At 32.9% G+C, this 63,300-nt stretch overlaps 4 protein-coding genes across 5 annotated transcripts; 2 read left to right on the plus strand and 2 right to left on the minus strand.

Annotated features, from left to right (window-relative positions):
- The first annotated feature begins 6,227 nt into the window (after positions 1–6,227).
- LOC148190652 (protein phosphatase 2C 29-like) lies at positions 6,228–11,256 on the plus strand. The gene is made up of 4 exons (XM_088102693.1): positions 6,228–8,029; positions 8,236–8,349; positions 9,443–9,707; positions 10,562–11,256. Exons 1-4 carry the CDS (start codon positions 6,458–6,460, stop codon positions 10,684–10,686), a joined length of 2,076 nt encoding a protein of 691 aa, XP_087958819.1. The 5' UTR covers positions 6,228–6,457; the 3' UTR covers positions 10,687–11,256.
- A 742-nt stretch (positions 11,257–11,998) lies between these two features.
- LOC148190653 (pentatricopeptide repeat-containing protein At5g46580, chloroplastic-like) lies at positions 11,999–14,531 on the minus strand. 2 transcript variants are annotated; one of them, XM_088102695.1, is made up of 2 exons: positions 13,019–14,531; positions 11,999–12,856 (listed from the first exon to the last, which is right to left on the minus strand). In XM_088102695.1, exons 1-2 carry the CDS (start codon positions 14,474–14,476, stop codon positions 12,341–12,343), a joined length of 1,974 nt encoding a protein of 657 aa, XP_087958821.1. In that variant the 5' UTR covers positions 14,477–14,531; the 3' UTR covers positions 11,999–12,340. The 2 variants fall into 2 exon arrangements, with proteins under 2 accessions (XP_087958821.1, XP_087958820.1); XM_088102694.1 differs by having other exon boundaries at positions 11,999–14,529.
- A 32,475-nt stretch (positions 14,532–47,006) lies between these two features.
- Positions 47,007–49,541, plus strand: LOC124836356 (pentatricopeptide repeat-containing protein At5g46580, chloroplastic). Its single transcript, XM_047311509.2, is given in 2 exon segments — positions 47,007–48,355; positions 48,358–49,541. Coding segments are annotated over 2 exon segments (2,133 nt in total). The 5' UTR covers positions 47,007–47,064; the 3' UTR covers positions 49,200–49,541.
- Positions 49,542–50,283: 742 nt separating this feature from the next.
- On the minus strand, positions 50,284–55,310 carry LOC124836346 (protein phosphatase 2C 29). Its single transcript, XM_047311497.2, has 4 exons — positions 53,511–55,310; positions 53,191–53,304; positions 51,833–52,097; positions 50,284–50,978 (listed from the first exon to the last, which is right to left on the minus strand). Exons 1-4 carry the CDS (start codon positions 55,080–55,082, stop codon positions 50,854–50,856), a joined length of 2,076 nt encoding a protein of 691 aa, XP_047167453.1. The 5' UTR covers positions 55,083–55,310; the 3' UTR covers positions 50,284–50,853.
- Positions 55,311–63,300: the final 7,990 nt, after the last annotated feature.

Here is a 63,300-nt window from a genome sequence, read left to right on the forward strand (position 1 = left end):
TAGGTTTAAGACCGAGCCCTGTAGAAACCGAACACTATTGAACGAGCGCTGGTCCAAGACCAAGCACTTATCAAGAATGAGCGTTACTGAGACCGAACACTTGGTCCAAGATCAAGCACTACTAAACTTACATAAAATGAATCGAACGATCACGAACGACACTCGACCACACTTACAACATTTACTCAGAATATTGCAGTTTGAAGATCAAACCCTATTTCAACTCAGTTCACAACATTTATCAATCATCCATCCACACATCCAAACATGCAGTAACACGAATATTTCATATTCATCAAACAATCAAACAAAGTATCATACAAACATACAATCATTCAAAACAAGAATCTTAATCAAATTATATAAGCTCCCCTTACCTCTAAATGTAACCGAACGCTCACTGATGCAGAATATAGCTCACCACTACCAAAGACCTTAATGTTCGACAATCACGCTTTAAGAAACTAAACCAAACAGAAGACCAGAAATACTCAGAATAAGATGATCCGCTCAGGCAACCAGAAATCTGGGTTTGCATGCGAAAAGAAACGAATGTGCTAAGGAAAAGTAACTCACCGGCTTAGAACCACAACTCGATCGGTTTAAACGAAAGCCCTTGACGCTGGGAGAGTTTAAACGGTGCCTGAGAGGTGATCGGAAGAAGAAAAGATGATATTTTCTTTGAGAGAATGTGGAGATGGTAGAGAGAAGGAGAAGATTCAGAAGGTTGAAGATGAATGGTGCATGCAGAGAAGTGGCATGAAAATTTGAAAGTTTAAGTTTTACTCATACCGTCAAAACCGTTCGTCCAATCTGCATCACACACCTGTCTTCCATTTTCTGAAAAACACCCCTTTCGCTTACACATGTATTCCACTAAGTTGGGGTTTTTATGGGTTTGACATATGATTTTAATTTGGAGTGATACAATAACAATTACGTATTTATGAAGTGTTTAAAGAATTTTTGTATATGTATATATAAAATATTGTATTTTATTATTTTCAAAATAAACATATTAACGTATTTGATACGTATCTTATCTTATCCGTGTATCATAGTTAGCCAAATTTCTATCAAATTTGAGAATTACATTTCATTTTTATTCATAATAAAAAAATGGATTTTAAAGTATATACTTGTAATATATAGTGAATCTATTAATAACCATAATTAAAAAAATGGTTTTTTAAGTATATACTTGTAATATAGTGAATCTATTAATAATCATAACACAAAACTTAATTACACACATCGATCATGAACCAACAAAGCACACAAGAAAGAAGAATCCAATACAGAACAAGGAGTAGATCATCGAACATAACCACCAACCAAGTACTAAATTGGTAGAATACCATCCACCTCCACATACAATGACCAACCAAAGCCAATGTAAACCACAAACCACCGGCAAAACTTCAACACCTACATAGAATACCACGTATCAAACAAAACAAAGTGAGAAAAAACCTTTAGCTACATGAACAACCACCTAACCTCCACCACCTCACAACCACGTATTGTACCTCTACACCACCTACAGATCCATCACCATGTCTTGTACCGCAACACCAACGACATTGGGAAGTAGCGCTTAACGTCATATTAGAACTTGAAACTTTATTTCTATGACTTTGGGCACTTCCTACACCATCTCAACTAATCTCTAAGACCCTCTTGACACTAAGAAACCTCATAAAACACCACTCTAACTTAAAATTACCTCTTCAAACTGAATCAACTTTCCTAAACTACCCAAATTCATTTCTACTCCTTCTAACACCAATTTCAATCAACCAAAGGTAGAAACAAGTCATAAATGACTTTAGGACAAACCTCAAACCATCCTTTATACCCTAGACCCTCTAATTTGAAATTTCACTAGTCAAAACCCTTAAAACTAACTCTTAACTAAACTAAACTCCACTATCAACCACCAAACACTCTTGCATCATATTCCTACCATTCTTAAAGTTCAAAACAATTTTAAATCACCTAAAGACAACTCTAAACATTCAGTTTTACATAAGACTTGTTTCCTTTAGATTTTCACTTATCAAAACATTTAAACTACCTTTGAAACAACATTGCAAAGACACTATAATGACTATAATTCCATCTTACACTACATATCAATTGATTCTCATTATAAATAAGTTACTAAGGACCATATAAACTGTCATAAACCACAATTTATAACTTTAGACTAAGATTTCAGAACATCACCTCTTAGACCTCTAATTTAGACTACCAATGGACTTATAAGTGTACTTATGCCTTTTCTTTTTTGCATTATAACCAAGATTCACACCATTGTCATCATACCAATTACTTTCACACAATCTCTCCAGTTCACACAAAATCATACGGGAAATCAAGCTTCATTCATTCATTATTTTCAATCAAACACAGTTAACATCAAAATAGGCATTTCATAGATAGTCAACCAACCATATATGCAACAACATACATACTCACAATTCCAATTTCATACATTATAATTCAATTTAAAAACAAACACTAGCTTCCTTTACCTTGCACTGAAGCAACATAGTTTTATAAACGTCGAACCCTTGCTTAGAGCTCAAGGAATTCTAGCAACACATACAAAACACCGAATAAAGATCAAAGAAAGTCTTTAGAACCTCTGATCAACAAGAAACTAGGAAAAGATATTACAACTCACATGCGACAAGAGATCATTAAGCATGATCATAATTAAGAACGAAAAAAAAAAATGAGTCAAAACTTATCTGCTATATTGAAGAAACTGATCGGATAGAAACGTGGATCTCGTTGTCATGGTCGTTTAGGTACCTTTTAATTATCCAAGAGATGACTCAGGAGTTATAACTCATAGAAAAAAGGTAGAGAACTAAAGAGAAAGAGTTTTTAGTGAGAAGATGAGTGTTTTAGATAATGAAACGAGTTTAAAATTTTTTATTTATATTATCAAATTATTTTAATTTTATCATACTCGGTCTCATTATTTTAAAACATCTATTAACTCCAATATTTTATTTTCTAAGTTCTTACATTTTTTATTTTCATTTAAATTATGTTTGAAATAAACTCTATTTAAAAATGTGGTTTTTTTTTTTCAATTTGGGTTAAATATGTTTTTAGTTGTTGTACTTTAATAAAAAAATTAAAATTTGTCTCGGTTAGGAAATTGATACTAGGGATGACAACGGGGCGGGTCGGGCACGAGTATTGCCTACCCGCAACCCGACCCGCCGGATAAAATTGTACAAGCTACCCGCGCGGGTGCCCGATTAAAAAATACCCGCGGATACCCGCAAAAAAAATATTTTAATACATTTTTAAAATAAAATTTAAATAAAATTACAAAAAAAATATATAATATAATATAAATTAAATTAAATATAAATTAAATTTAACCTAATAAAATATAATTTTATTTTATTTTTAATTAAATTTAACTACCCGCCGTGGATTTTACACGCAGATACGCGTATCCGGGGTAAAATTGACATCCCTAGTTGATACATTTTAGTTCCCAAACTTAAAAAAATATAATTTTTTAAATTCAGTTACATTAAGTTTTTTTGACATATCAAATGTATTTTATGTTAGTATATGAGATCTTTACACCATTTTATTTGAGTTATTTACATAGTTTAATATTATCCCGTTTTAATATTAAATAAGAAACTTTGATATATAAAAGGAAGGACATAATTAAATTAAAATGATTATATTAATTTATTTTTAAAATTTGGTGATAAAAATATAATAAGGTCTGTACAAATACAAATCCTAATTTTTGCCTTAAAAGTTAAAAATCTAAAATTATATGTATATTTAACACAGGTTAGCCGTTTCTTGTTGTATTGCATAAGAAAATTTTCTCAAGTTGAAAAATCTGGATCTATCATGAATCTTTTCAACAATAAAGATGTTCAAAATTAACATTTAATACGCTCTAATACGTTTTAATGTTAAATAACATGAAAGTCAGCCTCTTCCTAATTAAAAAGTATTTTTAACTTTACAGACATAGATTGAATCTTAACGTGTTCAAGTAATTCAAATATTTACCAACCATACGACTTGGGTAGTTTAATTCACGATTCCAGTATTTGAATATCCAATAAAAAAAATACTACCTTACGCGCATATAAAACAACACGCTTCACCGTTACCAACCTCAACTTAAAAAAGAAAGTTTTTCTTCACCAATTTCTTCGATTAAGTTTACCAATTCTAGTAGTACCTGTTGAATTAATAATTTGGTGATTCAATTATTCAGTTTGGTCAACCTCTCGTGTGGATTATATAAACCCTTGCAATGCAACATTTCAATTTTGAATCTTCTTGCCATGCTCATCGTTTAATTTATTTTCTATTCTATAATCCCTTTTACAGAAAATAACGACAAATGCTTAAAACAAGAGTAAGCCTTTTGGTGCCTACAACTATTTATAAAAAAATAATCTACAAACAACTTCATAACCGAGTCAACGTACATTTCTTCGTAAATCAATTTGCATGTTGCATCTTAGTGTATTAATTCATCCACGCCAACTTCAAAACGTGATTAATTCCCAAGTTGAAGTCATTAACCACGCAACGTATAATAATAATAATAATAATAATAATAATAATAATAATAATAATAAATCGAAAAAAAAGAAATACTAATAACAAGGTTTGAATAGAACTATGAATAAGGTCTGAAAACAATGATTTAAAAACATTAAAATATGAAATTAGTCAAATTATTTTAAATTCAACACGTTAAATGACGAGAATAAATTGTTTTATATATAACGGAATGCAGTATTGAGAAGGGAGAAATAGTCATAACAGTGTTCGGTCTACCTTTGACATGTTTAAAAATTCAATAGCTAATACAATGACTTCATCACATATGTCTATATATTTTCTTTGTAAATGTTGCATGATCGATACGGCATCAGAAATTTGTCGTTGCAGCATGAAAGTGATGTATAAACACACGTATTTACACTTTTTTAATCAACCCCATAAGGATTGGGACATTTTTGAAGTCAAATTATAGATTGTTTCTTTTTAATTAACTTTATTTTGCTGTTTATTTTTTTCGTATCACACTAAAAAAACCAATAATTATTTTCCTTAACGACTCTGTGATGCAGATATCTCACAAAACTGTTTCTGGAACTCGTGCTTCTCGGTTCCTTCAGTCTTATACAATGCCCACATTGGGGTAAACTCTATGTACAATAATATTTTATGAAATTATTGCGATTATTTTAGAATTGAAATCAACGTCTTGTTTTGATAACCGGTGCTGTTTTTAATAATTAAAATACAGGGATGATGTTTGCCAAACATGAAATTTAATTTAAAAATAAGACTAACAAGACATGGGATTAAAAATATATGTTTTTTATTTGGTCCGATTGTAATATTTCTTACAAAGTAAATTAAAGAAATGTAATTAAGAAAGATGGGCACATGGTTTGAGCCACAAGAATTAGAACAATAGTTCAGTTTTGAGAAGGAGCATGTGTCAGATTATTCAATTAAAATCTCACCGGTTCCATTATTATTACTAAAATGGTTGGTTCTTTTGTTAACCGATTCTCTTATAAGATCAGAAATATTAATTATTTTCATTTAATTTTTATAATGTATTAAAAGACTGATAAAAAGCTTGCATGAGGACATAATATTGGCCTATTAGAAGTGTTTGGTTAACGAAACGGGAAGGAAGTGGTTTGGTTTAAAAAGAGGCCTTGATCTGATTTGAAAGTTGCCTTGAAAGTTGAAGCCAATCCCACTTTTGTGAAAGAAAAAATTCCCACCAAAACCCTAAAACTAATATATTAAGGGCAACACGCAAACCCTTCATCCACCATCGTCTACCGTTTCCTGATAAAATGTTTGACTGGTATTTTTGTAGTGCCTGAATGTTCCGTTTGAAGTGTTTAACGCTGTTTGAGAGACATAAATTAATTGAGTAATCTGAAACGACTTAAAAAGAAGAAAAAGAAATTGGGAGTGTAGAGACGAAAGAGAGATATTTTAGATTAAAAAAATAAAAAATGAGATAACCGTAAGAAGTGTAATTGATGATACACAGCTATGTTTATGAGCTTAACCGTCAACTCACATGAGACCGAAGGCAACAACTTGACACGCAAACAGAAGAAAAAACATTTGAAAAAGGCGCAGAAAGGACAAAAGATCTTCCATTTTTCTACTCATATAAAAGGGCTGCTGTCTCTCCTCCCATTTCGAAATGAAATCTTAACCCAAAAACATAAAATATTATTATAATAATAATATCTTCTTTAAATTTTGGTGTTTCTTCCCTCTGGGCTCTTCCTCACTGAGCTTCCTCGTTTGGTTATTGTTGTTTATTTAATTATTGATTGATTTGTTGGAGTTGGATTGGTGGGTGGGGAAAGAAGAAAGAGTAGAGGTGAATGAGAAGGGAAATGTGATGGGAAGTGGAGTTTCAACCCTCTGTTGGTGCTACGGGAGGAACCAACCGGCCGACCACCATGTCCTATTCAAGGCCACGGACCCATTGGACGAAACCCTAGGGCACTCCTTCTGTTACGTCAGATCCTCCGCTCGCTTCCTCTCACCTACTCACTCCGATCGCTTCCTCAGCCCCTCCACCTCCCTCCGCTTCTCTCCCACTCATGAGCCTCGAACCCGACCCGAATCCCATGAAACCGGCTTCAAAGCCATTTCCGGGGCCTCCGTCAGCGCCAACAGCTCTCTCCCCACTACGGTCATTCACTTTGACGAAGACACCCTCGATTGCGTCGGAGCTACCACCAAGGGCAATATCGTCAATGGCTTCGAAAGCACGGCTTCGTTTACCGCGCTCCCGCTCCAGCCCGTTCCCCGAGGCGGCGAGCCCTTCCAGGTCAGCGGCTTCTTCCTCTCCGGTCCAATCGAAGCCAACGCCGTCTCCGGTCCTCTACCCGCCGCCGAAGGCGGCGGCGGCGGTGACGTTCCCTTCTCTGCGCCGCTCAGCGGGCTCTACGGAAAGAAGAGCAGGAAGAAGAAGGTGATTTCGGGATTCCGGAAGGCGTTCAATCGGAACGCCACGGAGATGAAGAGGCCGTGGGTGGTGCCGGTGCCGGAGAAGAAGGAGGCGGCGGCGGCGGAGGCGAGGGGCGGTGAGGGCAATGTGCAGTGGGCGTTGGGAAAGGCTGGGGAGGATCGCGTCCATGTGGTGGTGTCGGAGGAGCAAGGGTGGTTGTATGTTGGGATTTACGACGGTTTCAATGGCCCAGACGCGCCGGAGTTTCTGATGGGGCACCTCTACCGTGCCGTTCACAGCGAGCTACAAGGCTTGTTCTGGGAGCTGGAAGACGAACAACCGTTGCCGCAAGAGAGTAATCCCGTGGTGGAAGGAACGCAGAGTAAACGGCGTAAACTGTGGGAGCTTCTCGCTGAGGACGGACTCGACCTTTCTGGTTCGGATAGGTTTGCGTTTTCCGTGGACGATGCGTTGAGCGTTAACAACGCCAATGCGGGGTCTGCTGTGAGTAGGAGGTGGTTGTTGCTGTCGAAGTTGAAGCAGGGGTTATCGAAGCAGAAGGAGGGTGAAAGGAGGGGGTGGAATTTGGGTAATGAGGAGAAGGAAAAGGAGAAGCCGTCTGGGAGGAAGCGGAAGGTGGGTCCTGTGGATCATGGACTTGTTTTGAGTGCGTTGTCTCGGGCACTTCAAGTCTCGGAGGTTGCGTATTTGGATATGACGGATAAGCTTCTGGATACGAATCCGGAGCTTGCTTTAATGGGTTCGTGTTTGTTGGTTGTGTTGATGAGGGATGAGGATGTGTATGTGATGAATGTTGGGGATAGTAGGGCTATTGTTGCACACTATGAACCAAAGGATGTCGATTCTACTGTTGAATCGGGAAGCAAGGGAGGTGTTGTGTCCGGTGCTGAGTGCATAGTTGAGGAGTCATTGTGTTTAGGTCAAAGTGAAAATGCTCAACAAATGAGGTTGGCGGCGTTGCAACTCTCTACTGACCACAGCACCAGCATTGAAGAAGTAAGTTCTAGATTTGGTAACATGCAGTATTAAGTAGTTATTGTATGTTCACGAAGTTTTGATTTTTTTGTTCTTGTTGTAGTTGAACATACTAGAAGGTATTCTTTTGTTAATGGTTGCATTTATTGATATTTCCCCCCCTTTTCTTTAGTCATTTTGTGATATGCTTAAGAGTTGGCTGAAAAGTGGTGCTTGTTGTTTTGCAGGAAATCATTAGGATTAAAAACGAGCATCCTGATGATACCCAATGTATAGTCAATGACAGAGTCAAAGGTCGCCTGAAGGTCACCAGAGCATTTGGGGCTGGATTTTTGAAACAGGTGTCTTGAAAATGCTTTGTTTTATTAATACAATGTTTTATGTGTGCTTCTGGACCATTTTCTACTTCCATCGGGAGGAAAATAATAAATGCTGTTTTTTTATAGTTCGTGCATCATGGACGGGGGGATGATTTACTCTGTTATTTTTTTAAAACAGACGAATATTTATTATTCATCTACCTTAGTAGATAATCCTTTGTTTAGTCAACGAGTGTGTTTGCGTGCTTAAGAATATCTTATGGTTCTCCATATTGTCAAAATTAACTCTCCTCACCTGTTATGCTTTCACTTATACGAACGTAAGCTTTGTTAGTAGTGCATATGCACAGATAAACGAGTCTCTAAATAGATGCTTGAAGTCATGAGCATATTTGTATCCATAGATTCTCTGATGTGTGCTTTTAACTCTATTTACTAGCACTCGCATCTCATTGGTCATGATCTTTTTGTATTTTAATTATAGATTTTTGGAATGCCAAAAATTTCCACTATATTAGTTATTTTGTAGAATAGAAGTGTATCTCAATATGAGACGGCAAAATTAAAACTTGTCATGTTAATAATTGAGAATTTTGTTTTCATTGTTTTCTTTAAAAAAATTATGTAAGTTTGTGATACTTTATGATGTAAATTGTAGTGTCCAACAATATATGGTGCGTTGAATTGTTGCCATAGGAGAATTGATCGCTTTCCTTTTCTCTCTAAGCCAAAGAGGTTACATTAATTATACCCAACACACGCATAGACCTAAGTCTCGCAATATACTCCTATTTGATAGAATGATAAGCCGCCAAAGAATAAAGCCAATTGTTGGTAGACCATGCTGACACTGCTAATTCAATATTGTACTAAAGCATCTGATGAACAATGTTGGTACCAACATTAGACCACGTTGGTTTTCCAAGTAACGAAGCCCATTTTTGTTGTAATGAAACCCACATTTGTTGTGCTCGTGATACTGCTGCTCATGTTGATGCACATCTACGTGATAAATTATAAGTCGTCTTGTTTTTCTTATTTAGGGTTGCTACATTCTTCTCAATTTAATATAAATGTATTCTGACATGACTGTCTGAATTGATTTTTTCCATAGCCGAAGTTAAATGATGCGGTACTAGAGATGTTTCGAAATGAATATATTGGCACTGCTCCGTATATTTCATGCTCTCCTTCACTACGTCACCACAGATTATGCCAGAGAGATCAGTTCCTGATCCTTTCATCTGATGGTTTATATCAATATCTAAACAATGAAGAAGTGGTTTCTCATGTTGAGAGCTTCATGGAAAAATTTCCTGAAGGAGATCCAGCCCAACATTTAATAGAAGAGGTGCTTCTCCGTGCAGCTAAGAAAGCTGGTAAATGAATCTTCTGACTCTTTCTTGTTTTGCAGTCTTGCTCAACATGTTAAATGTGCAATTTGCCGAGTGACACAAATGTGGAGTATTAATTAGTAATTATTTTTTTATGTGTAAATTAAAAGCTTTTTTTGCCATGTCTTGTATGGTCATGCTAAATTTTAATGACGATGACGATGACAAATTTTAAGAAGTAAAACACCATGCCTTGCAGAGTGTACAGTTTGAAGGATCTGAACCCCGACAAAAATTTGGTGTTGGAGTTAATTAATTATTATTTATTACCTCTTGTTCTCAATCTTTTCTGTTAAAATGTTATGTTCCTCAGAGAAATGTGTTGTCTTAGTGCGAGATTGTTTATATTTTCCTTTCTTAGAACGCCTACTCTTCTGCTTTAAAAGTTCGTAGTTTTGCACAACACCTACTTCGTAATTGTCCTTCTTTAGAAAGGTGGCAGTTTCTTTGATAGTCTTATATTTGACTTTCATTAAAACCCATCACTTCTGTGGACTCCTAAATTATTTGCGCAATCTGAGTTTGATATAGCCAATTTCAGAAAGCATTATTTTAGTGAATAGCCTTCTAAATTCAGGACGCTTGTCGTGTTTATCTGCTATTTTAGTGAATACCCTTCTTGTAATTTGGGTAAAACTTATTTTGAAATACGTTTAATGCTGGTGGGTCTTTTTCTTTTTTCAACCTGCCCGGGTTGGAGATTATGCAATAAATATGGCTAAAACAAGAAAATAATTGATGCAAGGAATATGTTCATTTCTAGTAGAAACTTTTGACTTGCCAATTCTTATGCCTACACAATCCCCATTTATAGGTTATTTTGGATTGATTTGTGGCAGGAATGGATTTTCATGAATTGCTTGATATACCACAAGGAGATCGGAGGAAGTATCACGATGATGTTACTGTCATGGTAATTTCACTTGAAGGGAGAATCTGGAAATCGTCAGGAAAATATCCGTGAGACAATGAGACCTTCAACTTGTTGGCTTATACATGTGATGACATTTTTACACCTGTGTGTGTCATGAAGCCAGTGCTGAAGTTTCAAAGCAGGTCCATTTGTCATTGGTCTGGGTGTGTTTTTCGCGATCTTGCGACATTAAAAATTATCAACTGAGGAATCTCAGATTTAACTGGCAAAAAGCTACCGCTATAGCTCTGTCCAAAATTAAGGAAAGCTAAATGCAATGGTATGAGCTAAGAACAGGCATTGCAGATGGACCTTGTGAATTCTGTTGATGAGTTAAAAAAAAGAAGCGAAGCCGCTGCTTCTTTTTCCATTGGCAGCTCGATTCTCTCTCCCCCGTTTTTTTGCAGCTGTATAGATGATAAATTATAGAAATTTTGATAGCCAAGACACTTTCCAATAGTTTTCATTCTTCTTTTCTTTCTGATAGCCAAGAAAATGGGTATATATGGGTGGGGATACAATTGTATTGATTGAACTCGACCAGTCAGTCCTTAGTCAGAAATGACGATCTGTAACGGAGAGTGGATTTCCACCGTTGCCAATTAAAATGATTATTCTCAATTAGGGGCTAATGCAATGCATTAAACAATGCAGAATGGAAATGGCCATTCGTAAATTAAAGGCGAAAAATTCGGTTGTTTCAAGGATTACTCGTCCGGTATTTCAGCATCTGTGTACAAAAAGGTTCTTTCGGAAGCAAACATGACGAATTCTAACATCAATAAAGATAAGAAATAACTTGAGTGAAATTTTTGGGTAAGTTGAAGCAAATTAGTGAAGTATATACATACATACATATACAAGAAAAAGAAATATTATATTAAAATATCTAATTGAAAGAGTGAAAGAAGTAAATTCTCAGTTGATGCATTTATTTTTTCTGTTCACCGTGGGGGAGGATGATAGCAGTGTACGAAATTCAGCAACTATTTCTCTCCAGACCAAAAAGTTCAATGAGTGTGAAGCATATATTGGTTAAGAAAGATATAGAGGAGTCAACAAACGTTAGTAATATTTATAAAGTGCCGTGTCCAATTTTTATAAAGTTGTTGTAGGAGTCTTTAGTAAAGAATTAAGCACGAAGTATTCCTCTATTTTTCTTAAGAGACTCCTTGACCTTCGGATCAGGACAATTTTAGTCTAACAGGATTTGACATGAGATAGTCAAGTGAATACATCTCATCCATCCATAACTTTTAAAGATGAATTTATAGCATTTTTTTTTTTAAATAAACTAAATAATTGTAATGAATAAAATCTAATACAACGAAAATGTCACTACAGATTATCTAAACTTCGAATATGCCTTGTTAGAATTTCCAGCATTTTATTGTAATGAGTGGCATTTAGCATGGGAGACAGGACTGTAAACAATTTTCATAATGACAGATTCATGGTAGCATCTATCCAGCCTCTTCCCCAGACTTGAAGGTGGGTTATATAAAATGAAGGGAAACAAAAAAAGAATAGTAAATTTCAGGATGTGTTTACATTGTAAGAAATGAGCGGAAGATTATACATCCCATCTCTGCCTTCAAGACTTCATATCTTGGCCTTTCAAGTGATGATAAGTAGACCTGAAAGTATCATTGTATTATGTTTTAGCCATACCGTGCAACATGAATGTCACTTGAGCTACCATCATCTATGTAGCTGTAGCAGCTGCCGTGGAGTTCGATTGCACCCAAGAGATTAAATCCTCTCTAGTTGCACTGAAACAGCCAACTTTTTCTTCACTCTGCCTAAATGGCACAGCTAGCTTCCTCAAATGAGAGGAAAAAGAAATATGGAGCCCTTGGGCAAACTTATGAGCACCAGTACCAGTTTGGGCAAGGAATAACTTTGGTAGTGTCTCCTCCCGCTTAACAATTTTGGTGAGCGTCCACATCCACTCTTCAAGTGCTGTTAGTGCTGCACCAACTGATAATGATCTAACGTCCAAGCACCATTCCTCATCAGTTTTGTGGTGCAAACTTGGGTATAATCCATACAAAGTTCCCAAGTACAGTAGCTCATGGGCTCTCTCTAGAAGATCTTTGTTTCTACATATGTCAATCAAGCAGTTACAGAAGGGTCTTCTTACTTCAACCACTGCGCTGTTCATTATACCCTTGAACTCTTCCTTGACAGTCTCAAAACTAGTTTTTTCATCTTCAATCAACTGAATAAAGGCAACCAATTTTGGGTTAGCTTGCAGCAAACAAGCAAGGACTTTTTCCTCATCCTTGCTACCCTGAGAAAGGGACACAACAGATAGCAAGCAACCACATAGCCTATCATCTGGCTTAATGCCCCTCTCAACTGAAGAATAAAAAACTCTTACCAAATCATCAAATTCCATAGCCCTTCCCAAGCACTGAATCAAACAAGTAAACCCCATCACATTGAGTTCAACACCCGACTTGCACATCTCTTCAAACAATTTCATTGCCTTGTCGACATCTCCTTGACTCCCGTATATGTTGAGCATTGCCGTGTAACTCCAACTGTCTGGCTTGCAATGTGCAGACTGCTTCATGTCCCTGAACAAAGTTTCAGCTTCCTCCACCAGTCCAACATCTGCACACATGTTCAGCAATGTATTATACAAGATAAAATCCATAGGCCAGTCATTTTCCTTCATTCGTTGCCACAACTCCAAAGCATCTCTAGACCACCTGGCCTTTCCATATATCTTAATAACCGCCGTCAGAGTCTTCTCGTTCGGTACAACCCCTGACTCAATCATTTCTTCAAACAGGCCCCTTGCGAACCCAGGCTTGCCAGCCTTTCCCATTGCCTCCAGCAAGGTATTATACACAACCAAATTAGGCTGCACCCCAACAGACTCCATCTCCTGAAACACATATCTAATGCCATCATAGTCCCCAGCCTCCCCAAACATCTTCCCCAGCACAGAGAATGTGATGGGATCAGGCTTCCACCCACTCGCTCTACCTCTCTCATACAAACTTATCACCTCTTCAACCTTGCCTAACCTAGCATAAACATCTAAAATAGCAGAGTAAGTTACCTCATCAGGCATCAAACCAGTCTTGTACATCATCTCAAACCACTGCACAGCCTTGTGAAAGAGGTTACACTTCTTGGCACACGAGATGATGGTGGAGTAAGTGATGTTATCCAGCGGAACCCCAGTGTCGATCATCTGGTGTGCAAGTTCTTCTATCAGCGCAAACTGTTTCCCAAATCTCAAAGACTTCATTGTGACATTGTAGAAGATGGTTTCCATGGGAAGCAAATTCTGGGTCTTGATCCAATTCAGAAAAAGACGAGTCTTTTGCCATGGCTTCAAGGTGTTGAGTATCAACAACACGTTTTCTCTAGTAAGAGGGCGTGGAATATCCTCCAAAGAAGGCAAGAATTCATCTTCAGACGAACCACACTCATTCAGTTTTTGAACAAAGCGTTTCAAATCTTTCAACTGTGGACTGTACGAGTAAGTAGCGCGCTTCTGTCTCTCAGAGGACAACACATTGCGCTTTGCTTTGGTGGGGTTGACCCAAGTGGATTTTCCCTTAGAAAAGGCATAGGATTGGTCTCCTGCGACAGTGGATAGGGTTTTGTTGGCAAGGGGTGCGAGTTGGTCGGATAAGGAAGTGCTCTTCTTCTTGCTGTCTGAAGCTGGTGTGGGAGGAGCCTCTGGAGTAGAATTTGAAGTGGAGCAGTGTATGAAACATTTTCTAATGCCTTTTTGCCTACAAGGGTTTGTGACGCTCAATCTTGTTCTTTTGGTGTCTGTGAAGTACACATCCACAACGGTAGACAGTGGAGTAGCCATTGGAGTTCGTTGGCTAGAACCAGTCCCAAGATATTATTTCATAACCTTATCTAAATCCAAAATATATGAGGTAATACTACAAATTCTGTTTTTATTTCAGGATATTTCGACTTTCAAATTACGAAAAAACACACACACATATGAACTTTCTTTGGACTGGACTTGGAGATACATAGGTTGGGCCGCGTTTGCCATTTGGGCTGGGCTTCGTATACCGTTTTCCTATCTTACAATGAGCTTACTAAAAGTATTTTCTTAAATGTGTTAAAAAATTTAGGTTCGAGCTTCAACTTTATTGTGAAATTAAAATTTACTATTGTCTTAAGTTTTGACGCATTTTGTATCTAAATTTTAAAAATAAATTAATATAAAATTTTAACTCAATCGTGTAATTTTTTTTATATATTAAACTATGTTTTAGATTGATATTTAAACCGAAACCTAATAAATAATATAAAACTCAAATGTTAATTTAAAATACTTTTTAATATATTAATTTTTTTTACAAAAATGGATTAAAAAGTTATATTTAATGACTAAATTATATCAAAATTTTGAAATAAAATTCATTTTTACATTTAAGGATTAAATTCATATTTAACTTAAAAAAATATTTTTGAAAATTAGTTTACAAATTTAGCACAATCTGGAAAACTGATTAAAACATAAAATGAAAAAAAAAGATAAAAGGATGTTTCGGTAAAAGGGAGGATGTGAGTAATGATTGGCAATAAATAAAAGTAATTTTCTTTCTTCACCTTTGTCCATCTTTTCCCGCGCTTTCACAAGCTACACAAATGTTAGGTAATGGGTCAACAGCGTGAAAATTCTTAACTAATTCATATTCAGATAACCTTCTAATTAAAAGAGTTCATATTTAACAAACTTGTTCAAGGTCGTAGTTTAATAGACTCATTTGATAATTATATATAAATTATTTTTAAAAAAATGAGTGTAGAACTTTATACTTTTTTTTCACTTAAATATATTTTTAATCATTTAAATTTGGGTAACTTTTTCTTTTAATTCTACACATTAAAATTAAAATGTATTATTTTCGACTTTAAATTCAAAATCGCAGTGACATCACCTAAAACTAAAGGTTCAGTGAGGAAATGAGTAAAATCAACTATTTGATTGTACTGTTTCTAAGAAGAAACCTTAAACGAGAAAGAACTTTTTGAGAATCCTTTATTTATGTGTTTACAAAAAAAAATAACATAAGAAATTACTTTTTATACTGGGTCTAACTAGAACTTTTCTATATTGATTATAAATACAAATGGTATAAAAAATGTTATTTTATTTAAATTCCGCCACCGTATCACTTATTATTATAGCGAATAGATTATAGCTAGTATAAAGAAATTGTTATAAAATGTGATTTCCATACTATTGAAACGTTAATACTTATAAAAAATAATATTCTTTGGTAGTTATAATAATTTAGAAATCATACAAATCCATTTAAGCGCATGGTTATGTATAAAAAATATGTGAAAATTTTTCCTAATTGTTCTCGAGTTAGCACAACTTTGTTTTTTTTCATTTTTCATAATTATTTTATCCTGGTTTTGTATGCATTTCAAATTTTTTATGCACAGTAAATACATGTATTTTTATTATTTGAATCAAACGAGGTTGAATTTTAAAAAGTAAATTTAAGTTTAATTTGATCCTACAAGTGAGTTTTACACATACTTATATATATTCATTTTATTTATAGTCGATTTGAAATCCCTAACATCTTTTTCATGTAGCGCATGACAGAATAGGTTCAACAACATATATATATATATATAAGTTTCATATAGCTTTGATATCATCTTAATAAATGGAATTTAAGGTTATCTAAATCCTACAAAATTAGTTTGTAAAACGAGCTTTACAACCATTTTTATGATGTAAATCTATCTAATCAGTGTGAAATTTTTAACAATAAAAACTAATATGCTTGGTTTTAAATCACAAATCCTCCAACTTGATCAAATATTGAGAACGTAATAGTTATTGGCTTACAAAATTTTACTAATATTTCCCAACAAAACAACAGTTGCACACATTTTAAGAAGTTTTAAAAGTGGAAAAGAACATATATTACACAAATAATATGCAATTACTAGTGTATAATAAGCTTTGATAATTTCAAACCAAACAATTTTAAGTTAAAATACAATTCAATATTAACAAATTTTCAATCCAAGAAATATATCAATGGACAAACAAACCTAACATTCTAAAGTTTTAATGTAAACATGCCTTAAGTTAATCACTTCAGCAAAAACTCTTCAATTTAATTTAATTTAATAAAATATTCTACAATTAACACAGTTTATGGTTATAACAAATTTATTATTTCTGTAATGCATCTAAGATAATTTTCTTAACATTTACTCACAGTCTAAGTAAAAGATGAATTTAACTTAAAACTATCAAAATCCAGTCACCTATAATTCTAACCCTAAAAACATAAATAAAAAAGAGAATTAGTAGAGAGAATCGCAATTTTTAACTAATATGAAAAATAAATTCATCAAAGATAGATCTAAATGATAAAAAATAAATTTACTCTATATCAAATTATATACCAAGTGATTTTTAATACGATCTGATTGTGCAAAAATAGAGACAAAAAAAAAAAAAGAGATGCTCAATAAAAAAAAAGAAAAAGAAAGTACAATGAGAAAGATGAGGGAAAAAGAAAGGTCTCATCTACCCAATATCTCACTTATATTAATTTTCTGATTATGCCTAAAATACGGAAAAAGTAAAACAATTAATATTTTCATACTTACGTGATATTCTCCGTTTCAAAATAATGTTTGACTAGTTGCTACCTATCACTCACGTTTTCATTTGAATTTCTTATCTACACGAGGTAAGCCCGAGTAATATTAAAAGGTAAACCTTTCTTTACTTTTGGGTAAAAAAAAAAGGAAAATGTTATTTGGACAACAAAAGTTTGACACAATTTTGACAACAAGTTTGACACAAAATCAGGTTAAGGAGCTGATAATGGGATGCCATGTGTAACACGACATTATGGTATTTAATTCCAAAGGCTGGATTCCATGTTTTCAGTTTTCATTTCTCAGCAACTTGTGAAGAAGAAGAAGATCGACTTTATTACCGTTTTCAACCATCCCACAAACGTTAAATCATGCTTATATACTTTAAAATAATATGATATGAATTAGGTCTATGGTGCTCTTGTTAGAGGAAATTTCGTACCCTATCACTTCCCACATCGCAAACTTATTATGATATCGACAGTGTCTATGGCGGCTGCTCGTGGATGCACTATACCACGTCCATAACTAAAAATCATTAAATTATTAATCAAATAATGAAACAGACATCCTAAATTGCGTCAAAGATGAAATCGAAGGTTAGAAAACCATGAAATAACTGAATCCTGTTGATACGATCGTGAAGCACGAGGTGAGTTTGGATGGTATTCCTGTTCAGATAATAGCCGCTAAGTGAGACGAGTTTGATTTGGCACTGCATGCATTAGCAGCTTAAAAGTGACTTATTCATGTTTCATGTTTGACTCTTGTGTCTTGCCAATAATGCTCACATTATCACAAACTTGCATTGGATCCATCAACAGATCTCGTGCTTTGTGTTTACAAAGCTACTACAACCACATAATTATTAACCTTATCACCCATATTCCAACTTAATTCCAATACATCTTTTAACAATAAAGTAATTATCCTCATTCCGACAATTTGTCTTCCTTCAAGAGTCTACGCGTAAAGGCTTTGGGTTTATACAACACTTTAGTACAATGGGTTTGGAGTGACTGAGGAAAACAATAAAACTAAAATAGAATGATATTATATTGTTTTCACTATCCAAGTTTTCAACAAAAAATAAGATGAATGTGGAGTTTAGTCCAAGTCAAACAAACATACATCTTCTACCACTTTGTAAAAGTCATAACTATATATGATAAAAATATATTTAACAATTTAGGAAACCGCCAATTTTGTTTCTGGATTGGTAAAATATTTCACTTTATTCTTACAAGGAAAATTTAAAAAAAAAACGTTTTGGATATACATTTGCCTTATGCCACACTTGGTGGTACACTCAAACATTTTAGATAAATCTCCAAAATATATATTTTACGATATATTACTTTTATTGAAACTGTCCCATCAATTTGAGCATTGTTGAACTTGAATAAGTTTTTAACGTATTTAGAATTGTCAACAATGAACACTAGTACCATCATGAATTAACAAGGGATGTGAATTGATTTGGATTTTGAGGAAATTTTGGCACCATAGCCATGTTAAGATCTATATTTGGAATGTGTATAGTATTTCTTACTTTTGACAATAGCAAGATCTTTCTTTCAATCCATAGAAGATTGTGTAAAGAATGAACATAATTATGCATTTCATTTACACTAGCAAAAAAGGTGCAGACACGTTCTTTATAAATTTCTTTTTGTCCACCTTCTGTAACTTCAGGTTGTGTGAACAAAATTAGCTTATTACAATGATCAGCTTTTGCCATATTGCAAACAAATCAACATACGTTAGATATGATTTTGTTGGCAATTTTCTATCAGGATAATACCAGATATTAACATTAAATTAATTATTTTCATAAATATAATTTATTTAGTCAACTAATTTTTGAAATTATTGTATAAATTTTGGTATTGTAATCTCCCCAAATTTGTAATAATTTATTCTAGTAATTACTATGTAGTGGACAAGATTCTATAAATTTCACATGTGTGTTGTGTTTTTTATCACCAAATTTGTTCTCTTATACAACATATTATTATAACATTAGAATTTATGAGATTGAAAGTTTGAAACTAATAAACATATTAAATCATTATTGTAATATACATGGGTAGCCGACTGTCCTAGGAGAGGGTCATCTACACCGACCGGTAATTTAATGATTGTGAGCCAGGTAAGATGGATGTCATTAATGACTAATTAATACACTTATTGACCATATCAGTATGAATTAATGACCTTGATTGCCATAAGCCCTATAAATATAAGGTTAATGGCCAGGTAAAGACATCTTAATCTATTATAAAAATATATAGACCTCTTTATGAAAGATATCTGACTTGAGCTTCAGAGTGTCTTCTGCAGGTCAACCACCCATCGGAGTGGATTACGTTTGCGGAGAGCATTGGATGATCAAAAGAGAGCAGAGCAAAGAAGGACGATCGACCCTCATACCAATTTAACCGAAACAATTGACGCCCACCGTGGGGCCAAGCGGCATCCCCATGAAGCCACAAGGAACCAGACGCGCGCTCGGTCCCGACATCGCTACTTCGGATCAATACCAGGAAGGTCCAGACTTACGTTCAACCTTATCGATTCCAATGACTTTTGATTATAATTTATAAATTATAATATATTGAAGCATTTACTTTATTTTGTTTAACTCATATTTTTGTGAGTAAAAATATCCTGGACAGGAAGATTCAGTCCTACGTTCAACCTTATCAGGTTCTAGTCTAGTGATTTTTTATTATAATTTATAAATTATAATATATTGAAGTGTTTACTTAACACATATTTTTCTGAGTAAAAATATCATGTGTAGGAAGGTCCAGTACATTCAATCTTATCAGGTTCCAATGACTTCTGATTATAATTTATAAATTATAATATATTGAAGCATTTACTTTATTTTGTTTAACTCATATTTTTGTGAGTAAAAATATCCTGCACAGGAAGCGCCATACCTACGTTCAACTTTGTTAGGTTCTAATGACTCTTAATTTTAAATTATAAATTATAAAATATTATTTGGAGGAAGGTTCAAACCTAAGTTCAATTTTGGCAGGTTCTAATGTCTTTTATAATTTATAAAATATTGAAGTATTTGCTTTATTTTGTTTAACTCATATTTTCGTGAGTGAAAATATCTTGCGCAGGAAAAAGTTATAAAAAGAGCTCCTATCATTTATCGCTCGGCCTAGAGGAAAAAGTTATGGAAAAAGAACTTCTAGAGTCGACATTCAACGTGGGAAAAGGCTCTCGGGCTATTAAGCTTAAAAGGGGGTCCCCACCGATCATTGCCCAACGTAGGAAAAGGTTCTCGGGCTGTTAAGCTCAAAAGGGAGTCCCTACTGTTCGTTGCTCAATGTGCGAAAAGGCTCTCGGGCTATTAAGCTCAAAAGGGGCTCCCCACCGATCATTGCCCAACATAGGAAAAGGCTCTCGGGCTGTTAAGCTCAAAAGGGAGTCCCTACCGTTCGTTGCTCAACACAGGAAAAGGCTCTCGGGTTATTAAGCTCAAAAGGGGGGTCTCCACCGATCATTGCCCAACGAAGGAAAAGACTCTCGGGCTGTTAAGCTCAAAAGGGAGTCCCTTTCGTTCGTTGCTCAACGCAGGAAAAGGTTCTCGAGTTATTAAGCTTAAAAGGGGGTCCCCACCGATCATTGCTCAACATAGGAAAAGACTCTCAGGCTGTTAAGCTCAAAAGGGAGTCCCTGCCATTCGTCACTCAATGCAGGAAAAGGTTCAAGAGCTCTTAAACTCTAAAAGGAATCCTTGTCGTTCGTTGCTAGCGAATCTAACGGTGAGGAAGATTCGACCTTTTGAATTCAACTGGAACGATCCCATGTGTCTCATCATCAACGGTTACTTGTCTTATCGCCAACTGCTCAAACCGCTCCTACCACGACTCAACTACAAAAAGTTAAACCCCTTCGCACCTGCAAACAACTGCTCGGGGCTTGGGGGGCTTAATGTACTATACATGGGTAGCCGACTGTCCTAGGAGAGGGCCATCTACACCGACCGGTAATTCAATGATTGTGAGCCAGGTAAGATGGATGTCATTAATGACTAATTAATACACTTATTGACCATATCAGTGAAAAATATACGGTATTTATGGGCAGTTAGCAGGTATATTATTAAATATTAATGGTTTGATTGTCGTATCAAATATGAATATACAAAATTATTGTCATATCCAATATGAATTAATGAGCTTGATTGTCATAAGCCCTATAAATATAGGGTTAATGTCCAGGTAAAGACATCTTAATCTATTGTAATAAAATATAGACCTCTTTATGAAAGATATTTGACTTGAGCGTGTCTTCTGCAGGTCAACCACCCATTGGAGTGGATTACGTTTGCGGAGAGCATTGAACGATCAAAAGAGAGCAGAGCAAAGAAGGAGGACCGACCCTCAGACCAATTTAACCGAAACAATTCTCATGACATTTGGTACAAAACAAGGTTAAATACCATTATCTTGAGTATGTCGTGATTATCCTTTTTTGGATTATTTATTTGTGTGTTCCTTTGTGTTTGATGTCGGACCAGACATTGTTAGTATTGGAGGTATTGCCATTAGTGAAGTGGTGTTAACAAAATTCTCGAAGCATCGACACTACAATCCTTCGATGCTTTTGTGGAATAACTCTAAGGAGTTTGAGATTTGTTCTGTGTAGTAATGTAGTGTGGAATGCTACCACTTGCTTATGGCAATTGACACCATTTTTTGGACAATGGATGTGCTAAAAAACAATGTGTTGGGAATCCAAGTGAGTCTAAGTCCCACATTGGGTAAAAATGGAAAAGTGAAGCACCATATAAAAGTGAAAACACATTAACCCATTGTCTTAAGCTTTTGAGTTGAAAGTAGTGTTAATCCCTTATGTCGCTAGACTTATGTCTCATTGGTATTATATGTTCCCAGTGAATTTTCTCTCTCCTTTATATCAAAAGTCTTCCTAGTAAGAGTTAATATTGTAAATATTTTTTTTAAATGTTTGAATGGTCGATATAATTTTACTGAATTAGAGATTACCCACAACTTCTCTTATGGATTGATATTTATAATCACATAATAAACATGATTTGTAATTAATTATATGCAATGTGGTGAATTTTTACCCACAAAATTTTTTCTTACATCTACATGATTAATTAAAATAAAATATTGTATTATATTTCTTAAATTTTCCACGGGAATTAAGAAAATGAACATAGTTGTATAATAGTTTATCATTTAGTTAAATGACTCTAATTTAGTAAGACTTTAACCCATAGACAAGTTTTATCACTAGATTAATTTATTAAGACATGTTTGCATTGTCAAAACATGATTTTGTTATAGTGTCAAATTATGATGATGAACATGTATTTTATAATTTTCAATTTCTCAATCTATGAATATTTTTTATATCAATTGTGGTATTCCCAAATTAAAAGGAGATAGTTATAATTTTTGGAAGGAAAAAGTTCTTCTCCATTTGGGTTGGATGGACATTGATTATGCTATTAGAAAACCAAAGCCACTGGTTATTATTGAGACCAACACTCCAAATGCTATTGATCTTGATGAAAAATGGGAGAAGTCAAATTGTCTCTTTGTAACGTTCCTAAAGAACAACAATTTTGTTGGAATTTGGGGTTGCAATGTGAGAGATTTACTAAAGACTATTGATGAACAATCTATTACATTTGATAAATCTCTTTCCAACACTATTATCATACATTTTCTCATCCTCAAAGCTTACAAGACTAAGGGAGTCCGTAATCACATCATGCGCATAAGGGACATTGTTGAAAGCCTTGGAGGTTACCATGTCTAATTCCTTTTAGTAGATTATATTTTGTGTACTCTACCTTATAATTATGCTCCTTTTAAAATTTCTTATAACACACATAAGGATAAACAATCTATTAATGCATTATTGACCATGTGTGTTTAAGAAGACGAAAAATTGAGGAAGGTGAAACAGTGAACTTGACTACTTCTTTTAAGAATAAGAAGAATCAAGTTAATCAGAAAGGAAAAATGTCAGCTAAAGCAGTTATAAAGAAGAAGTTCAAGTGTTTCTTTTATAAAATAAGGGACTTGTGTAGAAGGATTGTCCAAAATTTAAGAATTCATTAGAGAAGAAAGGTGATAATTTTGCTTTCATTTATTATGAATATAATATGACTAATATTAATCATAATACATGGTGGATTGTCTCTATATCCACAACCCATGTTTGTAATACCATATAAGGTATGCAAAACCTAAGCCTAATGGAAAGTGAATATTGCATTTATTCACAAAGCAAGATGAGTCGCGAAAGTCATCGGGACATGTAATTTTGTTTTAAGCAATAGTTGTATTTTTGTGTTTATAAAAGGTCTTTTATGTTCCTAATTTTAGTAAGAAATTAATTTCTATTTGCCAACTTGCACCCTTAGGTTTTTCATTTATTTTTATGGACTTTGGTTTTACTTTATTGAATAAATTGAAAGTTGTTGGTTTTGATGGACTATGTGATGGTCTTTACTCTATTAAATTACAAAACCACAATACTTATAGTTCAATGCATGTTTCTGTTGTGTTAAACAATGTATTATGAATGAGAATTCCTTTATGTTATGACACTAAAGATTGTACATCTCCATTGAGAGAATCAAGCGACTAATAAATGATGGAGTACTTAGTACTTTAGATTTTGTTGATTTTAAGACTTGTGTGGATTGCATTAAGGGTAAACAAACTAACAAGTAAAAAAATGTGCTAAAAGGAGTTCAAACCTACTAGAAATAATTCATACAAATATTTGTGGGATGCAGATAATTTGAGATACTTCATCACCTTTATAGATGAATCACTCACAATATATGTATTTTTACTTACTTTGTTCGAAGGATGAAGTTTATATGCTTTTAAAGTTTGTAAAGCTGACATAGAGTTGCAATGTGAAAATCAAATTAAGATTGTGAGATCATATAGAAATAGAGAGTACTATGGTAAATACACTGAGTGAACTTCATTGTGAAATTTCTTCAAAAATATGAGATTATTGCTCAATACACTATACCTTAAAATTACAGAAAAATACTTGAAGGAAAGGTTAAATAATGTTATGAAAAAACTTTTTTGCATATTAACATTTAACAACCTTAGTAATATTAAACGATCTACACCTATTGTTTTTGATTTATAAAATAATGTTTAAACCACATTCAGAAATAATTACTCCTTATTTCTTTTATCCACTTTAAGTTGATCATATTACCATGTTACTTCGTCTGCATAATTCGACGAGAGATATGATAGATAATTCACATTATCATTTTTCTCAATGATCTTCTAGAATTTAGGGATGGTAACTCTCAATGTATGTAATTGTTCACATTATATCCGACCACATCAATCAATTTAATATTTTTGAACCATTTATCTTATATTTTTTTCTTTCGTTTACATCTTCCTTAAATCGCACAAATTTTATAGGAGTAGTGTAACATAAAATCTCCCAATTGATGGTTTGTTAGAAATTAGCTATTTAAATATATAGAATAATATTATAATCAAAGAACAAAATTCATCCCTAGTCGCCTAAAAGAAAATCGTTGGTTGGTATGGGCTGAGATGAGGATGGTTCAATCCACAGAATTTCCCCTCATTATAATCGCTTTTCAATCCATTAGGACTTGTTGATAACAGATGCCACGGGATTGAGTTTCTTCGTTGAACTTTTGCTTTTGCTTTTGTTTTCGTTTTTTTTTAAGTTATCTTTCTTTATCAGAAAAATATACTAAATTCAGGTAATATTTTTCAAAGTTAGCAAAATCGATAGATTTTAAGAAAAATATTAGTATAGATAAGTTGATTTTGGAATAGATGTTTTTCAATCTACCCATTTTTATAATTTATAAGTTATAAAATTCAGCATTTATTCATTCTTTTACTAACTACTAAATTAATCGGTGACTTGGAAACAATGTTACTCAAATACTGTAAACAAATTATAAATAAATACTTTTTAGATGAAAATGTGAAAGTGTTATTTAGCATTAAGTACTTTAATTTAGTGTGCATGTAATAAACTTATTACACCTTAATTTATAATACAAACTTCATTGTATATCTTTTAAAATAAAATAAAAAGTTTATTATGTTATATTTCTTCGTAAAATTTATCAAAATATCTTAACAATCATAAAATTTATCAAAGCTTGACTTGATCTCGGTAGTAATGCTTGTACACGCATGGTCGGGGGCAAAAATTAATCACCCTTGACGAATATCATTTCTAGACCTTTTAAGTATTTAACTATTTTTTATTCAATTTAGCTAATTAAGAAAAAAGTGATTAAGATGGTCCTTATTAATTAATTGAAACTAAGTGATCCATTCTTACAATGTACTTATGACTTAGCTTAAAGATAGGGGCAAGATTTCTTCATATACATATATTATACTTATATGAAAAGATTTTAATTAGAATATTTTCAAGCCTAAGTGACGCGATATTCAGTGTAAATAGAGTTGAGTTGAGTGAAAAAACACTTTCCGTACTAAGTAGTTATTTAATAAGTAGTAGTTATATTATTATTTTCATGATTGTAAAGTAAAATATGTTATTAAAAATCCTCCTTAATTAGTTGTCACAACAGTTAATTTGATTTATCTGTTTTTGGAAATTGCAGAATACTAGCTGGTAACACAATGAGTGGAGTATGAAAGTCAACGAAATAAGAATATATTATCTATTAATTATTACTAATATTGAAAATGTGATTCCATCTAGCTGAATGAGAAGATGGTAATAAGGTTGAAAAGAATGATTTGATATGGATTATGAATGTCGAAGCAGGAGACCAAAGGACCAAAAGGAGTAGACAAACCATGATAAGGTTTATTGTCTCCTTATTTTATTCATCACATTCAACTCTTGGTTTTCCTCTCTCAGACACTCAAACCATGGGTATCGGCTTTTGTTTCGCTACAACATAAGGTCAATATACTTTGTCTTTTTTAGTTCATCAATCAATCTCTAGACACACAATATTACAAAAATGTAGAAACTTTAAGAAATCACATAATAAACCAAAATTAATCCTTACAAATTTATTACGTTCATCATTTATTTGTAACAAACTTTTTAATACATTGAAGGTAGAATTTGCACTTCCATCATTTTTCTGCTACCATCTTTATAATCTATACCTATAAATGTGGGAAATTAAATTTAGATTTATAATAACATCTTTTATCCTATTTTTTATGATGGATATCGGTTTTACCACCTAAGCCTATTAAAATTGGTAAAAAAAATAATAATTTTTGGCATTGGTTATAAACCAAAACAAAAAAGTTCATATTTGTTTTGGGTAAAAAAACTCGAAATACTAAACCAAAAATTTAAAAAAAAATTATTTATTTGGTTTTGGTTTTGCTCAAAACTTAAACTATATATTCATTATGATTTAAAATAATTATTTAATTTTTTAAAAATATTTGGTCTTGATTTGAATGAGAACATATGCTAAAGACGCTTAAAATTGAATAATTATTTTAAATCAAAAAGAGTATATAGCATTGATTACGAGGATAATCGAGGTCAAACCTCTTTTATGCTTTAATTCTGCGAATAACCGAGACCATATACACTTTCTAATTTAAAATAATTAATTAATTTTAAGAGTCTTTAGCATTGGTTCTAATTATAACCGAAGCGATATACCATTTTTTTCTTCGATTTTATAATAGTCAAGGCCGAAAGTTGTTTATTTTTTTAAACATTTTTTTAAATGATATTTGGCTTCGGCTATAGCCTGAATCGAAGTAAAATACCCCTTTTTTTCGATTTTAGCTATAACCAAATCCTAATGTTAGCATTTTTTTTAAACATTTTCCTTGTTTTTGTTTCATCCTACATATATAACTTGCTTAAAATCCAACACAAAAATAGAAACAAAAACAAAATATGATTTCCAGAACAAAAACAGAATAGGATATCCTTAAAAATAAAAATTTAGATAGTTGTACAAATTATGATATCCTAACAATTACATACTATTATATATTTTTATTACATATTTTGCACAAGCTTTCCTTAAGTAATGAATGGCATTATCGAAAATTGGTGTAAGATTCTTAAATTTCTACAAAAAGATAATGGTTTCAATTAGTGTGTAAAAAGACAGTAGAGAAAAATATTTTATTCAATATAATTATTAACGTTTTCCAAGTACTTATAATATGAGCACGAGTTGTCATCAAATGCATTAGATAGTAATCTCTCTTATATGAGTCGGTTTGTATATTATACTACAATATACCACTATAATTATAAGTAAATGAGGAAGATCACTGGAATAAAACAATTATGAATGTATGGACCAAAATACCAAACCTTGAAGGCCAACCATACAAGCTTTTTAGCCTTAGTAGTTGATTTTCCTGGCAACATCATATGTCCTGCAATTGAACTACAAAAAAATGGAATATTTTAGGATACACTTTTACAACAAAGAAAGTTCATAACATTGAGATAACATTGAGATTTTTTACCAATCTATAACTTGTTTGAGATGGTTGGTGAGAGACTTGTGCAAGTTATATCCTTAACACTAGAACATAGCATAACATGCATCACGAATAACATATCACCGTAAACTGGGAAGTCACTAATGTTGCCAAATAACATAGCATGCATCACGAAAGTTTCAGAAGCAAAGTCATACTCCATCAACCTACAACAACTTCAAGTCTTCAACTAGTTGATTGAGATAAACATTTATGTAATTTTCAGACTGTCTTGAACCAGATATCATCATAAAGAACATCAAGTACTTTTTTTCATGCACAATCTAGGAAATAAGTTGTAAATTATCAATATAATGAGCCATCAACTCAAGTTTGTACTTAAATTATCAAATGGATTCATTCTATTAGTAACTAAATTAAATCGAAGATTTCTACAATCTTGATCAAATTTGGGAAGTTCATGATCACTATTTTTCCATTGCATTGAATCATATGGATGATGAAGCAGATCGTGAATTGTTCTCTCAGTTGCATGGCACCTAAGGTTTTTAGTGTCTTTTAGATTTACAAACAAACGCTGCTTAAGTCTGGGCAGAATTGGAAGGTACCAAACTACTTTCACAGCGGAGCCATCATTTTTTATCTGACCACTATATTAACTGTTGTTTTGTGGCTTGTACCATGATAACCCACATTTCATACATTTTTTCAAACCTTCAAATTCTTTTCTGTATAATATTTAATCATTAGGACATGCATGTATCATTTTATACTCCATATCCATTGGACAAAGAATTTTCTTAACATCATAATTATAGGTGGGTAATGTATTTCCATCTAGAAGCATTTCATTCAATAACACAAATAATTTTATGAAATTCTTATCGGTCTATTCATTAGTCGCATTCAAATTCATGAGCCTTAATATCGTTGATAATCATGTGAACTTAGTTGAGTCGACATACAAAGGAGTTTTTGCATCATTGGGCATCATGTCATTCACATGCATGGATGACAAAAATACTCGTGTTCATGGGTATCTGCATATAAAATTCAGGATGAATAGTTGATATCCGCTACTTATTACTTGTGGGTAGCGAGTAATGGATATTTTAATACCCGTTTATAAACAGGCCGGGTATGAGTATTATACTACTTGTATCCACGGGTCTTCGCTATCCGTAAAAAATAAAAAAATTATATTTTATTAAATTTAATTTAATTAAAATTAAAATTAATTTATATTTTATCAAATTAAATTTAATTAAAATTAAATTTTAATTGCCTTGTGGTTTTAGTTGTTAATAGAACTGAAACAGAAAGAACATATGGCTTTGATTCTATTAAATCTGAGGCTATATATCATTTTCAGAAGAAAAAAAATAAAATAATTTTTGAAAATTTTAATATATCTTTCTATTTCGGTTTTCTATCAATAGATACTAAAAAAGATATGGTTTCGGTTCTTTTACCCTATAAATTTACAAAAGGCTTAAATGCTTACTTCGTTACCATGTTAAGAGGTGAATTTCTGTTTAGTACCCAGTTTTAAAAATGAAGACATTCGGTCTCTATGTTATGAAAAGTATATGAATAAGGTCCACAAAGAACAAGTTCAACAAATCATTAAAGAAAAAACTAAACAAGAGAGAGCAAAAGCTGGACAGCAGAAGAGAGAAGAGAAAAAGTACGGCCACATCATGGACTTAACGCCGTTGCTGTCAACTTAACGGACATCACATTATTCATACACTTTTCATAACGCAGGGACCCAATGTCTTCATTTTTAAAACCGGGTACTAAATAGAAATTCACTTAAAACTGGATACTAAATAGAAATTCACCTCATCAGGACGAAATAAACATTTAAGCATTTACAAAATTTAAAAAAATTGTCATTTCAGTTTCTTCAAAACTAAAACATATTAGATGAGTTAAAACGCCAAAACAAGTGTGTGTGAATATAATTTATTCAAATTGGTCTATTAACCAGAAAGTACAAAATGAAACGTCTTACCTAATTGTTAAAAAGATGCAAATTTTTTCGCAATTTTTAACCAGTGATCTTTTGTAACAGAAGCATGTAAATTTACAAAATTTTAAAAACTATCACTATATTGTTATATATTTCATTTTCTTCAAAACTAAAACATATTACACCAGTTAAAACGTAAAAACAAGTGTATGTGAACATTTATTCATATTTGTTTATTAAGTGGAAAGTACAAAAGATAAGCTAAGAAAACTAATATAGGTTGAAACCTCTTACCTAATTGCTAGAAAGATGCAATTTTTTTTTTTGCAATTTTTAACCAGTGATTTTTTTCTACTGTGAAGAAATTTTGCAGAGAAACTAAAAAAATAAAAATAGTTGAATTGCCCCGCAATATTGAACGCCGATCTGTCTCTAATGTACGTTATTTTTATTTAGTTGTAAAGTAAAACTATATTGGTTGGTTAATATTTTCAATTGGATAATTAGATATCCTGAATGATTTAATTACTTAATTTTATTAACAATTATTTAAGAAATTAGTTTATAAATAAATAATTTGATTAAGTTTCAAGTTTTTGATGAATTTGAATAAATTATAATTAAGTTTGAATATTCAAAATTTATATATCTTTTAATTAAGTATATATGACTTAATATTTTTTCATGTATAAAATTGCATCATCTTTATGCTTTAAGAAATTATTGATACATAGAGCGTGAACAAGGTCTAGCGACCATGAAAGTTAAAAGTCATAATTAGAATCATAGAATAATCTTGTTGGATTTGTAAACTTGGTGTGTAAGGGAGATAAATCCAAAAAAGACGTCAAAGAACCATGCATCTGATTCTAAAATGTCACCTGGTGAGGTATGCAAGTATTGTCATTAAGATTTTGGATATAATCTCAACTCAATAATTTTTTCATTCTTCTTCCATTTTTGTTCAGATTCACGCATACGCACGCACACCGTGTATTATATATAATTGCAATCTATTAGGTTAGGTTTGTCAATTATATATAATACACGGTGTGCGTGCGTATGCGTGAATCTGAACAAAAATGGAAGAAGAATGAAAAAATTATTGAGTTGAGATTATATCCAAAATCTTAATGACAATACTTGCATACCTCACCAGGTGACATTTTAGAATCAGATGCATGGTTCTTTGACGTCTTTTTTGGATTTATCTCCCTTACACACCAAGTTTACAAATCCAACAAGATTATTCTATGATTCTAATTATGACTTTTAACTTTCATGGTCGCTAGACCTTGTTCACGCTCTATGTATCAATAATTTCTTAAAGCATAAAGATGATGCAATTTTATACATGAAAAAATATTAAGTCATATATACTTAATTAAAAGATATATAAATTTTGAATATTCAAACTTAATTATAATTTATTCAAATTCATCAAAAACTTGAAACTTAATCAAATTATTTATTTATAAACTAATTTCTTAAATAATTGTTAATAAAATTAAGTAATTAAATCATTCAGGATATCTAATTATCCAATTGAAAATATTAACCAACCAATATAGTTTTACTTTACAACTAAATAAAAATAACGTACATTAGAGACAGATCGGCGTTCAATATTGCGGGGCAATTCAACTATTTTTATTTTTTTAGTTTCTCTGCAAAATTTCTTCACAGTAGAAAAAAATCACTGGTTAAAAATTGCAAAAAAAAAAATTGCATCTTTCTAGCAATTAGGTAAGAGGTTTCAACCTATATTAGTTTTCTTAGCTTATCTTTTGTACTTTCCACTTAATAAACAAATATGAATAAATGTTCACATACACTTGTTTTTACGTTTTAACTGGTGTAATATGTTTTAGTTTTGAAGAAAATGAAATATATAACAATATAGTGATAGTTTTTAAAATTTTGTAAATTTACATGCTTCTGTTACAAAAGATCACTGGTTAAAAATTGCGAAAAAATTTGCATCTTTTTAACAATTAGGTAAGACGTTTCATTTTGTACTTTCTGGTTAATAGACCAATTTGAATAAATTATATTCACACACACTTGTTTTGGCGTTTTAACTCATCTAATATGTTTTAGTTTTGAAGAAACTGAAATGACAATTTTTTTAAATTTTGTAAATGCTTAAATGTTTATTTCGTCCTGATGAGGTGAATTTCTATTTAGTATCCAGTTTTAAGTGAATTTCTATTTAGTACCCGGTTTTAAAAATGAAGACATTGGGTCCCTGCGTTATGAAAAGTGTATGAATAATGTGATGTCCGTTAAGTTGACAGCAACGGCGTTAAGTCCATGATGTGGCCGTACTTTTTCTCTTCTCTCTTCTGCTGTCCAGCTTTTGCTCTCTCTTGTTTAGTTTTTTCTTTAATGATTTGTTGAACTTGTTCTTTGTGGACCTTATTCATATACTTTTCATAACATAGAGACCGAATGTCTTCATTTTTAAAACTGGGTACTAAACAGAAATTCACCTCTTAACATGGTAACGAAGTAAGCATTTAAGCCTTTTGTAAATTTATAGGGTAAAAGAACCGAAACCATATCTTTTTTAGTATCTATTGATAGAAAACCGAAATAGAAAGATATATTAAAATTTTCAAAAATTATTTTATTTTTTTTCTTCTGAAAATGATATATAGCCTCAGATTTAATAGAATCAAAGCCATATGTTCTTTCTGTTTCAGTTCTATTAACAACTAAAACCACAAGGCAATTAAAATTTAATTTTAATTAAATTTAATTTGATAAAATATAAATTAATTTTAATTTTAATTAAATTAAATTTAATAAAATATAATTTTTTTATTTTTTACGGATAGCGAAGACCCGTGGATACAAGTAGTATAATACTCATACCCGGCCTGTTTATAAACGGGTATTAAAATATCCATTACTCGCTACCCACAAGTAATAAGTAGCGGATATCAACTATTCATCCTGAATTTTATATGCAGATACCCATGAACACGAGTATTTTTGTCATCCATGCATGTGAATGACATGATGCCCAATGATGCAAAAACTCCTTTGTATGTCGACTCAACTAAGTTCACATGATTATCAACGATATTAAGGCTCATGAATTTGAATGCGACTAATGAATAGACCGATAAGAATTTCATAAAATTATTTGTGTTATTGAATGAAATGCTTCTAGATGGAAATACATTACCCACCTATAATTATGATGTTAAGAAAATTCTTTGTCCAATGGATATGGAGTATAAAATGATACATGCATGTCCTAATGATTAAATATTATACAGAAAAGAATTTGAAGGTTTGAAAAAATGTATGAAATGTGGGTTATCATGGTACAAGCCACAAAACAACAGTTAATATAGTGGTCAGATAAAAAATGATGGCTCCGCTGTGAAAGTAGTTTGGTACCTTCCAATTCTGCCCAGACTTAAGCAGCGTTTGTTTGTAAATCTAAAAGACACTAAAAACCTTAGGTGCCATGCAACTGAGAGAACAATTCACGATCTGCTTCATCATCCATATGATTCAATGCAATGGAAAAATAGTGATCATGAACTTCCCAAATTTGATCAAGATTGTAGAAATCTTCGATTTAATTTAGTTACTAATAGAATGAATCCATTTGATAATTTAAGTACAAACTTGAGTTGATGGCTCATTATATTGATAATTTACAACTTATTTCCTAGATTGTGCATGAAAAAAAGTACTTGATGTTCTTTATGATGATATCTGGTTCAAGACAGTCTGAAAATTACATAAATGTTTATCTCAATCAACTAGTTGAAGACTTGAAGTTGTTGTAGGTTGATGGAGTATGACTTTGCTTCTGAAACTTTCGTGATGCATGCTATGTTATTTGGCAACATTAGTGACTTCCCAGTTTACGGTGATATGTTATTCGTGATGCATGTTATGCTATGTTCTAGTGTTAAGGATATAACTTGCACAAGTCTCTCACCAACCATCTCAAACAAGTTATAGATTGGTAAAAAATCTCAATGTTATCTCAATGTTATGAACTTTCTTTGTTGTAAAAGTGTATCCTAAAATATTCCATTTTTTTGTAGTTCAATTGCAGGACATATGATGTTGCCAGGAAAATCAACTACTAAGGCTAAAAAGCTTGTATGGTTGGCCTTCAAGGTTTGGTATTTTGGTCCATACATTCATAATTGTTTTATTCCAGTGATCTTCCTCATTTACTTATAATTATAGTGGTATATTGTAGTATAATATACAAACCGACTCATATAAGAGAGATTACTATCTAATGCATTTGATGACAACTCGTGCTCATATTATAAGTACTTGGAAAACGTTAATAATTATATTGAATAAAATATTTTTCTCTACTGTCTTTTTACACACTAATTGAAACCATTATCTTTTTGTAGAAATTTAAGAATCTTACACCAATTTTCGATAATGCCATTCATTACTTAAGGAAAGCTTGTGCAAAATATGTAATAAAAATATATAATAGTATGTAATTGTTAGGATATCATAATTTGTACAACTATCTAAATTTTTATTTTTAAGGATATCCTATTCTGTTTTTGTTCTGGAAATCATATTTTGTTTTTGTTTCTATTTTTGTGTTGGATTTTAAGCAAGTTATATATGTAGGATGAAACAAAAACAAGGAAAATGTTTAAAAAAAATGCTAACATTAGGATTTGGTTATAGCTAAAATCGAAAAAAAGGGGTATTTTACTTCGATTCAGGCTATAGCCGAAGCCAAATATCATTTAAAAAAATGTTTAAAAAATAAACAACTTTCGGCCTTGACTATTATAAAATCGAAGAAAAAAATGGTATATCGCTTCGGTTATAATTAGAACCAATGCTAAAGACTCTTAAAATTAATTAATTATTTTAAATTAGAAAGTGTATATGGTCTCGGTTATTCGCAGAATTAAAGCATAAAAGAGGTTTGACCTCGATTATCCTCGTAATCAATGCTATATACTCTTTTTGATTTAAAATAATTATTCAATTTTAAGCGTCTTTAGCATATGTTCTCATTCAAATCAAGACCAAATATTTTTAAAAAATTAAATAATTATTTTAAATCATAATGAATATATAGTTTAAGTTTTGAGCAAAACCAAAACCAAATAAATAATTTTTTTTTAAATTTTTGGTTTAGTATTTCGAGTTTTTTTACCCAAAACAAATATGAACTTTTTTGTTTTGGTTTATAACCAATGCCAAAAATTATTATTTTTTTTACCAATTTTAATAGGCTTAGGTGGTAAAACCGATATCCATCATAAAAAATAGGATAAAAGATGTTATTATAAATCTAAATTTAATTTCCCACATTTATAGGTATAGATTATAAAGATGGTAGCAGAAAAATGATGGAAGTGCAAATTCTACCTTCAATGTATTAAAAAGTTTGTTACAAATAAATGATGAACGTAATAAATTTGTAAGGATTAATTTTGGTTTATTATGTGATTTCTTAAAGTTTCTACATTTTTGTAATATTGTGTGTCTAGAGATTGATTGATGAACTAAAAAGACAAAGTATATTGACCTTATGTTGTAGCGAAACAAAAGCCGATACCCATGGTTTGAGTGTCTGAGAGAGGAAAACCAAGAGTTGAATGTGATGAATAAAATAAGGAGACAATAAACCTTATCATGGTTTGTCTACTCCTTTTGGTCCTTTGGTCTCCTGCTTCGACATTCATAATCCATATCAAATCATTCTTTTCAACCTTATTACCATCTTCTCATTCAGCTAGATGGAATCACATTTTCAATATTAGTAATAATTAATAGATAATATATTCTTATTTCGTTGACTTTCATACTCCACTCATTGTGTTACCAGCTAGTATTCTGCAATTTCCAAAACAGATAAATCAAATTAACTGTTGTGACAACTAATTAAGGAGGATTTTTAATAACATATTTTACTTTACAATCATGAAAATAATAATATAACTACTACTTATTAAATAACTACTTAGTACGGAAAGTGTTTTTTCACTCAACTCAACTCTATTTACACTGAATATCGCGTCACTTAGGCTTGAAAATATTCTAATTAAAATCTTTTCATATAAGTATAATATATGTATATGAAGAAATCTTGCCCCTATCTTTAAGCTAAGTCATAAGTACATTGTAAGAATGGATCACTTAGTTTCAATTAATTAATAAGGACCATCTTAATCACTTTTTTCTTAATTAGCTAAATTGAATAAAAAATAGTTAAATACTTAAAAGGTCTAGAAATGATATTCGTCAAGGGTGATTAATTTTTGCCCCCGACCATGCGTGTACAAGCATTACTACCGAGATCAAGTCAAGCTTTGATAAATTTTATGATTGTTAAGATATTTTGATAAATTTTACGAAGAAATATAACATAATAAACTTTTTATTTTATTTTAAAAGATATACAATGAAGTTTGTATTATAAATTAAGGTGTAATAAGTTTATTACATGCACACTAAATTAAAGTACTTAATGCTAAATAACACTTTCACATTTTCATCTAAAAAGTATTTATTTATAATTTGTTTACAGTATTTGAGTAACATTGTTTCCAAGTCACCGATTAATTTAGTAGTTAGTAAAAGAATGAATAAATGCTGAATTTTATAACTTATAAATTATAAAAATGGGTAGATTGAAAAACATCTATTCCAAAATCAACTTATCTATACTAATATTTTTCTTAAAATCTATCGATTTTGCTAACTTTGAAAAATATTACCTGAATTTAGTATATTTTTCTGATAAAGAAAGATAACTTAAAAAAAACGAAAACAAAAGCAAAAGCAAAAGTTCAACGAAGAAACTCAATCCCGTGGCATCTGTTATCAACAAGTCCTAATGGATTGAAAAGCGATTATAATGAGGGGAAATTCTGTGGATTGAACCATCCTCATCTCAGCCCATACCAACCAACGATTTTCTTTTAGGCGACTAGGGATGAATTTTGTTCTTTGATTATAATATTATTCTATATATTTAAATAGCTAATTTCTAACAAACCATCAATTGGGAGATTTTATGTTACACTACTCCTATAAAATTTGTGCGATTTAAGGAAGATGTAAACGAAAGAAAAAAATATAAGATAAATGGTTCAAAAATATTAAATTGATTGATGTGGTCGGATATAATGTGAACAATTACATACATTGAGAGTTACCATCCCTAAATTCTAGAAGATCATTGAGAAAAATGATAATGTGAATTATCTATCATATCTCTCGTCGAATTATGCAGACGAAGTAACATGGTAATATGATCAACTTAAAGTGGATAAAAGAAATAAGGAGTAATTATTTCTGAATGTGGTTTAAACATTATTTTATAAATCAAAAACAATAGGTGTAGATCGTTTAATATTACTAAGGTTGTTAAATGTTAATATGCAAAAAAGTTTTTTCATAACATTATTTAACCTTTCCTTCAAGTATTTTTCTGTAATTTTAAGGTATAGTGTATTGAGCAATAATCTCATATTTTTGAAGAAATTTCACAATGAAGTTCACTCAGTGTATTTACCATAGTACTCTCTATTTCTATATGATCTCACAATCTTAATTTGATTTTCACATTGCAACTCTATGTCAGCTTTACAAACTTTAAAAGCATATAAACTTCATCCTTCGAACAAAGTAAGTAAAAATACATATATTGTGAGTGATTCATCTATAAAGGTGATGAAGTATCTCAAATTATCTGCATCCCACAAATATTTGTATGAATTATTTCTAGTAGGTTTGAACTCCTTTTAGCACATTTTTTTACTTGTTAGTTTGTTTACCCTTAATGCAATCCACACAAGTCTTAAAATCAACAAAATCTAAAGTACTAAGTACTCCATCATTTATTAGTCGCTTGATTCTCTCAATGGAGATGTACAATCTTTAGTGTCATAACATAAAGGAATTCTCATTCATAATACATTGTTTAACACAACAGAAACATGCATTGAACTATAAGTATTGTGGTTTTGTAATTTAATAGAGTAAAGACCATCACATAGTCCATCAAAACCAACAACTTTCAATTTATTCAATAAAGTAAAACCAAAGTCCATAAAAATAAATGAAAAACCTAAGGGTGCAAGTTGGCAAATAGAAATTAATTTCTTACTAAAATTAGGAACATAAAAGACCTTTTATAAACACAAAAATACAACTATTGCTTAAAACAAAATTACATGTCCCGATGACTTTCGCGACTCATCTTGCTTTGTGAATAAATGCAATATTCACTTTCCATTAGGCTTAGGTTTTGCATACCTTATATGGTATTACAAACATGGGTTGTGGATATAGAGACAATCCACCATGTATTATGATTAATATTAGTCATATTATATTCATAATAAATGAAAGCAAAATTATCACCTTTCTTCTCTAATGAATTCTTAAATTTTGGACAATCCTTCTACACAAGTCCCTTATTTTATAAAAGAAACACTTGAACTTCTTCTTTATAACTGCTTTAGCTGACATTTTTCCTTTCTGATTAACTTGATTCTTCTTATTCTTAAAAGAAGTAGTCAAGTTCACTGTTTCACCTTCCTCAATTTTTCGTCTTCTTAAACACACATGGTCAATAATGCATTAATAGATTGTTTATCCTTATGTGTGTTATAAGAAATTTTAAAAGGAGCATAATTATAAGGTAGAGTACACAAAATATAATCTACTAAAAGGAATTAGACATGGTAACCTCCAAGGCTTTCAACAATGTCCCTTATGCGCATGATGTGATTACGGACTCCCTTAGTCTTGTAAGCTTTGAGGATGAGAAAATGTATGATAATAGTGTTGGAAAGAGATTTATCAAATGTAATAGATTGTTCATCAATAGTCTTTAGTAAATCTCTCACATTGCAACCCCAAATTCCAACAAAATTGTTGTTCTTTAGGAACGTTACAAAGAGACAATTTGACTTCTCCCATTTTTCATCAAGATCAATAGCATTTGGAGTGTTGGTCTCAATAATAACCAGTGGCTTTGGTTTTCTAATAGCATAATCAATGTCCATCCAACCCAAATGGAGAAGAACTTTTTCCTTCCAAAAATTATAACTATCTCCTTTTAATTTGGGAATACCACAATTGATATAAAAAATATTCATAGATTGAGAAATTGAAAATTATAAAATACATGTTCATCATCATAATTTGACACTATAACAAAATCATGTTTTGACAATGCAAACATGTCTTAATAAATTAATCTAGTGATAAAACTTGTCTATGGGTTAAAGTCTTACTAAATTAGAGTCATTTAACTAAATGATAAACTATTATACAACTATGTTCATTTTCTTAATTCCCGTGGAAAATTTAAGAAATATAATACAATATTTTATTTTAATTAATCATGTAGATGTAAGAAAAAATTTTGTGGGTAAAAATTCACCACATTGCATATAATTAATTACAAATCATGTTTATTATGTGATTATAAATATCAATCCATAAGAGAAGTTGTGGGTAATCTCTAATTCAGTAAAATTATATCGACCATTCAAACATTTAAAAAAATATTTACAATATTAACTCTTACTAGGAAGACTTTTGATATAAAGGAGAGAGAAAATTCACTGGGAACATATAATACCAATGAGACATAAGTCTAGCGACATAAGGGATTAACACTACTTTCAACTCAAAAGCTTAAGACAATGGGTTAATGTGTTTTCACTTTTATATGGTGCTTCACTTTTCCATTTTTACCCAATGTGGGACTTAGACTCACTTGGATTCCCAACACATTGTTTTTTAGCACATCCATTGTCCAAAAAATGGTGTCAATTGCCATAAGCAAGTGGTAGCATTCCACACTACATTACTACACAGAACAAATCTCAAACTCCTTAGAGTTATTCCACAAAAGCATCGAAGGATTGTAGTGTCGATGCTTCGAGAATTTTGTTAACACCACTTCACTAATGGCAATACCTCCAATACTAACAATGTCTGGTCCGACATCAAACACAAAGGAACACACAAATAAATAATCCAAAAAAGGATAATCACGACATACTCAAGATAATGGTATTTAACCTTGTTTTGTACCAAATGTCATGAGAATTGTTTCGGTTAAATTGGTCTGAGGGTCGGTCCTCCTTCTTTGCTCTGCTCTCTTTTGATCGTTCAATGCTCTCCGCAAACGTAATCCACTCCAATGGGTGGTTGACCTGCAGAAGACACGCTCAAGTCAAATATCTTTCATAAAGAGGTCTATATTTTATTACAATAGATTAAGATGTCTTTACCTGGACATTAACCCTATATTTATAGGGCTTATGACAATCAAGCTCATTAATTCATATTGGATATGACAATAATTTTGTATATTCATATTTGATACGACAATCAAACCATTAATATTTAATAATATACCTGCTAACTGCCCATAAATACCGTATATTTTTCACTGATATGGTCAATAAGTGTATTAATTAGTCATTAATGACATCCATCTTACCTGGCTCACAATCATTGAATTACCGGTCGGTGTAGATGGCCCTCTCCTAGGACAGTCGGCTACCCATGTATAGTACATTAAGCCCCCCAAGCCCCGAGCAGTTGTTTGCAGGTGCGAAGGGGTTTAACTTTTTGTAGTTGAGTCGTGGTAGGAGCGGTTTGAGCAGTTGGCGATAAGACAAGTAACCGTTGATGATGAGACACATGGGATCGTTCCAGTTGAATTCAAAAGGTCGAATCTTCCTCACCGTTAGATTCGCTAGCAACGAACGACAAGGATTCCTTTTAGAGTTTAAGAGCTCTTGAACCTTTTCCTGCATTGAGTGACGAATGGCAGGGACTCCCTTTTGAGCTTAACAGCCTGAGAGTCTTTTCCTATGTTGAGCAATGATCGGTGGGGACCCCCTTTTAAGCTTAATAACTCGAGAACCTTTTCCTGCGTTGAGCAACGAACGAAAGGGACTCCCTTTTGAGCTTAACAGCCCGAGAGTCTTTTCCTTCGTTGGGCAATGATCGGTGGAGACCCCCCTTTTGAGCTTAATAACCCGAGAGCCTTTTCCTGTGTTGAGCAACGAACGGTAGGGACTCCCTTTTGAGCTTAACAGCCCGAGAGCCTTTTCCTATGTTGGGCAATGATCGGTGGGGAGCCCCTTTTGAGCTTAATAGCCCGAGAGCCTTTTCGCACATTGAGCAACGAACAGTAGGGACTCCCTTTTGAGCTTAACAGCCCGAGAACCTTTTCCTACGTTGGGCAATGATCGGTGGGGACCCCCTTTTAAGCTTAATAGCCCGAGAGCCTTTTCCCACGTTGAATGTCGACTCTAGAAGTTCTTTTTCCATAACTTTTTCCTCTAGGCCGAGCGATAAATGATAGGAGCTCTTTTTATAACTTTTTCCTGCGCAAGATATTTTCACTCACGAAAATATGAGTTAAACAAAATAAAGCAAATACTTCAATATTTTATAAATTATAAAAGACATTAGAACCTGCCAAAATTGAACTTAGGTTTGAACCTTCCTCCAAATAATATTTTATAATTTATAATTTAAAATTAAGAGTCATTAGAACCTAACAAAGTTGAACGTAGGTATGGCGCTTCCTGTGCAGGATATTTTTACTCACAAAAATATGAGTTAAACAAAATAAAGTAAATGCTTCAATATATTATAATTTATAAATTATAATCAGAAGTCATTGGAACCTGATAAGATTGAATGTACTGGACCTTCCTACACATGATATTTTTACTCAGAAAAATATGTGTTAAGTAAACACTTCAATATATTATAATTTATAAATTATAATAAAAAATCACTAGACTAGAACCTGATAAGGTTGAACGTAGGACTGAATCTTCCTGTCCAGGATATTTTTACTCACAAAAATATGAGTTAAACAAAATAAAGTAAATGCTTCAATATATTATATTTATAAATTATAATCAAAAGTCATTGGAATCGATAAGGTTGAACGTAAGTCTGGACCTTCCTGGTATTGATCCGAAGTAGCGATGTCGGGACCGAGCGCGCGTCTGGTTCCTTGTGGCTTCATGGGATGCCGCTTGGCCCCACGGTGGGCGTCAATTGTTTCGGTTAAATTGGTATGAGGGTCGATCGTCCTTCTTTGCTCTGCTCTCTTTTGATCATCCAATGCTCTCCGCAAACGTAATCCACTCCGATGGGTGGTTGACCTGCAGAAGACACTCTGAAGCTCAAGTCAGATATCTTTCATAAAGAGGTCTATATATTTTTATAATGATTAAGATGTCTTTACCTGGCCATTACCTTATATTTATAGGGCTTATGGCAATCAAGGTCATTAATTCATACTGATATGGTCATAGTGTATTAATTAGTCATTAATGACATCCATCTTTCCTGGCTCACAATCATTAAATTACCGTCGTTGTAGATGCCCTGACCCCTCTAGACAGTCGGCTACCCTGTATATTACAATATGATTTAATATGTTTATTAGTTTCAAACTTTCAAATCTCATAATTCTAATGTTATAATAATATGTTGTATAAGAGAACAAATTTGGTGATAAAAAACACAACACACATGTGAAATTTATAGAATCTTGTCCACTACATAGTAATTACTAGAATAAATTATTACAAATTTGGGGAGATTACAATACCAAAATTTATACAATAATTTCAAAAATTAGTTGACTAAATAAATTATATTTATGAAAATAATTAATTTAATGTTAATATCTGGTATTATCCTGATAGAAAATTGCCAACAAAATCATATCTAACGTATGTTGATTTGTTTGCAATATGGCAAAAGCTGATCATTGTAATAAGCTAATTTTGTTCACACAACCTGAAGTTACAGAAGGTGGACAAAAAGAAATTTATAAAGAACGTGTCTGCACCTTTTTTGCTAGTGTAAATGAAATGCATAATTATGTTCATTCTTTACACAATCTTCTATGGATTGAAAGAAAGATCTTGCTATTGTCAAAAGTAAGAAATACTATACACATTCCAAATATAGATCTTAACATGGCTATGGTGCCAAAATTTCCTCAAAATCCAAATCAATTCACATCCCTTGTTAATTCATGATGGTACTAGTGTTCATTGTTGACAATTCTAAATACGTTAAAAACTTATTCAAGTTCAACAATGCTCAAATTGATGGGACAGTTTCAATAAAAGTAATATATCGTAAAATATATATTTTGGAGATTTATCTAAAATGTTTGAGTGTACCACCAAGTGTGGCATAAGGCAAATGTATATCCAAAACGTTTTTTTTTTAAATTTTCCTTGTAAGAATAAAGTGAAATATTTTACCAATCCAGAAACAAAATTGGCGGTTTCCTAAATTGTTAAATATATTTTTATCATATATAGTTATGACTTTTACAAAGTGGTAGAAGATGTATGTTTGTTTGACTTGGACTAAACTCCACATTCATCTTATCTTTTTTGTTGAAAACTTGGATAGTGAAAACAATATAATATCATTCTATTTTAGTTTTATTGTTTTCCTCAGTCACTCCAAACCCATTGTACTAAAGTGTTGTATAAACCCAAAGCCTTTACGCGTAGACTCTTGAAGGAAGACAAATTGTCGGAATGAGGATAATTACTTTATTGTTAAAAGATGTATTGGAATTAAGTTGGAATATGGGTGATAAGGTTAATAATTATGTGGTTGTAGTAGCTTTGTAAACACAAAGCACGAGATCTGTTGATGGATCCAATGCAAGTTTGTGATAATGTGAGCATTATTGGCAAGACACAAGAGTCAAACATGAAACATGAATAAGTCACTTTTAAGCTGCTAATGCATGCAGTGCCAAATCAAACTCGTCTCACTTAGCGGCTATTATCTGAACAGGAATACCATCCAAACTCACCTCGTGCTTCACGATCGTATCAACAGGATTCAGTTATTTCATGGTTTTCTAACCTTCGATTTCATCTTTGACGCAATTTAGGATGTCTGTTTCATTATTTGATTAATAATTTAATGATTTTTAGTTATGGACGTGGTATAGTGCATCCACGAGCAGCCGCCATAGACACTGTCGATATCATAATAAGTTTGCGATGTGGGAAGTGATAGGGTACGAAATTTCCTCTAACAAGAGCACCATAGACCTAATTCATATCATATTATTTTAAAGTATATAAGCATGATTTAACGTTTGTGGGATGGTTGAAAACGGTAATAAAGTCGATCTTCTTCTTCTTCACAAGTTGCTGAGAAATGAAAACTGAAAACATGGAATCCAGCCTTTGGAATTAAATACCATAATGTCGTGTTACACATGGCATCCCATTATCAGCTCCTTAACCTGATTTTGTGTCAAACTTGTTGTCAAAATTGTGTCAAACTTTTGTTGTCCAAATAACATTTTCCTTTTTTTTTTACCCAAAAGTAAAGAAAGGTTTACCTTTTAATATTACTCGGGCTTACCTCGTGTAGATAAGAAATTCAAATGAAAACGTGAGTGATAGGTAGCAACTAGTCAAACATTATTTTGAAACGGAGAATATCACGTAAGTATGAAAATATTAATTGTTTTACTTTTTCCGTATTTTAGGCATAATCAGAAAATTAATATAAGTGAGATATTGGGTAGATGAGACCTTTCTTTTTCCCTCATCTTTCTCATTGTACTTTCTTTTTCTTTTTTTTTATTGAGCATCTCTTTTTTTTTTTTTTGTCTCTATTTTTGCACAATCAGATCGTATTAAAAATCACTTGGTATATAATTTGATATAGAGTAAATTTATTTTTTATCATTTAGATCTATCTTTGATGAATTTATTTTTCATATTAGTTAAAAATTGCGATTCTCTCTACTAATTCTCTTTTTTATTTATGTTTTTAGGGTTAGAATTATAGGTGACTGGATTTTGATAGTTTTAAGTTAAATTCATCTTTTACTTAGACTGTGAGTAAATGTTAAGAAAATTATCTTAGATGCATTACAGAAATAATAAATTTGTTATAACCATAAACTGTGTTAATTGTAGAATATTTTATTAAATTAAATTAAATTGAAGAGTTTTTGCTGAAGTGATTAACTTAAGGCATGTTTACATTAAAACTTTAGAATGTTAGGTTTGTTTGTCCATTGATATATTTCTTGGATTGAAAATTTGTTAATATTGAATTGTATTTTAACTTAAAATTGTTTGGTTTGAAATTATCAAAGCTTATTATACACTAGTAATTGCATATTATTTGTGTAATATATGTTCTTTTCCACTTTTAAAACTTCTTAAAATGTGTGCAACTGTTGTTTTGTTGGGAAATATTAGTAAAATTTTGTAAGCCAATAACTATTACGTTCTCAATATTTGATCAAGTTGGAGGATTTGTGATTTAAAACCAAGCATATTAGTTTTTATTGTTAAAAATTTCACACTGATTAGATAGATTTACATCATAAAAATGGTTGTAAAGCTCGTTTTACAAACTAATTTTGTAGGATTTAGATAACCTTAAATTCCATTTATTAAGATGATATCAAAGCTATATGAAACTTATATATATATATATATGTTGTTGAACCTATTCTGTCATGCGCTACATGAAAAAGATGTTAGGGATTTCAAATCGACTATAAATAAAATGAATATATATAAGTATGTGTAAAACTCACTTGTAGGATCAAATTAAACTTAAATTTACTTTTTAAAATTCAACCTCGTTTGATTCAAATAATAAAAATACATGTATTTACTGTGCATAAAAAATTTGAAATGCATACAAAACCAGGATAAAATAATTATGAAAAATGAAAAAAAACAAAGTTGTGCTAACTCGAGAACAATTAGGAAAAATTTTCACATATTTTTTATACATAACCATGCGCTTAAATGGATTTGTATGATTTCTAAATTATTATAACTACCAAAGAATATTATTTTTTATAAGTATTAACGTTTCAATAGTATGGAAATCACATTTTATAACAATTTCTTTATACTAGCTATAATCTATTCGCTATAATAATAAGTGATACGGTGGCGGAATTTAAATAAAATAACATTTTTTATACCATTTGTATTTATAATCAATATAGAAAAGTTCTAGTTAGACCCAGTATAAAAAGTAATTTCTTATGTTATTTTTTTTTGTAAACACATAAATAAAGGATTCTCAAAAAGTTCTTTCTCGTTTAAGGTTTCTTCTTAGAAACAGTACAATCAAATAGTTGATTTTACTCATTTCCTCACTGAACCTTTAGTTTTAGGTGATGTCACTGCGATTTTGAATTTAAAGTCGAAAATAATACATTTTAATTTTAATGTGTAGAATTAAAAGAAAAAGTTACCCAAATTTAAATGATTAAAAATATATTTAAGTGAAAAAAAAGTATAAAGTTCTACACTCATTTTTTTAAAAATAATTTATATATAATTATCAAATGAGTCTATTAAACTACGACCTTGAACAAGTTTGTTAAATATGAACTCTTTTAATTAGAAGGTTATCTGAATATGAATTAGTTAAGAATTTTCACGCTGTTGACCCATTACCTAACATTTGTGTAGCTTGTGAAAGCGCGGGAAAAGATGGACAAAGGTGAAGAAAGAAAATTACTTTTATTTATTGCCAATCATTACTCACATCCTCCCTTTTACCGAAACATCCTTTTATCTTTTTTTTTTCATTTTATGTTTTAATCAGTTTTCCAGATTGTGCTAAATTTGTAAACTAATTTTCAAAAATATTTTTTTAAGTTAAATATGAATTTAATCCTTAAATGTAAAAATGAATTTTATTTCAAAATTTTGATATAATTTAGTCATTAAATATAACTTTTTAATCCATTTTTGTAAAAAAAATTAATATATTAAAAAGTATTTTAAATTAACATTTGAGTTTTATATTATTTATTAGGTTTCGGTTTAAATATCAATCTAAAACATAGTTTAATATATAAAAAAAATTACACGATTGAGTTAAAATTTTATATTAATTTATTTTTAAAATTTAGATACAAAATGCGTCAAAACTTAAGACAATAGTAAATTTTAATTTCACAATAAAGTTGAAGCTCGAACCTAAATTTTTTAACACATTTAAGAAAATACTTTTAGTAAGCTCATTGTAAGATAGGAAAACGGTATACGAAGCCCAGCCCAAATGGCAAACGCGGCCCAACCTATGTATCTCCAAGTCCAGTCCAAAGAAAGTTCATATGTGTGTGTGTTTTTTCGTAATTTGAAAGTCGAAATATCCTGAAATAAAAACAGAATTTGTAGTATTACCTCATATATTTTGGATTTAGATAAGGTTATGAAATAATATCTTGGGACTGGTTCTAGCCAACGAACTCCAATGGCTACTCCACTGTCTACCGTTGTGGATGTGTACTTCACAGACACCAAAAGAACAAGATTGAGCGTCACAAACCCTTGTAGGCAAAAAGGCATTAGAAAATGTTTCATACACTGCTCCACTTCAAATTCTACTCCAGAGGCTCCTCCCACACCAGCTTCAGACAGCAAGAAGAAGAGCACTTCCTTATCCGACCAACTCGCACCCCTTGCCAACAAAACCCTATCCACTGTCGCAGGAGACCAATCCTATGCCTTTTCTAAGGGAAAATCCACTTGGGTCAACCCCACCAAAGCAAAGCGCAATGTGTTGTCCTCTGAGAGACAGAAGCGCGCTACTTACTCGTACAGTCCACAGTTGAAAGATTTGAAACGCTTTGTTCAAAAACTGAATGAGTGTGGTTCGTCTGAAGATGAATTCTTGCCTTCTTTGGAGGATATTCCACGCCCTCTTACTAGAGAAAACGTGTTGTTGATACTCAACACCTTGAAGCCATGGCAAAAGACTCGTCTTTTTCTGAATTGGATCAAGACCCAGAATTTGCTTCCCATGGAAACCATCTTCTACAATGTCACAATGAAGTCTTTGAGATTTGGGAAACAGTTTGCGCTGATAGAAGAACTTGCACACCAGATGATCGACACTGGGGTTCCGCTGGATAACATCACTTACTCCACCATCATCTCGTGTGCCAAGAAGTGTAACCTCTTTCACAAGGCTGTGCAGTGGTTTGAGATGATGTACAAGACTGGTTTGATGCCTGATGAGGTAACTTACTCTGCTATTTTAGATGTTTATGCTAGGTTAGGCAAGGTTGAAGAGGTGATAAGTTTGTATGAGAGAGGTAGAGCGAGTGGGTGGAAGCCTGATCCCATCACATTCTCTGTGCTGGGGAAGATGTTTGGGGAGGCTGGGGACTATGATGGCATTAGATATGTGTTTCAGGAGATGGAGTCTGTTGGGGTGCAGCCTAATTTGGTTGTGTATAATACCTTGCTGGAGGCAATGGGAAAGGCTGGCAAGCCTGGGTTCGCAAGGGGCCTGTTTGAAGAAATGATTGAGTCAGGGGTTGTACCGAACGAGAAGACTCTGACGGCGGTTATTAAGATATATGGAAAGGCCAGGTGGTCTAGAGATGCTTTGGAGTTGTGGCAACGAATGAAGGAAAATGACTGGCCTATGGATTTTATCTTGTATAATACATTGCTGAACATGTGTGCAGATGTTGGACTGGTGGAGGAAGCTGAAACTTTGTTCAGGGACATGAAGCAGTCTGCACATTGCAAGCCAGACAGTGGAGTTACACGGCAATGCTCAACATATACGGGAGTCAAGGAGATGTCGACAAGGCAATGAAATTGTTTGAAGAGATGTGCAAGTCGGGTGTTGAACTCAATGTGATGGGGTTTACTTGTTTGATTCAGTGCTTGGGAAGGGCTATGGAATTTGATGATTTGGTAAGAGTTTTTTATTCTTCAGTTGAGAGGGGCATTAAGCCAGATGATAGGCTATGTGGTTGCTTGCTATCTGTTGTGTCCCTTTCTCAGGGTAGCAAGGATGAGGAAAAAGTCCTTGCTTGTTTGCTGCAAGCTAACCCAAAATTGGTTGCCTTTATTCAGTTGATTGAAGATGAAAAAACTAGTTTTGAGACTGTCAAGGAAGAGTTCAAGGGTATAATGAACAGCGCAGTGGTTGAAGTAAGAAGACCCTTCTGTAACTGCTTGATTGACATATGTAGAAACAAAGATCTTCTAGAGAGAGCCCATGAGCTACTGTACTTGGGAACTTTGTATGGATTATACCCAAGTTTGCACCACAAAACTGATGAGGAATGGTGCTTGGACGTTAGATCATTATCAGTTGGTGCAGCACTAACAGCACTTGAAGAGTGGATGTGGACGCTCACCAAAATTGTTAAGCGGGAGGAGACACTACCAAAGTTATTCCTTGCCCAAACTGGTACTGGTGCTCATAAGTTTGCCCAAGGGCTCCATATTTCTTTTTCCTCTCATTTGAGGAAGCTAGCTGTGCCATTTAGGCAGAGTGAAGAAAAAGTTGGCTGTTTCAGTGCAACTAGAGAGGATTTAATCTCTTGGGTGCAATCGAACTCCACGGCAGCTGCTACAGCTACATAGATGATGGTAGCTCAAGTGACATTCATGTTGCACGGTATGGCTAAAACATAATACAATGATACTTTCAGGTCTACTTATCATCACTTGAAAGGCCAAGATATGAAGTCTTGAAGGCAGAGATGGGATGTATAATCTTCCGCTCATTTCTTACAATGTAAACACATCCTGAAATTTACTATTCTTTTTTTGTTTCCCTTCATTTTATATAACCCACCTTCAAGTCTGGGGAAGAGGCTGGATAGATGCTACCATGAATCTGTCATTATGAAAATTGTTTACAGTCCTGTCTCCCATGCTAAATGCCACTCATTACAATAAAATGCTGGAAATTCTAACAAGGCATATTCGAAGTTTAGATAATCTGTAGTGACATTTTCGTTGTATTAGATTTTATTCATTACAATTATTTAGTTTATTTAAAAAAAAAAATGCTATAAATTCATCTTTAAAAGTTATGGATGGATGAGATGTATTCACTTGACTATCTCATGTCAAATCCTGTTAGACTAAAATTGTCCTGATCCGAAGGTCAAGGAGTCTCTTAAGAAAAATAGAGGAATACTTCGTGCTTAATTCTTTACTAAAGACTCCTACAACAACTTTATAAAAATTGGACACGGCACTTTATAAATATTACTAACGTTTGTTGACTCCTCTATATCTTTCTTAACCAATATATGCTTCACACTCATTGAACTTTTTGGTCTGGAGAGAAATAGTTGCTGAATTTCGTACACTGCTATCATCCTCCCCCACGGTGAACAGAAAAAATAAATGCATCAACTGAGAATTTACTTCTTTCACTCTTTCAATTAGATATTTTAATATAATATTTCTTTTTCTTGTATATGTATGTATGTATATACTTCACTAATTTGCTTCAACTTACCCAAAAATTTCACTCAAGTTATTTCTTATCTTTATTGATGTTAGAATTCGTCATGTTTGCTTCCGAAAGAACCTTTTTGTACACAGATGCTGAAATACCGGACGAGTAATCCTTGAAACAACCGAATTTTTCGCCTTTAATTTACGAATGGCCATTTCCATTCTGCATTGTTTAATGCATTGCATTAGCCCCTAATTGAGAATAATCATTTTAATTGGCAACGGTGGAAATCCACTCTCCGTTACAGATCGTCATTTCTGACTAAGGACTGACTGGTCGAGTTCAATCAATACAATTGTATCCCCACCCATATATACCCATTTTCTTGGCTATCAGAAAGAAAAGAAGAATGAAAACTATTGGAAAGTGTCTTGGCTATCAAAATTTCTATAATTTATCATCTATACAGCTGCAAAAAAACGGGGGAGAGAGAATCGAGCTGCCAATGGAAAAAGAAGCAGCGGCTTCGCTTCTTTTTTTTAACTCATCAACAGAATTCACAAGGTCCATCTGCAATGCCTGTTCTTAGCTCATACCATTGCATTTAGCTTTCCTTAATTTTGGACAGAGCTATAGCGGTAGCTTTTTGCCAGTTAAATCTGAGATTCCTCAGTTGATAATTTTTAATGTCGCAAGATCGCGAAAAACACACCCAGACCAATGACAAATGGACCTGCTTTGAAACTTCAGCACTGGCTTCATGACACACACAGGTGTAAAAATGTCATCACATGTATAAGCCAACAAGTTGAAGGTCTCATTGTCTCACGGATATTTTCCTGACGATTTCCAGATTCTCCCTTCAAGTGAAATTACCATGACAGTAACATCATCGTGATACTTCCTCCGATCTCCTTGTGGTATATCAAGCAATTCATGAAAATCCATTCCTGCCACAAATCAATCCAAAATAACCTATAAATGGGGATTGTGTAGGCATAAGAATTGGCAAGTCAAAAGTTTCTACTAGAAATGAACATATTCCTTGCATCAATTATTTTCTTGTTTTAGCCATATTTATTGCATAATCTCCAACCCGGGCAGGTTGAAAAAAGAAAAAGACCCACCAGCATTAAACGTATTTCAAAATAAGTTTTACCCAAATTACAAGAAGGGTATTCACTAAAATAGCAGATAAACACGACAAGCGTCCTGAATTTAGAAGGCTATTCACTAAAATAATGCTTTCTGAAATTGGCTATATCAAACTCAGATTGCGCAAATAATTTAGGAGTCCACAGAAGTGATGGGTTTTAATGAAAGTCAAATATAAGACTATCAAAGAAACTGCCACCTTTCTAAAGAAGGACAATTACGAAGTAGGTGTTGTGCAAAACTACGAACTTTTAAAGCAGAAGAGTAGGCGTTCTAAGAAAGGAAAATATAAACAATCTCGCACTAAGACAACACATTTCTCTGAGGAACATAACATTTTAACAGAAAAGATTGAGAACAAGAGGTAATAAATAATAATTAATTAACTCCAACACCAAATTTTTGTCGGGGTTCAGATCCTTCAAACTGTACACTCTGCAAGGCATGGTGTTTTACTTCTTAAAATTTGTCATCGTCATCGTCATTAAAATTTAGCATGACCATACAAGACATGGCAAAAAAAGCTTTTAATTTACACATAAAAAAATAATTACTAATTAATACTCCACATTTGTGTCACTCGGCAAATTGCACATTTAACATGTTGAGCAAGACTGCAAAACAAGAAAGAGTCAGAAGATTCATTTACCAGCTTTCTTAGCTGCACGGAGAAGCACCTCTTCTATTAAATGTTGGGCTGGATCTCCTTCAGGAAATTTTTCCATGAAGCTCTCAACATGAGAAACCACTTCTTCATTGTTTAGATATTGATATAAACCATCAGATGAAAGGATCAGGAACTGATCTCTCTGGCATAATCTGTGGTGACGTAGTGAAGGAGAGCATGAAATATACGGAGCAGTGCCAATATATTCATTTCGAAACATCTCTAGTACCGCATCATTTAACTTCGGCTATGGAAAAAATCAATTCAGACAGTCATGTCAGAATACATTTATATTAAATTGAGAAGAATGTAGCAACCCTAAATAAGAAAAACAAGACGACTTATAATTTATCACGTAGATGTGCATCAACATGAGCAGCAGTATCACGAGCACAACAAATGTGGGTTTCATTACAACAAAAATGGGCTTCGTTACTTGGAAAACCAACGTGGTCTAATGTTGGTACCAACATTGTTCATCAGATGCTTTAGTACAATATTGAATTAGCAGTGTCAGCATGGTCTACCAACAATTGGCTTTATTCTTTGGCGGCTTATCATTCTATCAAATAGGAGTATATTGCGAGACTTAGGTCTATGCGTGTGTTGGGTATAATTAATGTAACCTCTTTGGCTTAGAGAGAAAAGGAAAGCGATCAATTCTCCTATGGCAACAATTCAACGCACCATATATTGTTGGACACTACAATTTACATCATAAAGTATCACAAACTTACATAATTTTTTTAAAGAAAACAATGAAAACAAAATTCTCAATTATTAACATGACAAGTTTTAATTTTGCCGTCTCATATTGAGATACACTTCTATTCTACAAAATAACTAATATAGTGGAAATTTTTGGCATTCCAAAAATCTATAATTAAAATACAAAAAGATCATGACCAATGAGATGCGAGTGCTAGTAAATAGAGTTAAAAGCACACATCAGAGAATCTATGGATACAAATATGCTCATGACTTCAAGCATCTATTTAGAGACTCGTTTATCTGTGCATATGCACTACTAACAAAGCTTACGTTCGTATAAGTGAAAGCATAACAGGTGAGGAGAGTTAATTTTGACAATATGGAGAACCATAAGATATTCTTAAGCACGCAAACACACTCGTTGACTAAACAAAGGATTATCTACTAAGGTAGATGAATAATAAATATTCGTCTGTTTTAAAAAAATAACAGAGTAAATCATCCCCCCGTCCATGATGCACGAACTATAAAAAAACAGCATTTATTATTTTCCTCCCGATGGAAGTAGAAAATGGTCCAGAAGCACACATAAAACATTGTATTAATAAAACAAAGCATTTTCAAGACACCTGTTTCAAAAATCCAGCCCCAAATGCTCTGGTGACCTTCAGGCGACCTTTGACTCTGTCATTGACTATACATTGGGTATCATCAGGATGCTCGTTTTTAATCCTAATGATTTCCTGCAAAACAACAAGCACCACTTTTCAGCCAACTCTTAAGCATATCACAAAATGACTAAAGAAAAGGGGGGGAAATATCAATAAATGCAACCATTAACAAAAGAATACCTTCTAGTATGTTCAACTACAACAAGAACAAAAAAATCAAAACTTCGTGAACATACAATAACTACTTAATACTGCATGTTACCAAATCTAGAACTTACTTCTTCAATGCTGGTGCTGTGGTCAGTAGAGAGTTGCAACGCCGCCAACCTCATTTGTTGAGCATTTTCACTTTGACCTAAACACAATGACTCCTCAACTATGCACTCAGCACCGGACACAACACCTCCCTTGCTTCCCGATTCAACAGTAGAATCGACATCCTTTGGTTCATAGTGTGCAACAATAGCCCTACTATCCCCAACATTCATCACATACACATCCTCATCCCTCATCAACACAACCAACAAACACGAACCCATTAAAGCAAGCTCCGGATTCGTATCCAGAAGCTTATCCGTCATATCCAAATACGCAACCTCCGAGACTTGAAGTGCCCGAGACAACGCACTCAAAACAAGTCCATGATCCACAGGACCCACCTTCCGCTTCCTCCCAGACGGCTTCTCCTTTTCCTTCTCCTCATTACCCAAATTCCACCCCCTCCTTTCACCCTCCTTCTGCTTCGATAACCCCTGCTTCAACTTCGACAGCAACAACCACCTCCTACTCACAGCAGACCCCGCATTGGCGTTGTTAACGCTCAACGCATCGTCCACGGAAAACGCAAACCTATCCGAACCAGAAAGGTCGAGTCCGTCCTCAGCGAGAAGCTCCCACAGTTTACGCCGTTTACTCTGCGTTCCTTCCACCACGGGATTACTCTCTTGCGGCAACGGTTGTTCGTCTTCCAGCTCCCAGAACAAGCCTTGTAGCTCGCTGTGAACGGCACGGTAGAGGTGCCCCATCAGAAACTCCGGCGCGTCTGGGCCATTGAAACCGTCGTAAATCCCAACATACAACCACCCTTGCTCCTCCGACACCACCACATGGACGCGATCCTCCCCAGCCTTTCCCAACGCCCACTGCACATTGCCCTCACCGCCCCTCGCCTCCGCCGCCGCCGCCTCCTTCTTCTCCGGCACCGGCACCACCCACGGCCTCTTCATCTCCGTGGCGTTCCGATTGAACGCCTTCCGGAATCCCGAAATCACCTTCTTCTTCCTGCTCTTCTTTCCGTAGAGCCCGCTGAGCGGCGCAGAGAAGGGAACGTCACCGCCGCCGCCGCCTTCGGCGGCGGGTAGAGGACCGGAGACGGCGTTGGCTTCGATTGGACCGGAGAGGAAGAAGCCGCTGACCTGGAAGGGCTCGCCGCCTCGGGGAACGGGCTGGAGCGGGAGCGCGGTAAACGAAGCCGTGCTTTCGAAGCCATTGACGATATTGCCCTTGGTGGTAGCTCCGACGCAATCGAGGGTGTCTTCGTCAAAGTGAATGACCGTAGTGGGGAGAGAGCTGTTGGCGCTGACGGAGGCCCCGGAAATGGCTTTGAAGCCGGTTTCATGGGATTCGGGTCGGGTTCGAGGCTCATGAGTGGGAGAGAAGCGGAGGGAGGTGGAGGGGCTGAGGAAGCGATCGGAGTGAGTAGGTGAGAGGAAGCGAGCGGAGGATCTGACGTAACAGAAGGAGTGCCCTAGGGTTTCGTCCAATGGGTCCGTGGCCTTGAATAGGACATGGTGGTCGGCCGGTTGGTTCCTCCCGTAGCACCAACAGAGGGTTGAAACTCCACTTCCCATCACATTTCCCTTCTCATTCACCTCTACTCTTTCTTCTTTCCCCACCCACCAATCCAACTCCAACAAATCAATCAATAATTAAATAAACAACAATAACCAAACGAGGAAGCTCAGTGAGGAAGAGCCCAGAGGGAAGAAACACCAAAATTTAAAGAAGATATTATTATTATAATAATATTTTATGTTTTTGGGTTAAGATTTCATTTCGAAATGGGAGGAGAGACAGCAGCCCTTTTATATGAGTAGAAAAATGGAAGATCTTTTGTCCTTTCTGCGCCTTTTTCAAATGTTTTTTCTTCTGTTTGCGTGTCAAGTTGTTGCCTTCGGTCTCATGTGAGTTGACGGTTAAGCTCATAAACATAGCTGTGTATCATCAATTACACTTCTTACGGTTATCTCATTTTTTATTTTTTTAATCTAAAATATCTCTCTTTCGTCTCTACACTCCCAATTTCTTTTTCTTCTTTTTAAGTCGTTTCAGATTACTCAATTAATTTATGTCTCTCAAACAGCGTTAAACACTTCAAACGGAACATTCAGGCACTACAAAAATACCAGTCAAACATTTTATCAGGAAACGGTAGACGATGGTGGATGAAGGGTTTGCGTGTTGCCCTTAATATATTAGTTTTAGGGTTTTGGTGGGAATTTTTTCTTTCACAAAAGTGGGATTGGCTTCAACTTTCAAGGCAACTTTCAAATCAGATCAAGGCCTCTTTTTAAACCAAACCACTTCCTTCCCGTTTCGTTAACCAAACACTTCTAATAGGCCAATATTATGTCCTCATGCAAGCTTTTTATCAGTCTTTTAATACATTATAAAAATTAAATGAAAATAATTAATATTTCTGATCTTATAAGAGAATCGGTTAACAAAAGAACCAACCATTTTAGTAATAATAATGGAACCGGTGAGATTTTAATTGAATAATCTGACACATGCTCCTTCTCAAAACTGAACTATTGTTCTAATTCTTGTGGCTCAAACCATGTGCCCATCTTTCTTAATTACATTTCTTTAATTTACTTTGTAAGAAATATTACAATCGGACCAAATAAAAAACATATATTTTTAATCCCATGTCTTGTTAGTCTTATTTTTAAATTAAATTTCATGTTTGGCAAACATCATCCCTGTATTTTAATTATTAAAAACAGCACCGGTTATCAAAACAAGACGTTGATTTCAATTCTAAAATAATCGCAATAATTTCATAAAATATTATTGTACATAGAGTTTACCCCAATGTGGGCATTGTATAAGACTGAAGGAACCGAGAAGCACGAGTTCCAGAAACAGTTTTGTGAGATATCTGCATCACAGAGTCGTTAAGGAAAATAATTATTGGTTTTTTTAGTGTGATACGAAAAAAATAAACAGCAAAATAAAGTTAATTAAAAAGAAACAATCTATAATTTGACTTCAAAAATGTCCCAATCCTTATGGGGTTGATTAAAAAAGTGTAAATACGTGTGTTTATACATCACTTTCATGCTGCAACGACAAATTTCTGATGCCGTATCGATCATGCAACATTTACAAAGAAAATATATAGACATATGTGATGAAGTCATTGTATTAGCTATTGAATTTTTAAACATGTCAAAGGTAGACCGAACACTGTTATGACTATTTCTCCCTTCTCAATACTGCATTCCGTTATATATAAAACAATTTATTCTCGTCATTTAACGTGTTGAATTTAAAATAATTTGACTAATTTCATATTTTAATGTTTTTAAATCATTGTTTTCAGACCTTATTCATAGTTCTATTCAAACCTTGTTATTAGTATTTCTTTTTTTTCGATTTATTATTATTATTATTATTATTATTATTATTATTATTATTATTATACGTTGCGTGGTTAATGACTTCAACTTGGGAATTAATCACGTTTTGAAGTTGGCGTGGATGAATTAATACACTAAGATGCAACATGCAAATTGATTTACGAAGAAATGTACGTTGACTCGGTTATGAAGTTGTTTGTAGATTATTTTTTTATAAATAGTTGTAGGCACCAAAAGGCTTACTCTTGTTTTAAGCATTTGTCGTTATTTTCTGTAAAAGGGATTATAGAATAGAAAATAAATTAAACGATGAGCATGGCAAGAAGATTCAAAATTGAAATGTTGCATTGCAAGGGTTTATATAATCCACACGAGAGGTTGACCAAACTGAATAATTGAATCACCAAATTATTAATTCAACAGGTACTACTAGAATTGGTAAACTTAATCGAAGAAATTGGTGAAGAAAAACTTTCTTTTTTAAGTTGAGGTTGGTAACGGTGAAGCGTGTTGTTTTATATGCGCGTAAGGTAGTATTTTTTTTATTGGATATTCAAATACTGGAATCGTGAATTAAACTACCCAAGTCGTATGGTTGGTAAATATTTGAATTACTTGAACACGTTAAGATTCAATCTATGTCTGTAAAGTTAAAAATACTTTTTAATTAGGAAGAGGCTGACTTTCATGTTATTTAACATTAAAACGTATTAGAGCGTATTAAATGTTAATTTTGAACATCTTTATTGTTGAAAAGATTCATGATAGATCCAGATTTTTCAACTTGAGAAAATTTTCTTATGCAATACAACAAGAAACGGCTAACCTGTGTTAAATATACATATAATTTTAGATTTTTAACTTTTAAGGCAAAAATTAGGATTTGTATTTGTACAGACCTTATTATATTTTTATCACCAAATTTTAAAAATAAATTAATATAATCATTTTAATTTAATTATGTCCTTCCTTTTATATATCAAAGTTTCTTATTTAATATTAAAACGGGATAATATTAAACTATGTAAATAACTCAAATAAAATGGTGTAAAGATCTCATATACTAACATAAAATACATTTGATATGTCAAAAAAACTTAATGTAACTGAATTTAAAAAATTATATTTTTTTAAGTTTGGGAACTAAAATGTATCAACTAGGGATGTCAATTTTACCCCGGATACGCGTATCTGCGTGTAAAATCCACGGCGGGTAGTTAAATTTAATTAAAAATAAAATAAAATTATATTTTATTAGGTTAAATTTAATTTATATTTAATTTAATTTATATTATATTATATATTTTTTTTGTAATTTTATTTAAATTTTATTTTAAAAATGTATTAAAATATTTTTTTTGCGGGTATCCGCGGGTATTTTTTAATCGGGCACCCGCGCGGGTAGCTTGTACAATTTTATCCGGCGGGTCGGGTTGCGGGTAGGCAATACTCGTGCCCGACCCGCCCCGTTGTCATCCCTAGTATCAATTTCCTAACCGAGACAAATTTTAATTTTTTTATTAAAGTACAACAACTAAAAACATATTTAACCCAAATTGAAAAAAAAAAACCACATTTTTAAATAGAGTTTATTTCAAACATAATTTAAATGAAAATAAAAAATGTAAGAACTTAGAAAATAAAATATTGGAGTTAATAGATGTTTTAAAATAATGAGACCGAGTATGATAAAATTAAAATAATTTGATAATATAAATAAAAAATTTTAAACTCGTTTCATTATCTAAAACACTCATCTTCTCACTAAAAACTCTTTCTCTTTAGTTCTCTACCTTTTTTCTATGAGTTATAACTCCTGAGTCATCTCTTGGATAATTAAAAGGTACCTAAACGACCATGACAACGAGATCCACGTTTCTATCCGATCAGTTTCTTCAATATAGCAGATAAGTTTTGACTCATTTTTTTTTTTCGTTCTTAATTATGATCATGCTTAATGATCTCTTGTCGCATGTGAGTTGTAATATCTTTTCCTAGTTTCTTGTTGATCAGAGGTTCTAAAGACTTTCTTTGATCTTTATTCGGTGTTTTGTATGTGTTGCTAGAATTCCTTGAGCTCTAAGCAAGGGTTCGACGTTTATAAAACTATGTTGCTTCAGTGCAAGGTAAAGGAAGCTAGTGTTTGTTTTTAAATTGAATTATAATGTATGAAATTGGAATTGTGAGTATGTATGTTGTTGCATATATGGTTGGTTGACTATCTATGAAATGCCTATTTTGATGTTAACTGTGTTTGATTGAAAATAATGAATGAATGAAGCTTGATTTCCCGTATGATTTTGTGTGAACTGGAGAGATTGTGTGAAAGTAATTGGTATGATGACAATGGTGTGAATCTTGGTTATAATGCAAAAAAGAAAAGGCATAAGTACACTTATAAGTCCATTGGTAGTCTAAATTAGAGGTCTAAGAGGTGATGTTCTGAAATCTTAGTCTAAAGTTATAAATTGTGGTTTATGACAGTTTATATGGTCCTTAGTAACTTATTTATAATGAGAATCAATTGATATGTAGTGTAAGATGGAATTATAGTCATTATAGTGTCTTTGCAATGTTGTTTCAAAGGTAGTTTAAATGTTTTGATAAGTGAAAATCTAAAGGAAACAAGTCTTATGTAAAACTGAATGTTTAGAGTTGTCTTTAGGTGATTTAAAATTGTTTTGAACTTTAAGAATGGTAGGAATATGATGCAAGAGTGTTTGGTGGTTGATAGTGGAGTTTAGTTTAGTTAAGAGTTAGTTTTAAGGGTTTTGACTAGTGAAATTTCAAATTAGAGGGTCTAGGGTATAAAGGATGGTTTGAGGTTTGTCCTAAAGTCATTTATGACTTGTTTCTACCTTTGGTTGATTGAAATTGGTGTTAGAAGGAGTAGAAATGAATTTGGGTAGTTTAGGAAAGTTGATTCAGTTTGAAGAGGTAATTTTAAGTTAGAGTGGTGTTTTATGAGGTTTCTTAGTGTCAAGAGGGTCTTAGAGATTAGTTGAGATGGTGTAGGAAGTGCCCAAAGTCATAGAAATAAAGTTTCAAGTTCTAATATGACGTTAAGCGCTACTTCCCAATGTCGTTGGTGTTGCGGTACAAGACATGGTGATGGATCTGTAGGTGGTGTAGAGGTACAATACGTGGTTGTGAGGTGGTGGAGGTTAGGTGGTTGTTCATGTAGCTAAAGGTTTTTTCTCACTTTGTTTTGTTTGATACGTGGTATTCTATGTAGGTGTTGAAGTTTTGCCGGTGGTTTGTGGTTTACATTGGCTTTGGTTGGTCATTGTATGTGGAGGTGGATGGTATTCTACCAATTTAGTACTTGGTTGGTGGTTATGTTCGATGATCTACTCCTTGTTCTGTATTGGATTCTTCTTTCTTGTGTGCTTTGTTGGTTCATGATCGATGTGTGTAATTAAGTTTTGTGTTATGATTATTAATAGATTCACTATATTACAAGTATATACTTAAAAAACCATTTTTTTAATTATGGTTATTAATAGATTCACTATATATTACAAGTATATACTTTAAAATCCATTTTTTTATTATGAATAAAAATGAAATGTAATTCTCAAATTTGATAGAAATTTGGCTAACTATGATACACGGATAAGATAAGATACGTATCAAATACGTTAATATGTTTATTTTGAAAATAATAAAATACAATATTTTATATATACATATACAAAAATTCTTTAAACACTTCATAAATACGTAATTGTTATTGTATCACTCCAAATTAAAATCATATGTCAAACCCATAAAAACCCCAACTTAGTGGAATACATGTGTAAGCGAAAGGGGTGTTTTTCAGAAAATGGAAGACAGGTGTGTGATGCAGATTGGACGAACGGTTTTGACGGTATGAGTAAAACTTAAACTTTCAAATTTTCATGCCACTTCTCTGCATGCACCATTCATCTTCAACCTTCTGAATCTTCTCCTTCTCTCTACCATCTCCACATTCTCTCAAAGAAAATATCATCTTTTCTTCTTCCGATCACCTCTCAGGCACCGTTTAAACTCTCCCAGCGTCAAGGGCTTTCGTTTAAACCGATCGAGTTGTGGTTCTAAGCCGGTGAGTTACTTTTCCTTAGCACATTCGTTTCTTTTCGCATGCAAACCCAGATTTCTGGTTGCCTGAGCGGATCATCTTATTCTGAGTATTTCTGGTCTTCTGTTTGGTTTAGTTTCTTAAAGCGTGATTGTCGAACATTAAGGTCTTTGGTAGTGGTGAGCTATATTCTGCATCAGTGAGCGTTCGGTTACATTTAGAGGTAAGGGGAGCTTATATAATTTGATTAAGATTCTTGTTTTGAATGATTGTATGTTTGTATGATACTTTGTTTGATTGTTTGATGAATATGAAATATTCGTGTTACTGCATGTTTGGATGTGTGGATGGATGATTGATAAATGTTGTGAACTGAGTTGAAATAGGGTTTGATCTTCAAACTGCAATATTCTGAGTAAATGTTGTAAGTGTGGTCGAGTGTCGTTCGTGATCGTTCGATTCATTTTATGTAAGTTTAGTAGTGCTTGATCTTGGACCAAGTGTTCGGTCTCAGTAACGCTCATTCTTGATAAGTGCTTGGTCTTGGACCAGCGCTCGTTCAATAGTGTTCGGTTTCTACAGGGCTCGGTCTTAAACCTAGCGCTCGATCTCGTTTCAGTAATCTATTATTATCGTTTTTAAAATAAGAGTCTTCGGCCAAACTCAATAGCGTTCGTTTCTTCATAGTATCTCATCAGTTATTAGTATTTGGTGTCAAACAGTTTTGCTCTTTAAAAGGTGTTCGGCCTAGAGTTTTAGTACTCGGCCTAGGCTTCGTGGCGTCCGGTTTGAACTCTTAAGGGTCTGTTCATTGAAGTGGATAAATTCGTAAATAGCGCTCGGTCATGTTAGTTTCTAAGAAGTGTTATTCCATTCAGACTTGTGCTATGATGAGAAAGTGTGATCTTATTTCAGTTGAATATATTGATGATGAAGTATAAGAGAATTTGAAATGTGATGTGAATGAAATAATTTGGTTATGAAAGAGTATCCCAGGGAGGAATATCTCAGAAAGTGGTTATTGATTGGTAAAGTATGAATGTGGGCAAATCTTAGCGGGCGTTTATCCTGATATTCCGTGATTACTCATTCTCACGTAGAGAGGAGTAAGTCATGTGTGAGAATGGCAGGAGGTCCTAGTCCATAAGGTTAACTTGGACAAAACGGATTAACCTCGGGTGGCAGTTGTTGAGGGTATCCCAGATACTACATCACCCGGGTGCACAAACGTCGTACCTACACAGGATTCATACAGTCCGGACAGTCCGATTCAAGTGGTCGGTCTTTGCATGCCATGATGTATGAATTATGATTTGGTTGTTGTTTGATTTAATCACGAACATTGTATGTTTTATTGAATTAATTAAATTACATAAGCTTACCCTATTTATTATCTTGTCTGTGTTGTACGTTCGGTTGTTTGTCCTGTTGCAATGATCATTCGTGTGGATGTGAGCAGAATGAGAAGAGTTGCTGGAAGAAGCACTGGAAGAGGTGGAAGTGAAGGCCGAACATTAGAAACGTTCGGTTAGTTGTTGGCCTCTTCTTTTGTAAGACCGTTCGTTATAAGTTTATTTTGTAAACCGATCGGTCTAGTTGTAGCCATTTTACAGTTTTAAATTCTGTAGTATTTTGTAAGGTCGTTTGGTCATAATTGTGCTTCCAATCTTTTGTAAGACTGATTTGTCATATTATTAATATGTGATTATTCTCGTATATGATTTATACTATATTTTGAGATGTTACATCATACGTATTAAACATTGTCAAAATAAAAATATATAAATTATTATCATTATAAAAGTTTTATTATTTTATAGATTAAATACTTTATTGACGAGTATAAGGAAAATATCATAAAATATTCAATCCAGATATATGTTCGACATGAAGATGTAATCCAAATTGAAGTATTAGTGAATTATGGATGACTAATAACTACAAGTAAAAAGAATTATGAAAATTAATAGAATAACTAAATATTTTAAAAAATGAAATATAAAGCATTGTTATATCAATATTTGGTTTCCTTTTATTTTTTAAATGAGGAATATATCAACAAGTTGCTAATGAAATGGTAATTATAACACTGAAAAATAATCTTAAATAATGACAAATTTTAGTGACTTAAAAAATTACTCAATATGAATTTAAATATCAATTTATAAACTATAAATTATTGGTAATTAAAGTAATTTTTATTATGAAGAAAAAATTAGAATATTTCTAAATTAGTAACTAAAATAATTTTTATTATAAATTAATAGTTTGTCATTAATATTAGCCATAAAGGTTTTAATTACTAATTTTTTTAATTAAAATTTTAGTTTTTAAATTAGTTTCTAAACATATTTTTAATGA

The sequence above is a fragment of the Vigna umbellata genome, unplaced genomic scaffold (genome assembly GCF_029865625.1).
Source record: "Vigna umbellata cultivar VRB3 unplaced genomic scaffold, Vumbellata_1.0 scaffold_562, whole genome shotgun sequence".
Taxonomy (NCBI): domain Eukaryota; kingdom Viridiplantae; phylum Streptophyta; class Magnoliopsida; order Fabales; family Fabaceae; genus Vigna; species Vigna umbellata.

Coding starts and splice junctions, on each gene's coding strand:
- LOC148190652 (XM_088102693.1), top strand. CDS start 6,458: ATGGGAAGTGGAGTTTCAACCCTCTGTTGGTGCTACGGGAGGAACCAA. Junction 8,350..9,442: donor GGGCTGGATTTTTGAAACAG/GTGTCTTGAAAA, acceptor TTTTTTCCATAG/CCGAAGTTAAATGATGCGGT. Junction 9,708..10,561: donor CCGTGCAGCTAAGAAAGCTG/GTAAATGAATCT, acceptor GATTTGTGGCAG/GAATGGATTTTCATGAATTG.
- LOC148190653 (XM_088102694.1), bottom strand. CDS start 14,476: ATGGCTACTCCACTGTCTACCGTTGTGGATGTGTACTTCACAGACACC.
- LOC124836346 (XM_047311497.2), bottom strand. CDS start 55,082: ATGGGAAGTGGAGTTTCAACCCTCTGTTGGTGCTACGGGAGGAACCAA. Junction 52,098..53,190: donor GGGCTGGATTTTTGAAACAG/GTGTCTTGAAAA, acceptor TTTTTTCCATAG/CCGAAGTTAAATGATGCGGT. Junction 50,979..51,832: donor CCGTGCAGCTAAGAAAGCTG/GTAAATGAATCT, acceptor GATTTGTGGCAG/GAATGGATTTTCATGAATTG.